The 67,336-nt window shown below is 43.8% G+C and overlaps 3 protein-coding genes and 1 long non-coding RNA gene across 25 annotated transcripts in view; 1 reads left to right on the forward strand and 3 right to left on the reverse strand.

Moving 5' to 3' along the window:
- LOC127489287 (uncharacterized) overlaps positions 1 to 6,941 on the reverse strand; it is a 19,218-nt gene extending 12,277 nt beyond the window's left edge. The window contains exon 1 of one of the 3 annotated variants that reach the window (XM_070059169.2): positions 6,598 to 6,941. The gene's annotated coding sequence lies outside the window, so the exon portion shown is untranslated. The remainder of the gene's footprint in view (positions 1 to 6,597) is intronic. The other 2 variants (XM_089316362.1, XM_089316363.1) reach the window with 2 other exon arrangements.
- A 12,307-nt stretch (positions 6,942 to 19,248) lies between these two features.
- LOC108175881 (uncharacterized) lies at positions 19,249 to 45,903 on the reverse strand. Of its 20 annotated transcripts, none has more exons than XM_070059160.2 (10): positions 45,783 to 45,901; positions 45,446 to 45,501; positions 45,289 to 45,356; positions 37,738 to 37,868; positions 25,459 to 25,614; positions 24,887 to 24,978; positions 23,919 to 24,045; positions 22,932 to 23,015; positions 22,446 to 22,522; positions 19,249 to 22,211 (listed from the first exon to the last, which is right to left on the reverse strand). In XM_070059160.2, the coding sequence occupies exons 5-10, from the start codon at positions 25,484 to 25,486 to the stop codon at positions 19,929 to 19,931; spliced, it is 2,691 nt and encodes an 896-aa protein (XP_069915261.2). In that variant the 5' UTR covers positions 25,487 to 25,614; positions 37,738 to 37,868; positions 45,289 to 45,356; positions 45,446 to 45,501; positions 45,783 to 45,901; the 3' UTR covers positions 19,249 to 19,928. The 20 variants fall into 20 exon arrangements, with proteins under 20 accessions (XP_069915261.2, XP_089172477.1, XP_089172476.1 ...); XM_089316351.1 differs by having other exon boundaries at positions 45,260 to 45,356; XM_089316350.1 differs by adding an exon at positions 31,667 to 31,864 and having other exon boundaries at positions 45,289 to 45,501.
- Positions 45,904 to 45,911: 8 nt separating this feature from the next.
- On the forward strand, positions 45,912 to 58,433 carry LOC127488502 (uncharacterized). The gene is made up of 2 exons (XR_007916238.3): positions 45,912 to 46,191; positions 58,205 to 58,433. It is a non-coding gene; the product is annotated as an uncharacterized LOC127488502 (long non-coding RNA).
- On the reverse strand, positions 54,284 to 58,871 carry LOC108175883 (uncharacterized). The gene is made up of 4 exons (XM_089316397.1): positions 58,640 to 58,871; positions 57,617 to 57,697; positions 56,300 to 56,382; positions 54,284 to 55,848 (listed from the first exon to the last, which is right to left on the reverse strand). The coding sequence occupies exons 1-4, from the start codon at positions 58,758 to 58,760 to the stop codon at positions 54,589 to 54,591; spliced, it is 1,545 nt and encodes a 514-aa protein (XP_089172523.1). The 5' UTR covers positions 58,761 to 58,871; the 3' UTR covers positions 54,284 to 54,588.
- Positions 58,872 to 67,336: the final 8,465 nt, after the last annotated feature.

Below are 67,336 nucleotides of genomic sequence, written 5' to 3' on the forward strand. Positions count from 1 at the left end.
CTCACTGTCTATAACTCTACCTGTCCAATAAATAAAAAATAAAAAATAAATAAAAATAAATAAATCTTTAAAAACAAAAAAAGAAACTATCAGGAAATTCTCTATATCTGGAAAAATATATAAATATCCATGTATTAGAAACTAAAAAGTCCCCAATTAAATTCAATCCAAACAAGAATATACCAAGGGATATTATAATGAAACAGTCATAAATCAGAGGCAGAGAGGATCCTGAAGGCAGCATGAGAAGCAATCACATGATCGCTATGAGCAGATTCGTCACCAGAGAACTTAGGCCAGGTGAAAGGGGCATGATATTTAGCTGCTAAAAGAAAAAACCAACAACCAAGCATCCTACACTCAGCAAAGCTATCTGTCAAAAATTAATGAAACAAAGAATTCCTCAAAAAAACAAAAACACAAGAGTTAGTTCTAAACACCAAAACTGACCTATAAAAAATACTAACAGGGCTGACAGTGTGGCATAGCAGTTAAAGCCGCTGCCTGCCGTGCCAGCATCCCATATGGGTGCCAGCTCAAGACCCAGTGGCTCCACTTCTGTTCCAGTTCTCTGCTGTAGTCTGGGAAAGCAGTAGAGGATGGCCCAAGTCCTTGGGCCCCTGTACCCACGTGGAAGACCCAGAAGAAGCTCCTGGCTCCTGGCTTCGGATTGGCACAGCTCCGGCCGTTGCGACCAACTGGGGAGTGAACCAGCGGATGGGAGACTTTTCTCTCACTGTGTAACTGTGACTTTCAAGTAAAATAAATAAATCTTTAAAAAAAAATCTCTCTGCCTCTCTGTAGCTCTGCCTTTCAAATAAATAAATTTTTTGTTTACACAAATTAAAAATGTTTATTAACTGTGTCACACAGATTGCAACATACTTTATGCTCTACTATAGAAAAGTAACACAGAATATTTGAAATTCAAACACTTATCAAATGTTTTATCCTGAGTCTTGATGTCTTCAGAAACACACATGACAATAATGTACGCAAGTACAGCTAGTTTTTCATAGTATAACTCAATGTCATTTTCTTTGAATGGTCTTAAGTACTGTTTTTTCTTAAACATTTATGTAAAGTATAAATATTACGGCCGGCGCCGCGGCTCACTAGGCTAATCCTCCGCCTAGCGGCGCCGGCACACCGGGTTCTAGTCCCGGTCGGGGCGCCGGATTCTGTCCCGGTTGCCCCTCTTCCAGGCCAGCCCTCTGCTGTGGCCAGGGAGTGCAGTGGAGGATGGCCCAGGTGCTTGGGCCCTGCACCCCATGGGAGACCAGGAAAAGCACCTGGCTCCTGGCTCCTGCCATCGGATCAGCGCGGTGCGCCGGCCGCAGCGCGCCGGCCGCGGCGGCCATTGGAGGGTGAACCAACGGCAAAGGAAGACCTTTCTCTCTGTCTCTCTCTCTCACTGTCCACTCTGCCTGTCAAAAAAATAAAAAAAATAAAAAATAAAAAAAAATATATAAAAAAAAAGTATAAATATTACGTTTTGAATTTTTCAAACACATGAGAGTGTATGAACTGAAAAGTTATTTTTTTTGCTAAATAAGCATATGAAGATGTCTTCTTAGTTCAAAATGCCTTATCTTATTTTCATAATGTAAGTTATTTTAGAATAAATGTAAAGGGTCAAAAAATTACCAGATACTTGAATGTTCCCATGAATTGTATCACACTCATTGAGAAATTATACAAATTCACTAAAGAAATTAATCATTTCCTCCTATAAATATTTTGTTTTATTTATTTTGTGTTTAGAAGTTCCAGTTTCAAGTACTATCAACAGCTTCTTAACAAGTGAAAAAAAAATCAAAAATGCTGAAAAATTGGCCTCATTAATATATTTATAGACTTTTACTTAATACATATTCCTTTGGAAATTAATTATATGACATTTTACAGCATTAACATTTTCTTTTTTTTTTTTTTAAGATTTTATTTATTTGAGAGGCAGAGCTACAGAGTGAGAGGGAGAGGCAGAGAGAAAGGTCCTCCCTCCGTTGGCTCACTCCCCAATCGGCCGCAATGGCTGGAGCTGTGCCAATCCGAAGCCAGAAGCCAGGCGCCTCCTCTGGTCTCCCACGCAGGTGCAGAGGCCCAAGCACTTGGGCCATCTTCCACTGTTTTCCCAGGCCATAGCAGAGAGCTGGACAGGAAGAGGGGGAGCCAGGACCAGATTAACCAGCTGTGCCATGGAGCCAGCCCCAGCATTAACATTTTCTTTTTTTTTTTTTTTTTTTAGCATTAACATTTTCAAATCACTGAGTAGTGAGCACTTCAGTTCTTTACTGTCTATAACCAAAGCTGAAAGTCACTGGTTTCTGAATGAAGAAATCTTAAAAAAAAAAAAAAAAAAAAAAAAAAGCCTAAAATGAGTTTCTCATGTTGAAAAAAAACGGATGCTAAATAACTGGAAAACATATGAGAGTATAAAATTTACAAGTAAAATTAAACACAGTAAATCACAAAATACTTTAATGATGTTTTGTGAAACATTTAACTCATTACTATGTAGATTAAAACATAAAACTATCGAAAATGGAATAATGTTACATAGAAGCAAATGAGATAATTGGTAGGCATTCCAGATTTTTTTTTAAAGGTTTTTTTATTTATTTGAAAGGCAGAGTTACAGAGAGGCAGAGGCACAGAGAGACAGGTCTTCCATCTGCTGGTTCACTCCCTAGATGGCCACAATGGCCGGAGCTGTGCCAATTCGAAGCCAGGAGCCAGGAGCTTCTTCTGGGTCTCCAATGTAGGTGGAGGGGCTCAAGGACTTGGGCCATTTTCCACTGCTTTCCCAGGCCACAGCAGAGAGCTGGATTGGAAGTGAGCAGCAGCGACTTGAACCAGCGCCCATCTGGGATGCCGGCACCGCAGGTACAGGCTATACCCAGTACACCACAGCGTCGGCCCCATCCCAGATTTATTAAAATTCTTGGTTTGTATGTTTCAGTTTACTAGGAGCAAAAAGTTAGCATTAGTATTTCTATTTTCTTGAATGATAGAACAATTTATTCCTCAATGTTCACTTTTGTTTCACGCCATACTTTGTAATATTTAAGGTGTCCCTGTATTTAAAAATGTCAAGTTTATTTCTGCTTCAAAAGGGTAAATTACAGCCTTCCCAATTTGTCTAAGAACAGCACCATTACATTACTCACATATAAAGTTTCTCTATTATCAAGTAAAAATAGCTACAATAGGGACAGATGCTGTGGCACAATGGGTTAAGCCATGGCCTGCAGTGCTGGCATCCCAGATGGGTGCCAGTTCCAGTCCAGGCTGCTCTACTTCCCTTCCGGCTCCCTGTTAATGCACCTGGGAAAGCAGTGGAGGATGGTTCAAGTCCTCGGGCCCCTGCACCCATGTGGGAGATCTGGAAGAAGCTCCTGGCTCCAGGCTTGGGCCTGGCCCAGCTCCAGTTGTTGCAGCCATTTGGGAAGTAAACCTGTAGGTGGAAAATATCTCTCCCTCTCTCTGTAACTCTGCTTTCAGATATATAAATAAATAAATCTTAAGGGGCCAGCACTGTGGACTAGCAGGTAACGCCGCCTCCTGCAGTGCCAGCATCCCATAAGGGTGCTGGTTCAAGTCCAGGCTGCTCCACTTCCAATCCAGCTCTCTGCTATGGCCTAGGAAAGCAGTAGAAGATGGCCCAAGTCCTCGAAGTCCTCAGGATCCTGCACCCACGTGAGTCCCGGAAGAAGCTCCTGGCTTCAGATCAGCACAGCTCCAGATGGACATTGCGGCCAATTGGGGAGTAAACCAGCAAATGGAAGACCTTTCTCTTTTCTCTTTCTCTGCCACTGTGTAACTCTGACGTTCAAATAAATAAATACATCTTTAAAAAATAAATAAGTAAATCTAAAAAAGATACCTACAATAATTTGTTAAGGGATACACAACAAAAATTGTGAATCCAATAAAATAGGATGTGAGAGTTCAGGAAAAGTGGAGTTACTTTATGCAATCAAAATTAAAATTTTGGGGCCAGTGCTGTGGCATAATGGGCTAATCCTCTTCCTGCAGCGCCAGCATCTCATATGGCACCAGTTCACGTCTTTCAATCCAGCTCTCTGCTATGGCCTGGAAAAGCAGTAGAAAATGGCCCACATCTCCCTGTACTGGCATGGGAGACCTGGAAGAAGCTCCTGGCTCCTGGCTTCGGATCAGTGCAGCTCCAGCCATTGCAGCCATTTGAAGAGTGAACCAGTGGATGGAAGATCTCTCTCTCTCTCTCTCCCTCTCTCTCTCTATAACTCTACCTCTCAAAAAAATAAAAAATCAAAAAATTAAAATTTTATCAATAAATACCCTGTGATGACATCAAGATGTCTTCTGTAGGCTTCATGGTAACCACAAAGCAAAATCCTATAGGATATACAAAGGATAAAAGTTTTTAAAAAATCAAAGCACATCTCTAGAGAAAGAATCTAATCACAAAGGCAGTCAGAAAGAGAGGGAGAAGGATGTACAAAGCAACCAGAAAACAATTAATAAAATGGCACCAGTAGGTCCTTACCTACCAATAATCACCATGAATGTACATGAATTAAGTTCTCCAATCCAACACAGACAGCTACATGGATTAACAAACAAGACAATGACAGGGTCTGACCAGGGACTTCATCTGTCAGGACACACACTGTGAAACTACAAGATTGGGAAAAGGCACAATTAACATGCTGCTTGGGACACCCACACTAGATATCAGAGTGCCAAGGTACAAATCCCAGCTCTGCTTCTGATTCTACCTTCTGGCCAATGTGTGCGCTGACAAGCAGTGATGGCTCAAGTAAACGGGTCCCTGCCACCCAAGTGAGAGATCTGAATTGTGTCCCAGGCTCCTGGCTTTGGACTGGTACAGACCTGTGTGAGCATTTAAGGAATGAATGACCTGGTGGACGAACTCTGTCTCTCTCTCAAATAAAAACAAATAAATAAAAATTTATTTTAAAAAAAGTGAAAGGGGGCATGCACTGTAACTCAGTGGGCTAAGCCTCTGCCAGCGGCACCATCATCCCATATGGGCACAAGTTCAAGTCCCAGCACCTCCCCTTTCAATCCAGCTCTCCTTTTATAGCCTGGGAAAGCAGTGAAAGATGGCAGAAATGATTGGGAGAGGTGGGTCTTCTGGGAGACCCAGAAGAAACTTCTGGCTCCTGGCTTTGGATTGGCCCAGCTCCAGCCATTGCGGCCATCTGGAGAGTGAACCAGCAGATGGAAGACCTCTCTCTCTCTCTGCCTCTCTGTAACTCTGCCTTTCAAATAAATAAATATTAAAAAAAAAAAAAAAACCGGAAAGAAAGGGAAAAGACATTCCATGCAAATGGAAACCAAACAAAATCAGGGGTAGCTATATTTTCATCAGATAAAACAGACTACAGGTCAAAGACTATAAAAGGAGACACAGTCACTACACCATGATAAAAAGATCCATTCATCATGAAGACAGAACTGAAATATATATACGCCACCAGCATCAGAGAGCCTAAATATATAATTTAACAATTTTTTTAAAAATTTTTTTTGACAGGCAGAGTGGACAGTGAGAGAGAGAGACAGAGAGAAAGGTCTTCCTTTCGCCGTTGGTTCACCCTCCAATGGCCGCCGCGGCCGGTGCGCTGCGGCCGGCGCACCGCGCTGATCTGAAGCCAGGAGCCAGGTACTTATCCTGGTCTCCCATGGGGTGCAGGGCCCAAGCACCTGGGCCATCCTCCACTGCACTCCCGGGCCACAGCAGAGAGCTGGCCTGGAAGAGGGGCAACTGGGACAGAATCCGGCGCCCCGACCAGGACTAGAACCCGGTGTGCCGGCACCGCAGGCAGAGGATTAGCCTAGTGAGCCGCGGCGCCGGCCTAAATATATAATTAAATTTATAGATGTGAAGAAAGATACTAGAAGACAATAACAGCAGGGAACTTCCATACCCAGTCTTTCAATAACTGACAGGTCATCCAGACAGAAAATGAGGAACCACTGAACTCAGAGTACAGTTTATACCAAAAGTACTGAACACGCGCAGAAAATTCTATCCAACAGCAAAATGCACATTCTTCTCAAGTGCACATGGAACATTCTCCAGGATAAATCCTATGTCGGACCACAAAACAATCTTCTTTTTTTTTTTTAATTTTTTTTTATCTGCGGCACAAAACAATCTTAAGATAGAAATTACAGCAGGTGTCTTTTCCAACTACAATGATTAACACTAGAAATCGAGATGGGAGGACAACTGGGGAATTCACAAATAGGCAGACATACACACACTCCTGAGCAACCGATGAGAGTATCAGGCGAGGCACAAAGAACTTTCTTGACACAAAGGAGAATGTGAATACAACACACTGCAAAAGCAGTTGGAAGTTGCAAGTTTGCAGCCACAGATGCCTCGTGGTCTGCACACATTTACATCCAAACAGAAACATGCACAGCCTGGACATCCAAAAAAAAGTAGCTTTATATTTCACTTTGAACTTAACGCGTTAAAAATTAACCTAGGGACACGCAGCGAGGGAGGCAAATTCTCAGACGAAACACTGCTCACGAGCACGGGGGGCGGCGGCCAGCTCCGCCCACACCGCTCACCTCAGGTGCCGGGACCGCGAGATCCGCAGCAGCCGGGCACGCAGGCACACGCCACGGACGCAGATTCCTCCTTCTTCGGGGGAAAATCAAACAAAATCCCAACGACTGCTTTGGAGGCTTCCGAAGAGGCAGTCGCCGCCGTCCGCGAAGCCCTCAGGAGGAAGCCTCGGGGGTCCCTCCTCCACCCTCCGCCACCCTCCGCCACCGCCGCCCCAGCCCCCCACGCAGCGGCACCCCCACGCGGGAAAGGCCGACGACCGCCCACTGGGCGGAGACGCGGCCGGAAGAGACGGCGCTGGGCCACCGGCCTCACTTCCGCTTCCGCCTTCGTTCTGGGTGGGCGGGCTCCGGGCCTCGGGCTGCGGTCAGATCCAGGCCTGTGGGCGGGGCTCTGGCCAGGGGTGGGACCCGGGGGCGGGGCTGGAGATGCTCGCGAGACCCTGTCCAGCTGCCCGCTCTTACACCTGTTCCTACAGCCCCTACACTGATTGGTGCCTTTGACAAACTGACCAATCCCTGAAATGGTCTATGTTCTTTATTCCGTTGTCCACTTAGTTATTTCCCCATTCTTTTTATTAATGTGGACATCAGAAAAAAACTCTAGTAAATTGAGTCTTTGTATTTCCAATGCACTGATCCTTTTTTAAGTTTTCAATATTTTTACTTCTTCAAATATGACTTTGTATTTATTTCTGGGATTAAGTCCATGGCCTCCCATTCGGCATTATAAAATAGCACTGATACCAGGCATTTTCACTTAGGCAACAAGGGTTTTAAAGTTTTCCTGGTAACTCTGCCTGTCAAAAAAAAAAGATAAAAGTTTCCCTGGTAATCATTTTTGCTGCGGTTTTGGATAGATGGTCTGGGTGAAGTTAAAAAAAAAAAATTACTTTGAATGCCATTACACCAACATATTTTATCAATAATTATTCACGTACATAATGAACTATAGCACATCTTGAAGTGTAAAAAAATTGTAACCTAATAGTATACCCTGTAAACAAGCACTGAGTCTCAGCCAATCACAGCAGTCAAGTTTCAGCGAATTTTGGCTGCCATCTGACTATGTCCCTTGGAGAGTACTTCAAAACACTGTGGGGCCGGAGCTGTGGCATAGCAGGTAAAGCCACCACCTGCAGTGTCGGCATCCCATATGGGTGCCGTTCCAGTCCCAGCTGCCCCACTTCCCTTCCAGCTCCCTGCTATGGCCTGGAAAAGCAGTAGAAGATGGCCCAAGAAGTTAAGTTAATGGGAGAAGGGAGGGGTTTGACATCCAAAATGTTCTTTTGCTGTTATGAAAAATTTTCTAAAATTGTGATTGTTGCATAGCACACCATATTTTTAAAAAAAAATTGAACTGTATAGTTTTAAATGAAGAGATTACAAATTATGAAAACATATTTACATAAAGCTCATCTAAAAAAGAAAAGTGAAAAGTATGGTTTATTTGAAAGGCAGAGTTACACAGAAGCACACACGGGAGGGTGGGGGGCTTCCATCCACTGCTTCACTTCCCAAATGTCTGCAACAGCCAGAGCTGCGCTGATCTGAAGCCAGGAGCCAGGAGATTCTTCCAGGTCTTCCACGTGGGTGCAGGGTCCCAAGCACTTGGGCCATCTTCTACTGCTTTCCCAGGCCGTAGCAGAGAGCTGGATCGTTAGTGGAGCAGCCAGGACTAGAACTGGTGCCCATATGGGATGCTGGCACTGCAGGTGACGGCTTTACCTGCTACACCACAGCGCTGGCCCCCTTAAATCCTTTTTTAAAAAGAAAATCTCTCTCCTTTTTTTTTTTTTTTTTTTTTTTTACAGGCAGAGTGGACAGTGAGAGAGAGAGACAGAGAGAAAGGTCTTCCTTTTGCCGTTGGTTCACCCTCCAATGGCCGCCACAGCCGGCACATCACGCCGATCCGAAGCCAGGAGCCAGGTGCTTCTCCTGGTCTCCCATGTGAGTGCAGGGCCCAAGGACCTGGGCCATCCTCCACTGCACTCCCAGGCCTCAGCAGAGAGCTGGACTGGAAGAGGAGCGACTGGGACAGAATCTGGCGCCCCAACCAGGACTAGAAAACAGTGTGCCAGCGCTGCAGGCAGAGGGTTAACCTATTGAGCCGCGGCACCGGCCTGCAATGCCATCTTATTAAGAAGTTCATATGGGCCGGCACCACAGCTCAATAGGCTAATCCTCCACCTAGCGGTGCCGGCACACCGGGTTCTAGTCCCGGTTGGGGCGCCGGATTCTGTCCCGGTTGCCCCTCTTCCAGACCAGCTCTCTGCTGTGGCCAAGGAGTACAGTGGAGGATGGCCCAAGTGCTTGTGCCCTGCACCCCATGGGAGACCAGAAGAAGCACCTGGCTCCTGGCTTCGGATCAGTGTGTTGCGCCGGCCGCAGCACGCCAGCCGCGCCGGCCATTGGAGGGTGAACCAACAGCAAAGGAAGACCTTTCTCTCTCTCTCTCTCACTGTCCACTCTGCCTGTAAAAAAAAAAAAAAAAAAGTTCATATGGTGTGGCACAGCATGTTAAGCTGCCACCTGCAATGCCAGCATCCCATATGGTCCCTGGGTTGAGTCTCAGTTGCTCCACTTCTGATCCAGCTCCCTGCTTAAGTGCCTGGGAAAGTAGCAGAGGCCAGCCCAAGAGCTTGGGCTCCTGAACCCACATGGGAGACCTGGGTAAAGCTCTTGGCTACTAGCTTTGGCCTGGGACAGCTCTAACCATTGTTGCCATGATTTCTGCCTTTCAAATAAACAAATCTTTAAAAAGTTCATATAAATAACCAAATGCGTTTTAAGCCTCTATCAATACCTATTTTGCCATATTAACTTTTCAACTTTTGGTATACAAAATATTTATTACATAGCACAAGGAATTTATTTTTAAAAATAATTTCTGGGGGAGCTTGCTTTGAGGCACAGTAGGCTAAACTGCCCCCTGTAATACCAGCATCCCATACTGCAGTGCTGGCTTGAGTCCTAGCTACTCTGCTTCCCATCCAGCTTCTTGCTAATGCACCTGGCTAAGCAGCAGCAGATGGACCAAATACTTGTGCCCCTGCCACCCATGTGGGAGACCTGGCTGGAGTTTCAGGCTCCTGGCTCCTATATAAGTACAATAAACAAATAATGCTTTTTTTCTTTTGTTATACACTTAGTATATAAACTATGGATTTCCAATAGGACCCAATGATAGAAATTTCTTCCAAGTTATTTAAAATTTATACAATATTTATATCATTTGCAATAAATTTCATTATGCTATTAAGTTCCCTTATATTTCCTCTCCTGGCACCCAGGAGCTTGCTTTCAGAGCAATAACTAATCTGTAGCTACCATTATCATTCCTCTAACTGGCATTTGGCTTTTTCCTCCCCAATCATATTTCTGAATCATGCTTTTAGCCACCTGAGACCTGGGCCATTGGTTTCAGTTTCTGATTAATAAGAGGGGAGGGGACAGGTGCAAGATGTCTCAATTTCTCTGGGGCGCCTCCATCCATAGGATAACCCATGACTCCAAATCCTCGAGAGCCACAGGGTAATTACCTCATTTTCCCAGAATCCTGGTTGGTAAGCAGTGTCCTAGAGGGCAGTATTGAGACTGGCGGAAGATCTGAACCTTAGGATGAAGACTCTTGGTAACATTTGCAAAAGGCAACATAAAGAGGCCAAACATAAATGCCGAAAAGACAGCCTTCCCCGGCAGAAGAAACAACAGGTACCAAGTTAGAAAGCCAAGGTATCAAAGCGTTTCTCCAAGGGAGTTTGCTCCCCCAGTCTAGAATGGATGTCATCTTCTTGCCAACTGCATAATACATGGGGCAGTATATCCTCTTTTCTGGGATCTACCAAGATCACTCCCAAATATGGTCATGGAAATATTTGGAGAAGCATATGAAATTAGGGGAATTACACTCATGGGTCTTAGAGGAGGTCGAGTGGCCTGACTAGGGGACCATAATGCAGGAAGCACCAAGCAGCAGGCTCCCTGGGCACGTTGTCATTATAGGGGGTATGGAGGCAGCACAGAAGCGAAAGCTTAGCAATTTCACAGGTGGATTCGAGTTTAATGTTAAGTAGGTCAGTGTGAGAGGAAGGTGACAAAAATGTGTAGCAGAGCCCAGGCCTATCACACTGGCACATCTGGTCACCTGAGCAGGAGCCTTAAGCTTGTTCCATGGGATGTCCACTGGAAGCTTTACATTTTTCACAAGGTAACCAGAGAATGAGTGTGTAAAAACTGGAACAGGAGCATCTAGTTGAACTTGGATGCTCACAACGTCAAGACCAAAAAAAGTCTGAGCCTCCCTTACAAGAGAAGTAGCTTGCCTTTAGTTTCTGATAAATGTTCTCTATTTGAAAATTCTGGGATAACCACACAGAATTTAGGCCAGTTAACTTGGAAGGGAATGCACATTCTCCTAAAAACACACTACAACCATCTGCTGTTGTCTAGTGCAACATTCAGGAACATGCTCATATTTGAAACCCACATATATGAGCAGTCCTCAAAAGATCCACGGTGGGGCCGGCATTGTGGTACAGCGAGTTAAGAGGTCCTGCACAATCCACCCACAGTGGATTGTGTCCCAGCTGCACCACTTCCCATCCAACTCTTTCCTAACACGCCTGGAAAAGCAATGGAAGATGGTCCAGGCACTTGGGCCCTTGCCACCCACATGGCAGTCCCAGAAGCTCCTGCGTCCTGGCTTCAGCCTGGCCCAGCCCTGGCTGTTGCAGCCATTTAGGGAGCAAACCAGCAGATGGAAGATTTGACTCTGTAACTAACACCCCCTTTCAAATATTTTTTTTTAAAATCATGGAAAAGTGTATTATGAAAAAACTGCTTGAATTTCAAAAATTTTTGCACCAAAAACTTGTCTTGCAATTCCATTTCCCACAAACGCTTTGAAGTGACCTTGCACACTATTATGCTACAGAAAAAACTTCACATGATAAAATAACACCAACTCCCATAAGAAAAACAGGGCACATGTATGAGAATGAATCCTAAGGGTTTCAGACCAAGGAGGGTGGAATATGGCCCAACTCCTTGGGCCCCTGCACCCACATGGGAGACCCAGAAGAAGCTCCTGGCTTCAGATCAGCCCAGCTGTAGCTGTGTGGCCATTTAGGGAGTGAACCAGCAGAAGGAAGACCCCCCCCCACCTCTCTGTCTCCTCCATCCTTCTCTATGCCTCTGCATTTCAAATAATTTAAAAAAAAATGAAATCTAGGAATGTTTCACAGAATTGATTATCTGTAATCTGCACACCCTCTTCCCTAACCTACGTAAGGGCCACCCAGAAGACACTCCACACAAAGAAATAGTTAAGTGAAGAAAAGCCCTGTAGCTACTCTCCTTTATACATCACTTACGACTGTAGGGGAGATCATTGAAATTAATTCCATTTCAGTCAGGATCATAAGAACCATTGATAAGAACTCCACTTCTGATCCAGCTCCCTGCTAATGTGCCTGGGAAAGCAGCCGAAGATGGCCTGAGTGCCTGGGCCCCTGCCACCCATATGGGAGACCTGGAAGAAGCTCCTGACTCCTAGCTTTGATCTGGCCCAGCCCTGGGCATTGCAGCCAACTGGGGAGTTAATCAGCAGATGGAAGATCCCTCTGTTATTCTTTTTTTTTTCTTTTTTTTTTTAACTTTTATTTAATGAATATAAATTTCCAAAGTATGGCTTATGGATTACAATGGCTTCCCCCCCCATATCATCTCTCCCACCCGCATCCCTCCCCTTTCCCACTCCCTCTCCCCTTCCAACTGTTATTCTTTCAATTAAATAATTCTTTTTAAAAACTCAGCCTAATAGGTGTCACTGGGGACACCATCTTCAGAAGAGATTGTTGTAGTTCTTGCAGGACGTTAGTACCCTAGAGAGGAAAAGTGTTATAAAATGAGCAAATCTGATCTATGATTCTTGATGGTTTCCCACTTTGCCATCTTTTTGGATGCACTCCTACCATGATACATCTGCCACGGCACCCTTCCCAGAGGTCAAACTGATGGGTATGTTTGATCTTGGACTTTCAGCCTCCCAAACTGTGTGGTCTAGATAAATTGGTATTTTTGTTTTTATTACAGCAACAGAAAACAGACCAAGAGAGGCGCAGATACCTGTTATGAGCCATAGTTTGCCAACCTGAGTGCTAGAATGTCACTTGATCTATGTAACGAGAAGTCACACAACCTGACTTAAGTCACCACAGGAGACAATCATGGTCTCCTGCCCAGTATCCACTTAGGACTGTCAGAGGTCACATTTATCTTGAAGAATTATTGTGGATACTCAAAAGCTTACATGAACTTTCCCATTCTCTACAGAAAACACTTTGTGGTCTTGACACCACACAAAACATCAAAACGGTCTACTACATTATTTTATGGACTGGATCCCATGTGCTAGAAATATGATACTTCACGACACACACACATTTAAAAAGTAATTCAAGAGCTGCCAACTCAAAATATCTTCTGGAGGTTCAGTGTTCAGTTCATGTCCAGACATCCCCTCCAAGTTTCATTGCTAGTTGCCACACCTCACACTACCTGTTCCCAAAAGCAAGGCACAACTCTGTAGATCCCTTAGATTTTTTTTTTTTTTTCTTTTTGGTCAGGCAGAGTGAACAGTGAGAGAGAGAGACAGAGAGAAAGGTCTTCCTTTGCCGTTGGTTCACCCTCCAATGGCCGCCACAGCTGGCGCGCTGCGGCCGGCACACCACGCTGATCCGATGGCAGGAGCCAAGTACTTATCCTTAGATTCTTGAACATACATATTTCAATGTGCCTGAACTCCTTTACCGATTTACAAGACTTTCAGCTTCAACTGTCTTACATCAAATGTTCTACATCAAATTCAGACTGCAGTACCACCACCTCAAGTACTTAGCTAAAATGAGTAGACACAATGATACTCAAAGTATCCATGGGAAGGAGGATGTCAGAAGCCTCTAGTAAGCACCAATATAAGATCCACAGGACAGGTCTTCAGCGGGCTATGCACTCTTCTGTAGGAAACAACTCCACGTTTAAGAAACATCCTACAGGAGTATTTAGTCAAATGGTTGAAATACCTGCATCCCACAATGGAATGCATCTTGGTTTGATTCCAAGCTCTGGTTCCCAACTCCAACTTTTTCCAGCATAGACCCTGGGAGGCATTAGTGATAGATCAAGTAATTGGATGACTGCCACTCACGCGAGACCTAGATCACAGTCCAAGCCCCCAGGCTGACCTAAACCTAGCCTCCACTATTGTGGGCATTTGGAGAGTGAACCAACAAACAGGAGCCCTCTCTCAAGTAAGGTGAAGAAGCAATTTGCAAATAGATTCACAGCAAAGACTGACCAACTACAAGACATCAAGTGACCAAGTGGCATGAGAATCCTACTATGAACTGCACATTAACTGGTCCCAATTAAGCCTTAAATTTGGGGACCTGTGGCAGCAAATTATCATAAAATGGAAATTCATATAAGATATTGAGTCCAGGCAGTTCCTGTGAGTACAAGTAAATTGTATAAGCAGGGGCCAGCGCTCTGGCACAGCAGGTTAATGCCCTGGCCTGAAATGCCAGCATCCCATATGGGCACCAGTTCTAGTCCAGGCTGCTCCTCTTCCAATCCAGCTCTCTGCTGTGGCCTGGAAAACCAGAAGATGGCCCAAATCCCTGGGTCCCTGCACCCATGTAGGAGACTCGGAAGAAGCTCCTGGCTCCTGGCTTCAGATTGGCACAACTCCGGCCATTGTGGCCAATTGGGGAGTGAACCAGTGGATGGAAGACCTCTCTGTCTCTCCTCTCTCTGTAACCCTTTCAAATAAACAAAATAAATCTTAAAAAAAAAAAAATTGAGCAAATAGCAACGTCTATTTCAACAGACTGCATGCACACTACTTCCTTTCCCTTCATCTTTGCCTCTGGCTTCATAGGATATTCCCTATCTCTATCTACCTGACAAAGCCTGGTTTACAGATGTGTCTATGTGACATGTGAATACCACCCACTAGAGCAAATAGTCCACTGACCAACAACCCAGAACTACTGTACTAACGGAGACTCTTCCCTGAAGCAAAACCTCAATCTGTATATTTGATGGTCCTTTGGGTCTGAAGTGAAAGATGGACAAAATACATACACTAATTCATGAATACTTGCCAACAGTTTTGCTGGATGGTCAAGGATATAGAAGGTATAAGACTAGTGACAAGGCAGTCTAGGAAGAGGTACCCATAAGGGTCTCAAAGAATGTGAGCTGTGAAGCCATTTTTGTCCCATGTGAATGGTCTCCAAAGATGACCCACTAGAAATCAGAGCACAGATAATCAGGAGGACCCAATGACACACGCAGTTATCAGTTACTTTCCCCAGCCACCCAGCACCAACTACAAGTGTCCAGGAATAAACAACGTTGTGATGAGAGGAATGAGAGCTAGCTGTGGCTCAACATAATGTTCTTACCAAGGCTGAGGCACCAAAAAGTATTACTGTGTGCCCAATCTGCTACAATCAGAAATCAACAGAGGCCAGTGCTGTGGCATAGTGGGTAAGGCTGCTGCCTGCAGTGCCCACATCCCATATGGCTGCTGGTTCTCCCACGAAGTAGCTCATGGCTCCTGGCATCGGATAGGCACAGTTCCAGCCGTTGTGGCCATTTGGGGAGTAAACCAGTGGATGGAAAGATCCTTTGCTCTCTCTCGAATGAATAAATAAATCTTTAAAAAAAATGTATCACCAAGGCCAGTGCCGTGGCTCACTTAGTTAATCCTCTACCTGTGGCACCGGCATCTAGTCCCAGGTGCTCCTCTTCCAGTCCAGCTCTGCTGTGGCCCGGAAGGCAGTGCAGGATGGCCCAAGTGCTTGGGCCCCTGCACCTGCATGGGAGACCAGGAGGAAGCACCTGGCTCCTGGCTTCGGATCGGCTTAGCTCCGGCCGTAGTGGCCACTTGGGGGGTGAACCAACGGAAGGAAGACCTTTCTCTCTGTCTCTAACTCTGTCAAATAAAAAAAAAAAAAATCACCACTAATTATCCAAACGGCATCAACCTCTTCAGTGTTCAGGGACTCACCTAGTGGCAGGCTGATTATGTTAGACAACACCCATCATTAAGATGGCTAAGACTAATCCTACAAACTCACCTTCAATATCCACTACGAAATAAACACCAGATTCCCCATAAGCAATGACATTTTACATGGGATATTGGAGCAACAATTCGAATGTACCTTCTTTTGCTGCATCTTGCCGTCACAGGGTAGCTCAAATAATTGGATTTCTGACACCTACATGGGAGTTCCTAGCTCCTGGCTTGAGTCCCAGCCATGTAGGTATCTGCAAAGTAAACGAGCAGATGGAAACTCACCCTAACATAAAAAATGGGCAACACACACTAAGCTCTTAAAGTACTATGGGATTTTACTCAAAAGCTGCCATAACATGGAATGTGATAACCTACTCTACATTTCCTAAATATCAAACATTCCCCTTCTTACTCCATGGTGACATTGCTATGTCTAGCTCAATGCATATTAACCTGTCCCTAGTAGACAGCCTAAACGAAATGGTCATTTTGTGTACTGTCAATATTCTCATAAAAGCAGTAAAGGATATGTAAGGACATACAGAAACAGAAAACATACAAATTAAATAATACTAAAAGAAAAAAGTCTACCCACACACAATTCAAAAAATATACAGAATAATAAAATATATTTAAAGATTCTTATGGATCAAATACATATTTTTCTTTCCTAAAAACAAGTGCCTTTCACTTCAAACTAAAATCTCTTCCCCATGTGTCCAGAAAAATTTGTAAATGACCTTACATAAAGTTCACTTAGCAACTGTCAAACTGAACAAGATTACGGAAGGGAATTTACAATGGTCAGCCAAATTAAATATACATATGCTCTTTAACCTGAAGACCAATCTTAAAAGTTTATCTCCAAAAGTGTGAAACTATGTATAATCTGTAGAAAGATGGACTTTAAACATATATTTTGGTGCAAAGTTTTTTGAAGAATACATTTTTTAACTGTATTTTTTTTTTTTAAGATTTACTTATTTGAGAGGTAAACAGTAAAAGGTGTTCCATCTGCTGGTTCACTCCCCAAATGGCCTCAACAGCTGGAGCTGAGCCTATTGAAGCTAGGAGCCAGAAGCTTCTTTCAGGTCTCCCAAATGGGTACACAGGCCAAGCGCTTGGGCCATCTTCCACTGCTTTGCCAACCCATAGCAGAGAGCTGGATTGAAAGAGGAGCAGCCAGGACTAGAATCAGTGCCCATATGGAATGCTGGCACTGCAGGCAGAGGACTAACCTACTGTGCCACAGCGCTGGCCCCAAAGAATACTTTTTCTATGAACTTTTTCAAGACTATTTTCTGAGACTATTTCCAGAAAGAAATATCCTACTTTAATCCTAAGAATTCTCAAAAACATTTTCAAGTGTTCATTGTCTGGGCTTATGATGTATGTGGGCAAATTTTTTATGACTTATTTATTATAATTCTATTTGTGCTCCCCTGCTTCTCCTTAAGAATGTTATAATGCTTTTGTGAGAATATCATTTAACAATACATAAATGGCCATTGTTTTGATTTAAAATCAAAACCAAACGGGGTATCATCTCACATTAAGATGGCTTTAGGGCCGGCGCCGCGGCTCAATAGGCTAATCCTCCGCCTAGCGGCGCCGGCACACCGGGTTCTAGTCCCGGTCGGGGCGCCGGATTCTGTCCCGGTTGCCCCTCTTCCAGGCCAGCCCTCTGCTGTGGCCAGGGAGTGCAGTGGAGGATGGCCCAGGTGCTTGGGCCCTGCACCCCATGGGAGACCAGGAAAAGCACCTGGCTCCTGGCTCCTGCCATCGGATCAGCACGGTGCGCCGGCTGCAGCGCGCCAGCCGCGGCGGCCATTGGAGGGTGAACCAACGGCAAAGGAAGACCTTTCTCTCTCTGTCTCTCTCTCTCACTGTCCACTCTGCCTGTCAAAAATAAAAAAATAAAAAAATAAAAAAAAAAAAGATGGCTTTAGAAGGCCGGCGCCGCGGCTCACTAGGCTAATCCTCTGCCTAGTGGCGCCGGCACACCAGGTTCTAGTCCCAGTCAGGGCGCCGGATTCTGTCCCGGTTGCCCCTCTTCCAGGCCAGCTCTCTACTGTGGCGAGGGAGTGCAGTGGAGGATGGCCCAAGTGCTTGGGCCCTGCACCCCATGGGAGACCAGGAGAAGTACCTGGCTCCTACCATCAGATCAGCGCGGTGCACCAGCCGCGGCGGCCATTGGAGGGTGAACCAACGGCAAAGGAAGACCTTTCTCTCTCTCTCCCTCACTGTCCACTCTGCCTGTCAAAAAAAAAAAAAAAAAAAAAAGGCTTTAGAGGGACCCACGCTGTGGCATAGGGGGTAAAGCCACAGCCTACAGTACCAGCATCCCATATAGTCACTGGTTCAAGTTCCAGCTGCTCCACTTCCAATCCAGCTCTCTGCTACTTAGCCTGGGAAAGCAGAAGATGGCCCAAGTGTTTGGGCCCCTTTACCCACATGGGAGACCCGGAAGAAGCTCCTGATCAGTGCAGCTCCAGCTGTTGCAGTCATCTGGGGAGTGAACCAATGGATGGATGATCTAATTCTTTCCATTAAATAAATAAATCTGTCTCTCTGCCTCTACCTCTCTATAACTCTTTCTAATAAATAAACCTTTAAAAAAAATAAAAAGAGGTGGCTTTTAAAAAAAGATTAAATGTGGGGCCACTGTTTTGACACAGTGAGTTAACAGCCAACTCCAACTCTGGCATCCCATTTTGGAGCATGATTCAAATTCTGACTGCTCCACTTCCAATGCAGCTCCCCTATGCACCTGGGAAAGTAGCAGATGGCTCAAGTTCTTGGGTCCCTGCCATTCAACATAGGAGCCCAGATGGAACTCTGGATTCCTGGCTTCAGCCCACCTCAGCCTCAGCCAATTCAGCCATACAAGGAGTGAACCAGCAAATGGCAGATGTTTGTCACTCTGCCTTTCAAATAAAAGTAAACATTTTGGCAAGGTTGGTAAACAATCTGTGTACACTACTGGTGAGACTATAAATTTGTGCAGTCATTGTGGGGAAAAAATATGGATGCTCCATATAATTTATTTAAAAACTACCATGATCCAGCAAATCCACTTCCAGGCTTATATCTACAGAAATAAGAACACTAATCAAGAAGACATCTACTCTTTGACATTCACTGCAGTAGTATTCATAATCAACATATGGTAATAACTGGGTTTCCCTTGAAAGATGAATTTAGTGTGATTATGTAAAAACTCAACAATGAGCCTTGAATAAAGGAAATGCTGTCAACTGTAACAACATGGTCCAACCTGAGGATTTTAACTGCCATACAATCAGACAGAATGACAAACACGTGGTCTTTTTCAGATGTGTAATCTAAACTCAAAAAACCAAAAATGTAACAGTAGGCACTAGGGACTGGTGGTCAGAGGAAAAAGGGGAGATACTGGTCAAACATAAAAACTTAGTTACAAGATGAATATGTACTTGAGATGTTATCTACACGATGGTGATTTTAGTTAATGCCAACGTATATATAGCAGAAAGGATTTTCATGAAACCACAAATAACTGAGGTAATAAATGTACTATAGGGTTATAATAACCATTTTAGGCTGTTTATTAAGTCAAATCAGACTGTACTCCTTAATTATACAATTTTTCACTCATAATAAAGATTAAAAATAAAGAGCTATAATGGAAATCAGAGATTTAAGTAAAAAAATTTAAAATATCTGTAACATCCAAAATATACAGAACCTTCCATGTAGCCAGATCTATCAGCATGTAAGACTTCAGGACACAGAAAAGCAATTCCCATAATCTGAAAATAGAATTTCTTTGAGGTTGAGAAATAAGGTAAAAAATGAGTTTAACATTTCTCACTTTAATCATGATTTTTCTCTACTATGTAATCACAGGTGAACAGCAAACTATTTGGCAGAACTGTAACTTTTCCACATCTTACATCAACAATGTTGCTCTCCATCACCAACATCTCACATATTGAGATATAAGTAGAAAAAGCTTTGCATAATTCTGACACTATGTAGCTTCAGAGTAAGTTCTTACATGCTAGTGTATGAGAATTAATGATGACTCCATGTCTTCCTTAAACTCATGGTGCATTTTCAGTGTGTACGTTCTCTCATGTATCTTAAGTAAACATGAACAGCTCAATGCCTTTACACACTGTTTATGCTCATAGTTTCTTGACATGGTAGATTCAAATGTGGATACTAAGGAATGAAGGACTTCTAAGATTTTCCTCATTCCTTACACTGAAAGGGTTCCTCTCCAGTGTGATTTCTTATGCTCACTAAGATCAGAATAACTAGTGAAAGTTTTCCCACATTCTGTGCAATCATAGGGCTTCTCTCCAGTGTGTGTTCGTAAATGTTTACTAAGGCCTGAACGCTCAGTGAAGGCTTTCCCACACACCTTACATACATAAGGCTTCTCTCCAGTGTGTGTTCGCATGTGAATACGAAGGTAAGAAGAACACAAAAATGCTTTCCCACATAATGTACACTCAAAGGGCTTCTCTCCAGTGTGAATTCGCATGTGAAGGCGAAGGTAAGAGGAACACGTAAATGCTTTCCCACACACTGTACACTCGAAGGGCTTCTCTCCATTGTGAGTTTTCAAATGTGCATTGAAATATGAGGAAGAAGCAAAAGCTTTTCCACACTGGTCACACTGAAAGGGTTTCTCTCCCCTGTGACTTCTCATGTGAGCAATAAGGCTTGAGGACGTAATGAAGGCTTTCCCACATTGCTTGCAATCATAGGAATTCTCCCCAGTGTGACTTCGTAGATGTACAGTAAGGCCTGAACGTGCAGCAAAGTCCTTCCCACATTCCTTACATTCATAGGGTTTCTCGCCAGTGTGAATTCGAAAGTGTGTCTGAAGGCATGAGGAATTTCTGAAATATTTTGCACATACCATGCATTGAAAAGGCTTCTCACAAGTGTGAGTTTTTATATGTTCATTAAGTTGAGGAACGGTAGTGAAAGCTTTTGCACACTGCTTACATTCATTAGGCTTCTCTCCAGTATGTGTCCGTAAGTGTTGACTAAGGCCCGAGTGTGCAATAAATGCTTTCCCACAGTCCTTACACACATAAGGTTTCTCTCCAGTGTGAGACCGCATGTGAACACGAAGGTAGGAAGAACTTGTAAATGCTTTCTCACACATGTTACACTCAAAAGGCTTCTCTCCAGTATGAGTTCTCAAATGTGCAACAAGAGATGAAGAATGAGCCATGGCTTTCCCACATTGGTAACATTCAAAGGGTTTCTCTCCCGTGTGAATTCTTACATGTTCAGTAAGGCCTGAGGATGTACGGAAGGTTTTCCCACACTCCTTACATTCATAAGGCTTCTCCCCAGTGTGAGTGAGTACATGCTTCGTGAAGCCTGCACGCCCACTGAAAGCTTTCCCACAGTCCTTACACTGATAGGGTTTTATTCCAGTGTGAATTCGAAAGTGGGTCTTAAGGCATGAGGAGTTTCGGAAAGACTTTGTGCATACGTTACATACAAAGGGCTTCTCACCAGTATGAGTTTTTATATGTTCATTAAGTAAAGCAAAGCTAGTGAAGGCTTTATCACACTCCTTACATTCATAGGGCTTCTCTCCAGTATGCGTTCGTAAATGTATAGTAAGCCATGAGCGCCCAGTAAAGGCTTTCCCACATTCCTGGCATTCGTACGGTTTCTCTCCAGTGTGAGTTCGCATATGAACACGAAGGTAACAAGATCGGGTAAAAGCTTTCCCACATGTTGGACACACAAAAGGCTTCTCCCCAGTATGTGTTCTTAAATGTGCAGTAAGATATGAAGAAGAGGCAAAGGCTTTTCCACATTCATAACATCCATAGGGTTTCTCCCCTGTGTGACTCCTTAAGTGCTCACTAAGTCGAGAGGATGTAATGAAGGCTTTCCCACATTCCTTGCACTCATACAACTTCTCCCCTGTGTTACTCTGCACATGTGTCGTTACGCCTGAGGGCTCAGGGAAGGCTTTCCCGCATTCCTTCCATTCACTGGATTTCTTCCCAGCATCATTTTGCATGTGATTATTAAGGTAGAAAGGATACATGAACAATTTTCCACATTCCTCATATTCACTGGGTTTTTCTGTAGTCTGTGTTTGAGTAGGTACAGCCTGAGTTGTGGAGTCAGTAAATGCTTTCCCACTCTGCTCCAAATCAGAGGGTTTTTCTTCACTAGGAGTTGGCCCATGAGCCTGCAACTGTGACTGACTGATAAAGGGTTGGTCATAATCACTGCATTCATCAGATCTGTCTTGTATTCTCCTTCTCTGGCAAACATCTGAAGTCAGGCTGAAGGGTTTTTCACATTGAGTCAACGTAGAAAGTTTGTCTCCAACAGAGCTCTTCCAGTGCGGAGGAAGGAAGTGTTTTCCATTCCGATTACACTCAGAACTGTTCCCTGTATTTTCGGTTCTCATAGGTATCTGAATGCCTGTGTCTTCACCGGAGACTGTGTCACACTGGTTCGAGTCACAGAGTTGCCCTTCATGGTGACTTCTTGCCTATTGATAAAGAGATGAGTGGTGTTTAAAGGATTTCTCAGACTCAGGGAAATGTGTACTAGTGAGAACACTGAAGCGCCCAAGCTTTACTTTAGGTATAGGGTTTCTCTCCAGAGACACTGCTCTCTCCTGTATATAAGCTACATCCCATAAACATCTCATTTGTATCAATTTCTATCATGGAAATCCCAACCATTAAATTCAGAAATTAAGATAAAACTTCATTCATCTTACCAGTTCTATGTCATTTGAGGTATCTGACCCAAAGATAGCAGGCAGATGTGCTGTTCCTTTGGTATTAAATTCCCATTCTGAGGTAAAAGAGAAAAACATACATGAGGGTTTGCCTAACAAAATGACAGACTATATAAGTTAAAAACTTTAAAGGCCATGTGTTACATATGTTATTTTGACTTGGGATCAAAACACAGCGATTTATTAACATTTCATCCAATGACAATTAAATATGATGGTAAAGAGAAATAATATTGTGAGGAACTGAAAGTAAGAAAGATCTAGACAAAGAAAACCATAAACTCAAAGATATCACTGGTGAGTTCATACAAAAATCTTGACAATAGAGTATGAAAAGTTGAAGATATCCCAAAACTGACAGTTTAAGGCCCTCAAGCTTCACGTTCAAAATGCTTTTTAATGGGTTTCTTCATTATACTTCCATACATACTGAACTTATAATAAAGGCTTATTTTTCACACTTACCCTGGAGAACACCTTGTTCCCCTTTTGTCAACTCCAATTCTTCCTCCAACCAAGATATCAGGCTAGGTTTGAATAGCTGACAGCCTGCACAAGGGGAAATATACATTAATGAGCATGGCGTCTGTGAAAAATGACAAACCTTTCCATGACACAGGAATTGTCCTTCTAACTAAGGAATTAAAATTATCTGTAGACAACTCAAATGTAAACATTCACTCTTTGGGTATCCAAAAAGATGAGCTACTTCTGACTCCTGAAATCTATACTCAGGGTTAAACACACACATTTAAAAACCTCAGCCTTTTAAAAGTAGGATAGAAAGTGCAGACAGATCTTCATTCTCACAAGAATGATTTCCATCTTTAGAGTAAATCTGATTCATGAGGAATTATTTGTTAAAACACAACTGAACCAGTACTGTGGCACAGGAGGTCAAGCTGCTTCTTGCAATGCCAGCATCCCATATCAGAGTGCCAATTTGAATCCCAGCTACTCTGCTTTAGACCCAGCTTCCTGCTAATGCACCTGGGAAGGCAGCAGAGGATGCCCCAAGTATTTTGGGCCCCCAGCTACCTCAATGGGAAACCAGGATGGAGTTCCATACTCTTGGCTTCAACATGACCCAGCCCTGGCTGTTGCAGTCATTTGGGAAGTAAACCATTAGATGGAAGACTTCTGTCTTCCTATCCCTCTGTCACTCTGCCTTTCAAAGAATCTTTTTTTTATTGACACAGGCAGAACTCGAGAATTCTGATTCAGTATGTCAAACATGGAGTCTCATAAAATACATTTCTATGAGACAGGGTGATGCTACTGATTCTAGGACCATAGCTAGCTGACAACCACCACAGAAGACTAAATTCTATTAGGACAGGAATGATCTCTCTTATTTCCCAGTGTACTCAAAGTTGACATCAATCCTGAAACACAGTGAGTACAAAATATTTCTGTTCCCCAAAAGGCTACAAAGTACAAGGGCAGTCTTACCCACTGAGGCCACATTCTTGTAGTTCTCCAGCATTACATCTCTGTAAAGGTATCTCTGAGTTGGTTCCAGTAAAGTCCACTCCTCTTGAGTGAATTCCACAACGACATCGTCAAATGTCAACGAGTCCTAAATCACCAACATACATGCTCTCTTGAGACAAGTAGTATCTCCATCGACATTCATAGAATGAGGGTGGGTAACAAATGCCTGTACCAAATTGAGTTCCCTTACTGTGTAGCCCAGGGTACAAAGGTCCTAGTGACTCTTCTCTGCATCCATACCCACTGTGTGGCATTACTGGCATTTCTCAGCCACGAACTTACTATACTACAAGCAGATGTGGAGCTCTTCTCATTCTATGTTTCTCTATTAGTCCTGAGCACAGTGCATACACTTGATAAACTGATGAATAAAGTACTTGACAAAGTTAGGACCGGCACTGTGGCTTACTGGGTAAAGCTGATGCCTGCAGTGCCAGCATCCCATATAGGCTGCTCCACTTCTGATCCAGCTCTCTGCTCTTGCCTAAAAAAACAGTAGAAGATGGCCCAAGTCCTTGGGCCCTTGCACTCGCATGGGAGACCCAAAAGAAGTTCCTGGCTCTTGGCTTCAGATGGGCTCAGCTCCGGCCATTGCAGCCAACTGGAGAGTGAACCAGTGGATGAAAGATCTCTCTCTCACTCTCTGCCTCTCCTTCTCTGTGTAACTCTGACTTTCAAAAAAATAAATAAAACTTAAAAAAAAGAGAGAAAGTATTTTTTTCATTTTCCCTATAATTTGTCAGAACACTCAGAAAAATAAGAAACAGTCTTTGGCATCATGTAATTACTAATTACGAAACTGGAATGAGGCTTTAATTAATTTATGAAGCTTTAGTGACAATTCTGCCAAGATGGAAATCTGTCTGCCTTTTAGAAGCAATGATATTAGTGGTGTTCATTCACAGCATGATACATGTGTTTTATACCTGGTAACAATTTCTTAGGCATTCAGCCACAGTCCTTTCTGCCTCTGTCTCTTCTTCATGTGGACAGATTGGGTCCCCAGAAAGTATATTTTCTAGAAAACAACGGCCAGAGAATGCAAAGATGACCATCATCCCACATTAACATGCCTGGAAGTCATCCATCCTACTTCAAAATTCCCATAAAAACCAACACACTCACAGAAACTCATACACACAAACACTAGGAATATACAATGGCAGAGCATTTCTATGTCACCTAGCACCACAGAGAAGGACTGAGTCAGGTACCTCTGAGTCAGGTCAAATCTCAGCTGACAGGAAAGGAAAAGTTAAGTCCTGAGACATGTGACCCAATTCATTTGCCCATGAAGACAGAATTCATGGATGAGCTTATGCAGCATCACTTCCCAATGTAGGTACAGTGGGTAGCTGATGTACAGAAAAGCCCTCCCTGGCTCACTTCAACACTTCAGAAATGTTGACTATTCAGCCCCAGACCTCTGAAATCTATACTGTGCACCAGTGAAGAACTAAAGCAGAATCTCTGAAAAAGAGCAGCAAAAAGGACTCACCATGAGACAAGTTTTTGATTATTTCCATTCTGTAAGGTTGATGGTACAAAATGCCTGAACACCCTCCTCTGGGATTCCAAATACACGTCAAGGTAGTTAATGTATCCAAGTGGACAGCAGCAATATCTATTCCTCTTTATGCAGGTTACTTGGATCCTGTTGGTATCAACCATTATTCAACAAGCATTACTTATCAGTCATGAAAACACCATACATCTGTACTGTTTCTGTTAGTGCTAAATGTGAAAGTCACTCAAAACAGTACACTGTAATACATGTATTAGCATCACCAACTGAGGACTGGTACATATTGGAAATTATTCTGGGAACTTACATCTTACATAAACTAACTTAATTATCCTAACAACCCTTCACAGCAGACACCACAATCATTTCATGAAAAAAGACACAGATTTGTAAAACACAAGTAAGTGACTGCCCAAATATCATCTACTTAGACATGGTAAACCATGACTTGAATGCAGGGAAGTTTGTCTCTACAGTCTTACTTTCTACGGTTGTCACTGCTGCCATTATGAAGGACACTAGAAATTAATACCTGGGGTACTTAAAATGTGATATTCTGGGGCTGGCATTGTGCATAGAGGGTTAAGCTACCACCTGCTAAGTTGGCAATCTCATATGGGTGCTGGTTCCAGTCCCAACTGTTCCACTTCTGATCCAGCTGTCTGCTAACGCAGAGAAAGCAAAGAAGATAGCCCAAGTCCGTGGATCCCTCCCTGTCACCTACATGAAAGACAAGGAAGGAGTTTCAGGTTTCTGGCTTTGACTTGGCCCACCCCTAACTGTTGTAGCCTGAAACATGGATGGAAAAATCTCTCCCCTTGTAATTATGCCTTTGGGAGAAAAATTATTTATTTGAAAGGCAGTGTTAGAGAGGTAGAGGCACAGAGAGAGAAAACCTCCATCTGCTGGTTCATTCCCCAAATGGCCGCAACGGCAGGGGCTGAGCCAATCTGAAGCCAGGAGCCTGGAGCTTCTTCTGGGTCTCCCACACAGGTGTAGGGACCCAAAGACTTGGGCCATCTTCCACTGCTATAGAAGAGAGCTGGATTGGAAGTGGAACAGCTAGGACTCGAACCAGCAGCCATATGGGATGCCGGTACTGCAGGAGGCCGCTTTATCCACTATGCCACAGGATCGGCCCCTATGTTTTTTAAATAAATAAATATTTATATTTTTAGAAGTTTATTTCTTTTAAATATTTTATTTATTTATTTGAGAGGTAGAATTATAGACAGTGAGAGGAAGAGACAGAGAGAAAGGTCTTCCTTCCGTTGGTTCACTCCCCCAGATGGCCGCAACGGCCAGAGCTGTGCCGATCCGAAGCCAGGTGCCAGGTGCTTCCTCTCGGTCTCCCATCTGGGTGCAGGAGTCCAAGGACTTGGGTCATCTTCTACTGCTTTCCCAGGCCATAGCAAAGAGCTGGATCAGAAGAGGGGCAGCTGGAACTAGAACCGGCGCCCATATGGGATGCTGGCACCGCAGGCAGAGGGTTAACCTACTGCGCTGCAGCACCAGCCCCATAAATATTTTCTAAAATCAGATTAAAGAACATCAAAGTTAAAGAAAATCTGTGATCTCAAAGAAGGGTATTTGAAAATATATATTCATGGGGGCGTGGGGGGAATGAAAGTATGACCTTATGGCATTTAGGAGTCAGTTTCAAAACTGCAAATACTTGATTTATAAAACTAAGAGAGAAAAGGCTTTCAAAGACTATTAGAATAACAGAAAATTCCCTATGTCTGGGAAAAGACATAAATATCCATGTTCCAACAAGTCCAATGTCTTCAATCAGATTCAATTTCAACAGAAATACAACAAGATATTACTATCAGTCAAACATTAAAGATGAAAAGAGGGGGCCGGCCATAAAAATAAAATGTATTTGAGGGGCTGGGGCTGGGGCTGGCACTGTGGTGCAGCAGGTTAATGCCCTGGCCTGAAGCACCAGCATCCCATATGGGCGCCGGTTCAAGTGCTGGCTGCTCCACTTCAGATCCAGCTCTCTGCTATGGCCTGGGAAAGCAGTAGAAGATGGCCCAAGTCCTTGGGCCCCTGCACCCTCGTGGGAGACCCAGTAGAAGCACCTGGCTCCTGGCTTCGGATAGGCGCAGCTCCAGCTGTTGTGGCCATCTGGGGAGTGAAAATAAATCTTAAAAAAAAAAAAAAAAAAAAAGATGAAAAGGGGATCTGAAGGCAGCATAAGAAAAGAAGCAAATCCCATATGAAGGTATCCCAAAAAAAGCTATGAGTAGGGTTTTATTCACCAAAGACCTTATAGACCAGGAAAAAGTGAAAGGACATACACAAACTGTGAAGGGAAGAATCTGCCACATACGAATATCAAACATAGACAAAGGTGTCCTTCAAAAATGAAGGAGACCTACACAGAAAGTTCATCACCATCAGCCCCATCTTACAAAAAATATTAACATGAGTTTTTTAGGCTGAAAGAAAAGGATACAACAGTAACACAAGGACCAGTGCTGTGGCCTTGGGGGTTAAAGCTGCTGGCTGCCAACACCAGCATCTCCAGGCGCCAAGTTCAAGTCCCAGCAGCTCTGCTTCTGATCCAGCTTCCCACTACTACATCTGGGAAAGCAGAAGATGACCCTAGTGTTTGGACTCCTGCACCCACATGGGAAATCTCGATGAAGCTCCAGGCTCCTGGCTTCGACCTGGCCCAGCCCTGGCCACTTCACTCATTTAGAGTAAACCAGTGGATGGAAGATCTCTGTCTCTCCATCCATAGTTCTAGCTTTAACTTTTCTGTGATGGTTCAAGCAGCTGAGTCTCTGCCACCCACGTGAGAAACTGGGACTGAGTTTCCAACTCCTGGCTTTGGCCTGGCTAAGCCTAGCTGTTGTGGGAAACTGAGGACTGAACAAGCAGATAAAAGCTAGTCTGTCTGACTCTCTTTTTCTCTCTCTGCATCTCAAATAAATAAAAATACTTTAAAGGGAAGTTAAAATACACCTTGAGAAAAATAAAAATGGATATACAACATTCTTATAGGATGGAGAAAAAAAGCAGTTGAAAGAGGTAAATGTATAGCAATAAAAGCATACATCAAAAAACAAGACCACAATAAACAACCTAATGTTATACCTTAAGGAATTAGAAAAACATAGTAAGCCCAAGTCAGGAAAAGGAAGAAAACAATGAAGATCAGTGCAGAAATAATAAAACTGAATAGAAACACAGTTACAAGAGACTGAAACTAAAAGCCCTGCCTCCCTTAAAACAACAAAAAATCTGGCTAGACTATGATACAAAAGACTCAGAAATAAACTCAGAAATGAGAGAAGTTACAGCTGATACTACAAAACATAAAAGATCATAAGACACTACTACGAATAATCATATGCCAACGAACTAGAAAACCTACATATAAAGGACAAATCCCTGAACCTAGCACATAAACCTACAAGACTAAATTACAAAACAGAAACTCTGAACAGACCAATATTAAGTGAGAAGATTAAATGATGAATACAAATCTCTCACCAAAGAAAAGACCGGGACCTAATGTTTCCATGTCTGCATTCTACAAAACATATAACAATTAACAAATAGGAATCTAATACTTTTCCAAGATGTTGCGGAGTAGGGAATACTTACAAACTCATTTTCAAAGCCTGTTTATCATGCTAAAAAAGCCACACAATGATACTATGAAAAAAACAAAATTACAGGTCAATATCCCTGAAAAACACACAAGCAAAAATTTTCAGCAAAATGGGCCCATTATTGTAGCAAAGCAGGTTATACAGCTACCGGTAGTATATGGTATACCAGTAGTATATAGTACACCAGTATTCCATATGGGCAGCAGTTCGATTCCTGGCTGTTCCATTTCCAATGCTCCCTGCTCATGATCCTGGGAAAGCAGCAGAAAACGGCCCAAGTCCTAAGCCCCTGCACCCATATGGGAGACCCAGATGAAGCTCTTGGCTTTGGCCTGGCCCAGACCTGGCTGTTGCGGCCATTTGGGGAGTGAACCAGCAGATGAAAGACCCCTCTCCTCTGTTTCTAACTCTTCCTGTCAAATAAAATAAACCTTAAAAACAATACTAGCATATAATTCAATGATACATTAAAGAGATCACTATGAACTAGTAAAATTAATTACTGGGCTAGACCACAAAATACCCAGAATAGCCAAAAGCTGAGCAAATATAATAAAGCTAGAAACATCACATCATCTAATTTGGCTATCACAAAGCTATAGGAAGTAAAGTTGCATAGTAGTGGGATACAAACAGTGGAACAGAGAGCCCAAAAAACAAGTTCACGCATTTAAAGTCAACCAATTTGCAAACCATACATCTGATGAGGTATTATATCCTAAATGAATTAGTACAGCCATTACAGAAAACAGTACCAAGGTCTCTCAGAAATGTAAAAATACAGGGGGATGGGGGCCGGCACTGTGGCGCAGTGGGTTAAACGCCCTGGCCTGAAGCGCCAGCATCCCATATGGGCGCCGGTTCAAGACCCGGCTGCGGGCCGGCGCCGCGGCTCACTAGGCTAATCCTCCGCCTAGCGGCGCCGGCACACCGGGTTCTAGTCCCGGTCGGGGCGCCGGATTCTGTCCCGGTAGCCCCTCTTCCAGGCCAGCCCTCTGCTGTGGCCAGGGAGTGCAGTGGAGGATGGCCCAGGTGCTTGGGCCCTGCACCCCATGGGAGACCAGGAAAAGCACCTGGCTCCTGGCTCCTGCCATCGGATCAGCGCGGTGCGCCGGCCGCAGCGCGCCAGCCGCGGCGGCCATTGGAGGGTGAACCAACGGCAAAGGAAGACCTTTCTCTCTGTCTCTCTCTCTCACTGTCCACTCTGCCTGTCACACACACACACACACACACACAAAAAAAAAAAAAAAAAAAAAAAAAAAAAAAAAAGACCCGGCTGCTCCACTTCCTGTCCAGCTCTCTGCTATGGCCCGGGATAGCAGTAGAAGATGGCCCATGTCCTTCGACCCCTGCACCCACGTGGGAGACCAGGAAGAAGCTCCTGGCTCCTGGCTTCGGCCGTTGCGGCCATCTGGGGAGTGACCTCTCTCTCTCTCTCTCTCTCTCTCTCTCTGCCTCTCCTCTCTCTGTGTAACTCCTTCAAATAAATAAATAAATCTTTAAATAAAAAAAAAAAATACAGGGGGATGGCATAGCACAGTGGTATAAGCTATCACATGGGACACCCATCTCCACATCAGTGGCTACTCTACTTCCAATGCAAGTCACAGCTGACAGGCCTGGGAAGCAGTGGATGATGGCTCAAATGCTTCAGTTCCTGCCAACATGGGAGGCCCTGATGGGGTCCCTTGCTCCTAGCTTCAGCCAGGCCCAGCCCCAGCTAATGCAGCTATTTGGGGAGTAAAACAGCAGACCAGTGTCACTCTGCCTTTCCAAATAAATAAATAAACCTTGAAAAAAAAAAAAACTGTCAAATAATCCAGCAATCGTCCTATTGGGAATATTTTCAAATGATAAAAAATCAGAATGTTGAAGAGACATGTGTACCCCCATCTTCCTTATATTATTCACAACAGACAAGATATTTAAGTAGCTGAAGTGTCCTGAACAGTTCGATGGACAGATGTTGCAGTATACATACAAAGTGATACTATTCAGTTTTAAAAAAGAAAATCCTGCCTTTGATGACATGGACAAAACAGGAGGACATGGTGCTAAGTGAAATGAGCTAGGCACAGAAAGACAAACACTGCATTATCTCATCATAAGTAGACTGTTAAAAACATGAATTCATAGGTAAGTTGATAAAGTCACTCATGTTAAATAGTTCATCCATTCCACAATATAAAGATATAACACATCATGCCGTATACCATAAACTAATGCTTACTATTCAACTAAAACAAAATAAACTAAAAACATCAATGAACTACCCAGTCCAAGGGACAATGTGAAATCAGAGTTTACCTAACTCTTTTTTTATCAACCAGGCAGATAGGATCCAAGAGAGGGGAGGGGTCTCTGTGGAGTATACAAGCAAACAGTTTCACCAGTGTGAACCATTACACCCGCAATACAGTCAGGGGAATACAAGGGAAACTTGTGGCAGGGGTCAGCCTTATCACGCTGCTACACCTAGTTACTTGGGCAGGGTGCTCACAACCTGTTTATGGGGATATATCAGGAAAATACAAATTCTTTTTAAGACTTACTGTATTTATTTCAAAGAGTTACAGAGAGGTAGAGACAGAGAGAAAGAGGTCTTCCATCAACTGGTTCACTCCCCAGATGGGCACAACAGCCGAGCTGTGCAGATCAGAAGCCAGGAGCTTTTTCCGGTCTCCCACGTGGGTGCAGGGGCCCAAGGAGATGGGACATCTTCTACTGCTATCTCAGACCATAGCAGAAAGCTGGATGGGGAGAGGAGCAGCTGGGACTCAAACCGGCACCCATATGGAATGCTGGTGCTTCAGGCCAGGGCTTTAACTTGCAGTACCACAGTGTCAGCCCCCAAAAAATACAAATTTACAAGTCTTATATGATGCCTGAACATCATAAAAATATGAACTGGGAGAGCTGGCATTGTAGCACGGTAGGTAAAGCCACCACCTGTAACGCTGGCATCACACATGGGCATCAGTTTAAGACCCAGCTGCTCCAATTCCAATCCAGTTCCCTACTAATGCACCTGGTAAAGCAGAAGATGGCCCAAATGCTCAGGCCCCTGCACCCATGTTGAATTCTCAGACAAAGCTCCTGGCTCTGGCCTGCAGCCATTTGGGGACTGAACCATCAGATGGATCTCTCTCTCCTAACTTTGCCTTTCAAATAAGTCTTAAAACAAAAACAAAAAAACTGGGGTGGACAACACTTGTCACCTGGATTATTTATATTTACTCAGATGTTAAAGTTGAGTGGGAAAGAATGATGTACCACCACAGGTAAATCCTGATGAAGATAACAGCAAGAGGCCTATTCAGCCTGAGATGAAAGTTTGAACAGTCTGCAACCCAGTGAAGTACTTTGTCAGTAGCAGTTAACACAGCCTTGTCTACACTTAAGGAAACTGTTGGGGGGGGGGGGGGAGGCCAGTGCTGTGGTGCAGCAGGTAAGGCCATTGCCTGCACTGCGGGCATCCCATAGGGGCACCGGTTCTAGACCCAGCTGCTCCACTTCCTATCCAGCCCTCTGCTGTGGCCTGGGAAGACAGTAGAAGATGGCTCAAGTCCTTGGGCCCAAGGACCCCCTGCACCCGCGTGAAGACCCGAAGAAGCTCCTGGCTCTGGATCAGTGCAGCTCTGGCTGTTGTGGCCAACTGGGGAGTGAACCAGCAGAGGTAAGATTTCTCTCTCTCTCTCTGCCTCTCCTTCTCTCTGTGTGTAACTCTTTCAAAATAAATAAATAAATCCTTAAAAAATATTTGTTTGGAAAATGTTAGTTACGTCAAATGATCTTTTTTTTTTTTTCTTTTAACTGGCAGAGTGGACAGTGAGAGAGACAGAGAGGAAGGTCTTCCTTTGCCGTTGGTTCACCCTCAAATGGCCGCCGCGGCCGGTGCACCGCGCTGATCCGATGGCAGGAGCCAGGAGCCAAGTGCTTTTCCTGGTCTCCCATGGGGTGCAGGGCCCAAGCACCTGGGCCATCCTCCACTGCACTCCCTGGCCACAGCAGAGAGCTGGCCTGGAAGAGGGGCAACCGGGACAGAATCCGGCGTCCCAACTGGGACTAGAACCCGGTGTGCCGGCGCCACTAGGCGGAGGATTAGCCTAGTGAGCCGCGGCGCCGGCCCACGTCAAATGATCTTTACCTCCTGGGACTATTCCTTATAGTTTGACCTATCTGTTTCTATTTGGCAGAAGGTACCCTAAATAACCCTTCCTTCCCTGGTCAGCATTTAAGCCAAGAGCCAGTCTGTTATCCATTCCACTTTGGAAGGCGATTCTGTGGGTGGTAGCTGAACAGATGTTTCCTACAGCCACCGAGTGTAATTTGAAAGGTTGCTAAATGATTTGACAGAGGTTGCTATCCTACTGCAAAGGCCAGCAGTGCCTAGGTCTATGACAAGTCCTATTTATACAGTAGTAAATGACGTCCATTATGCATGGTGGTAACGGATTGATGGGAAAATGGAAGTCCCAGTGGATAAAGAACTACAAACATCCCAACATATCTACTACATACATATAAGAAAAGGCAAGGAAGAAAATAGAAGGGGCCTTCAAAATGTCACTGAAAAATGCTTACTAGGAAAATCCAATGAAGCAATTTCATGATTTTTTTCAAGGCCAGCACTATGGCACAGTGAGTGAAGGTGCCTCCTGCAACACTGGCATCCCATAAAGGCACCAGTTCAATTTCCAGCTGCTCCACTTCCAATCTAGCTCTCTGCTAATGTGCCTGGGAAAGCAGTGGAAGATAATCCAAGTGGTTGGGCCTCTGTACACATGTGGAAGACCCAGATGAAGCTTCTATTTCCTGGCTTCAGTCTGGCCTAGCCATGGCTGTTGCGGCCATTTGGGGAGTAAACCAGTGGATGGACGATCTCTCCTTCTAACTCTGTCTTGCAAATAAAATAAATGAATGTTTTTTAAAAAGATTATTTTCATCAAAATAAACATCTTTTAATTCAATTTTCCATAGCTGTTTTCAAATACCCCTGTATATGGTATTGTCTGTGAGCTTTAAACACAAAAGACCCCATAAAGGAGCCATTTTGCATTGCATGGGGTAGGTGTGGGGACTGTGTATTCTGTTTCATGAAGAAGAGAAAAAGTGACTGAGGTTGTCATGGCCAAAGACGCATGACAGTGTGTTGTGATGGAAGACATGACAGGAAATGCTTCAGGAAGTGGGGAGTCCTCTCCTAATGGGCCAAGGTTAACTGATACGTGGAAGGCATCTCCTAGAGTCAGCAGCAGTTTCCATTCCTTTTAGTTCCCTGTGCCCTATTCCTCTTTAAGTATGGAAGTGTAGGGATACGTATTCTAGCACAAAGCAAGGAGAATACTTCAATTTCAGGCTGAAGATCCACTGAACTCAGGGGGAAAAAAGCAAAGAAGTGCCCCTGTGTCCAACTTTGATTTAGGAAAGGCACTCCTGGGGCACTGCTTGGTGAAGGTTTCAGTCTAAGAAGAAAAGCTGTCTCCACCAGAAGAGAGAACTCATCCCCAACTGAGGTCTTTTTTGCAGCATTGCCATCTCCACTGTTGATATTCTGTGCTAGAAGGTGTCTGAGTGCACAATCTTGTCCAAGCAGATCTGAACCGATGTCAGCTTCCAGCTTATAAGCAATGAAAGCATCCAGACCCGTAATAAGCAGCTGCACATGACAGGGTTTCACTTTTGTGCTTCGGTAACACATATGTTCAAATGAGTTCCAACCCAAATCATCAACTGCCTAGCCTACAAGACAATCTATGGTTAATGAAGTCTCAGGAGAATATATACCTTTGATCTGGCTCCTTGCATTTATGTGATGGCTAAGACAGAAAACATATTAAAGGGGCCAACGCTGTGGTGTAGAAGATTAAACCTCTGTCTGCAGTGTTGACATCCCCCATGGGCGCTGGTTCAAGTCCTGCCTGCTCCGCTTCCAATCCAGCTCCCTGCTAATACTCCAGGTAAAGCAGTAGAGGATGGCCCAAGTCTCTGGGCCCCTGCACCCATGTGGGAGACCTGAAAGAAGCTCCTGGCTCTTGGCTCTGGCCTGGTCCAGTTCCAGCCATTGAAGCTATTGGGGAGTGAACCAGAGGATGAATACACCTCTCTTTTCTCTTCTCTGTATCTCTGCCTTTCAAATAAATAAATAAAAACAAAGAAAGTATATTAAAATATGGCAAGGTCTCACCAAGACCAAGAACTACAAGGGCTGATTTGTTGAAACACAATTGCAAAGGAGTTGTTTGATGGAAACAGTATGTCTGCCAATTAGACCATTAACCACAGATTATCACAGATGATAAAGGTTCACTGGAACTAATTCCCACTATCAGTATTTATTTTGAAAGGGGAAAAAGCCTATCTTAGGATGCTGGCATCATAGCACAGCATGTTAAGATACTTGAGACACCAGCATTCTACTTGGTCACTGAGTTCAAATCCTGGCTGCTCCACTTCTGATCCAGATCCCTGCTAATGGGCCTGAGAAAGCAGCAGGAAATGGCCCAAGTCCTCAGGCCCCTACAGCCACAGGGGAGACCGATGAAACTCCAGGCTCCTGACTTTGGCCTGGCCCAACCCTGGCCACTAAAGCCATCTGGGGAGTGAACCAACAGATGGACGATCTCTCTCTCTTTCCTTTCCTCTCTCTCCTATCTGCCTTTCAAATAAACAAATCTTAAACTACAAAAACAAAAGAAAGCATTTCTCAGTTATCATCAGTGCACCTATAACCATAAGGAGAAAGGGTACTGTGCAGTCTTTAGAAAGGCACATGATGGGGCTGGTGCTGTGGTGTAGCGGGCAAAGCCACTGCCTACAGTGCTAGCAACCCACATGGGCGCCAGTTTGACACCTGGCTGATCCAGTTTCAATCCAGCTCTCTGCTATGGCCTGGGAAAGCAGTGGAAGACGGCCCAAGAGCCTGGGCCCCTTCACCCATGTGGGAGACCTGGAAGAAGCTCCTGGCTCCTGGTTCCTGGCTTCGGAGCAGCCCAGTTCTGGCCATTGCGGCCATCTGTGCAGTGAAACAGTGGATGGAACATATCTCTCTGTCTCTCTGTAACTATCCTTCCAAATAAACAAATAAATCTTAAAAAAAAGAAATGCACAGGGTGTGTTACGTTTATGTGGGGGGTGGAAGGGAGCACAGCAATGGAAGGCAGAAGATTCCCAGGGACTTTTCTTTTTTCACTTTCTGCCCAGGAGGAAACAATCATAAGCAATGGCTCAACAACTTACAATAATAAGGGAAGCCATGAACACTGGTTGTTCAAGGGACCCAATACTAGGATCACTGCCCGAGGTTTTGCTAACTGTGCTGTTTCTGCAATCTCTTCCTTTTATTAGGGACATATTGCTTAATAATGAAAAACAGCAACACTACACACAGTGTAGTCTGTACACTCCAAAACCTCTCGCTGGTGGTTTCTCAATCCCAAAGGGCTCCTGAAGTAGTCCAAGAGTCTGAGGAATGGGTGACCTTCTCCAGTACCCTAGCGTCTGTCAAAGGACTGAAAACTGGGGAAGCCATTCTTCTCCTGCTGGTGGAATACTAGAAGCTCAGATTTAGATCTATACTGTCTTAGAAAGGGGCTCAACAGCTGTACCAAGGCAGTGGGGTACTCATGATCCAGAGCATAGGGCAGCTGGACATGGAGAATTTCAGGCTCGACAACTCCGAGACCCTCTGCTTCCAGGACAGCCCAGTAGGTGGCAGGTCATTTTAATTTTAACAATATTTGGCACCAAGTTCACTGGTAATTTCTTCTATCAGAATCCTTGGGGCAACTAAAGACTAACGTAAGTGGTCCAGACACCTGGGGATTACAACAGGAAGCTGCTAAGACCATTAAAGTAAAGGAATTTTGGGTCAGCACTATGGCTTAGTGGGTAAAGCTATGTGCTGGTATCCCATCTGGGTAACAGCTCCAGTCCTGGCAGCTCTGCTTCTGATCCAGCTCCTTGCTAATGTGTCTGGGATAGCAGTGGAAGATCTTGGGCTCCTGCACCCACATGGCAGACCCAAAAGAAATTCCTAGCTCCAGCCATTGCAGTCAGTTAGGGAATGAACTAGTGGGTGGAAGATCTCTCATCTCTCCCTCTAACTCTGCCTTTCAAATAAATAAATATTATTATTTCAAATAAATAATATTATTATCTTCCACCTGCTGCTTCTCTCCCCAAATGACTGCAATGGCCAAAGCTGGGCTGATCCAAAGCCAGGAGCCTGGAGCTTCTTCCAAGTCTCCCACAAGAGTACAGGTGTTCAAGGACTTGGGCCATCCTCTACTGCTTTTCCAAGCCATAGCAGAGAGCTGGATTGGAAGTGGAGCAGCTGGGACTCGAACTGGTGCCCATATGGGATGCCAGCACTGTAGATGACGGCTTTACCAGCTGCACCACAGTGCTGGCCCCAGTAAACAAATCTTTTAAAAATAAAGTGAGGGAATTTTTGAAACCACAGTAAGAACAGATGATATTCACTTGTGAATAAAATTTATAAATAAGAAAAATGTTCCCACCAGGACCCAAAAAGGTTCAAAAATATTTTGACTTATTTGTCACTGATAAGTGTGTCAAATGAATGTTGACACAGGAGGATGTTAGCAAGTTAATGTCATACCTGCTGCTAGCAGTGCAGTAAGGTGCCTACACAAAGGACTGTTTGTGATGGCAAAGTTGAGGCTCCCCAGTGGGTAGCTTGGAAAAGGCGAACTGTGCCCCTTCAGAGGTGGAAGGACACTGGCTGAGAGGCTGCCAAAACAGAAATGAACAGAACATGTCAGGAAATACAGCACCCAGCTGTCAGGTTGAAGCAGTCAGTAATTGTAACAATGCTGAGTATTGGTGACAGGGACCTTCATGAATGGAATCTATAGCATTAAGGTTGCAGTCATCCACTATGAGAACTTTGCACTTACTTTCAAATTAAGAACCTCAGAACTGAAATATCAAATAGAAAACCAGTCGGGATAATCACCCTTTATTAGGTTTCAACAAAGTTTAATCCCTGAAGACCCTTGGGGCCAGTATTGTGGCATAATGGGGTGAGGGTGCCAGCTGAAATGCCAGCATCCCACACGGGTATCAGTTTGAGTCCCTACTGTTCCACTTCCAATCCAGCTCCCTGCCAATGGCCTGGGAAAAGCAGCAAAAGATGGCCAAGTGTTTGGGCCCCTGCTGCCCATGTGGGAGACTCAGAAAAAGCTACTGGCTTTGTTGTGGTCATCTGGGGAGTGAATCAGTAGGTGGAAGAGCTCACTCTGTCCCTCTCTTTCAATACATTTTTTAAAAATAATAATCCTTGAAGAGCCTGTATTAGTTTACTTTGGGCCATATCAATGATCAGAATTAGGCACACTTACAAGTATCAAGCCAGTTAACTGTAAAGGAAACAACATAGTACCTATTTAATCACTTTTTACCACCTGTTACCTAGGAGCTTAATATTAAAATGTCAACTAATCTATGGCAACTACATTATCTTTGCTCAACCTGGCATTTTAAAGTTCCTTATTTTCTCCCATTAGCTGGCAGGCTCTTAAAGAGGCAGACTCAGACTTTTCTCCTACTTTTTTATTTGTTAAGCTTCTACTCACCTTCTGCCTAGTTTCTGTCTCTGGCTGATCAGAGGAAGAGGAGAGCAAGGGCCACATGCCTCTTGGTAACTTGTCCCTGGATGGCTCCAGTCCACAGAACAGTCAGCTCCCTACCTCTCAGTTCCATATGTGAAATCTTTTAAAGGGGATTGTGATCAGTAGAAAGCTGACATCTTCCCTCTGTGAATGCTGAACTCCACAGAAGTGGAGAAGTTCCTGGTAGTCCCAAACAGCACAAATCGGCCTCTTTCTCACTCCCTGGTAATTCTCAACAACAAAAGGGCTGGGTTCTATGTCCAGGAGAGGAGTAGTGCCTCAATTTATATTTTTTTATTTAAAAAATTTATTTGAAAGGCAGAGCTACAGAAAGAGAGCATGACCTCGTATCTGTGAGATCAATGCTCAAATGGCCACAACACCAGGGCTGGTCCAAGCCAAAGCCAGGAGCCTGGAGCTTCTTCCAGGTCTCCCACATGGGTTCAGGGGCCCAAGCACCTGGGCCATCTTCACTGCCCTCCCAGTCACAATACCAGGGAGCTGGATCAGAAGCGGAGCAGCCAGGTCCCAAACCATCCCATATGGGGTGCTACACCAAAACACCAGCTCCTCAAATTTTCTTTTAAATTATTTATCTTCTAACAATTTAATCTAAAGCAAGAGATGCTTACTGCAGCACTGGACAGAGACACTTCAAAGAGTCCAAGTATATTAACTGGGAAATCTGTTAACACAGTGCATTGAGAAACATCCTCAGGTGTACAAATGGAAAGGAATCCCCGTTTTCCTTCCTCCCTCCTCCATTTTTTTTTTTTTTTTTTTTAAACAATGAAGCATCAGCCAGTCCTCGAGATCAGGGAGTCAAAGAGCAAGAGCAGCAAAATGTAACAGAGAACTGACTGCTTCCAAGATAAATAAAATTCACCGGGAAGCTCCAGGTGGCGTGTTTATTACACTGGACCATTCCCAACATGAGGGTTATTAACAGTTGTCCTCCCTGGAATACTGCCTATTCTGATGACGAGCTGCTTTCTTTGCCAGCGATGCTTCTGCTGCTGCCACCACCATCTGTTCACTCACAAAATGCTTTACCCTTATTCATGACATTCAAACAACACTGTTTCTCTTCAAGGAGCCCTTTTCACTGCAAAGGAAGTGCAACAATGGGAATATGTCCAGGTAATCAATCAAGTCTTATCACAAACTCCACCACTCAGAAGTAGGTCACCGCAGGAAAGGTGTAATGGCTTACTACACACAGCCACACCCAGGAACTCTGAAGAGAAGGGATTCTGTCTCACAGGACAAGGTATCCACTTTGAATCACGGTCCTGCTCCCTCACAGAACAGATGAGTACAGGAACTGACAGGTGAAGGTAAAACTGGCTCTGGTGACAATTTTTTGCTTCATATTCCAGCAAATTAGATCACTGCACTGTGGAAACCTTAACCCACAGTAAGGAATGCTCCCCAAAGGACACTACTATGTTTCCATCAGAAGATGAATTTGCCAGCAGGCCACTTTGGCCTTCATACACCACTAAACCAAAAGACTAAATAAGAGGTACTACTGGCTGGAGTGATTAATCCCAATTACCAAAGGAAAACTGTGGTGCTATTATAAAACCAGGACATGCAGTCATTTGCAACAAGATTGAGGAATTTGGAAAACATCATGCTGAGTGAATTAAGCCAGTCCCAAAGGGACAAATATCATATGTTCTCCCTGATCGGCAACAACTAACTGAGCACCAAAGGGGAAACTTGTTGAAGTGAAATGGACACTATGAGAAACAGTGACTTGATCAGCTCTTGTCCTGACGATTGATGTACAATGTAATACTTTATCCATTTTAGTATTTTTTGTTGTTGTTCTAGTACCATTGGTTGAACTCTGTAATTAACACACAATTATTCTTAGGTGTTAAATTTTAACTGAAAAGTGATCCCTGTTAGGAATTTGGAAAACATTATGCTGAGTGAAATAAGCCAATCCCAAAGGGACAAATACCACTTGTTCTCCTTGATAGGTGACAACTGAGCACCAAAAAGGAAACCTGTTAAAGTGAAATGAACACTATGAGAAACGGTGATTTGATCAGCCCTTGCCCTGTTGATGAGCAGCTTAATATGTTATCCCTCTTAGTATTTTTTTGTTTGTTTGTTCTACTTAATACTTTTGGTTGAATACTGTAATCAATACACAATTCTTCTTAAGTGCTGAAACTTAACTGAAAAGTGATCGTTGTTAAATATAAGAGTGGGAATTAGAGAGGGAAGAGATGTGCAATTCGGGACATGCTCAAGCTGACTTACCTCAAACGGTAGAGTTAGAAACATACCAGGGGATTCCAATTCAATCCCATCAAGGTGGCATGTACCAATGCCATCTCACTAGTCCCAGTAATCAATTTCTGTTCACAATTGATCATAATGATAGGACTAAGAACCAAAGGGATCACATAAACAAGAATAGTGTCTGCAAATACTAGCTGATAGAATCAAAAAGGGAGAGAATGATCCAACATGGGAAGTGAGATACACAGCAGACCCATAGAATGGCAAATGTCATAAACAGCACTCTGGCCTCAGAATCAGCCCTTAAGGCATTCAAATCTGGCTGAAGAGCCCATGAGAGTATTTTAGGCATGGAAAGCCAAGACACTCTGGGGGAAGAAAAAAAAACTAAATGAAAGATCTCCACGAGTGAGATCCCAGTGGAAAGAATGGGTCATCAAAGAAGGAGGTACCTTTCTCTGAAGGGAGGAAGGAGAGAACTTCCACTTTGACATGGCCTTGTCTAAATATGATCAGAGTCGGTGAACTCAGGGGGCTTCCATAGACTTGGCAGCTCATGACAAGAGCCTAGGGTGATTACTGATGCCATAAACAAGAGTGTCAATTTGTTAAGTCAACAACAGGAGTCACTGTGCACTTACTCCTCATGTAGGATCTTTGTCCTTAGTGTGCTGTACATTGAGATTTAATGCTATAACTAGTACTCAAACAGTATTTTTCACTTTATGTTTCTGTGTAGGAGCAAACTGTTGAAATCTTTACTTAATATATGCTAAACTGATCTTCTGTATATAAAGAGAATCGAAAATGAATCTTGATGTGAATGGAAGGGGAGAGGGAGTGGATAAGGGGAGGGTTGCAGGTTGGAGGGACGTTATGGGGGGGAAGCCACTGTAATCCATATTCTGTACTTTGGAAATTTATATTCATTAAATAATGAGGGAGCACACAGCCTCCTAGCACTTCTAGGCTGCACAAAAAGGTTCGTGGAAAATAAAAGTGCCAAAAGGCAGGATAATGGAAGACACAGGTCCCTGCAGAATGAATATTTGGGTCACTTTACACGAGAAACAACAGAGAGTAGCTAGGTTCTATTTAGGGTAAATCTTGAGATCTGAAGCTCTACAGAGAAAGAGAAAGGGGGATGGCACTATTGTCTAAAGGAAAAGGACCCCTTATCCTTCCCTCTTTTCCTCCAACCAAAGACAGAAATTCAACTTCAGACAACCAAAAGTAAAGAAATAATTAGCTATCAGTCTGAGAAATCAAAAAGAGGAACTTCAAACACTAAGAGCTGAGCAGGTCTAACAAACAACGCTGCTAGCAGATTACCAAGGGGGATTTAGACACAAACCACTCACTGGACACAGAAAAAATGTAATTAGACCTTAATTTAACATCTGGTAAAGTACACTAATTAATAAATGTGCACTTATTATTAAAAATACACTAATTAATAAATAATGGCTTATTTAATTCAGACTGAATGGTGTTCAATGGTGTAGTAAGTTAAGCCACCAGCTGCAGTGCCAGCATCCCATATGGGTGCCAGTTCAAGACCTGGCTGCTCCACTTCTGATTCAGCTCTGTGCTATGGCCTGGGAAAGCAGTTGAAGATGGCCCAAGCACTTGGGCGGTTGCACCCACGTGGGAGATGCGGAAGAAGCTCCCAGCTTCGAATGGGTTCAGCTCTGGCTGTTGCGGCCATCTGGGGAGTGAACCAGCGAATGGAAGACCTCTCTTTCTCTCTCTCTCTCTGTTTAACTCTACCTTTCAAATAAGTAAATAAATCTTTAAAAAAAAAAAAAAAAAAAGAACTGGGGCGCAAATAATAATTATACCAAGGATCCCACTAAACTTAAACATCAAGGATCATAAAACCTAAAAACAGGGCCGGCGCTGTGGCTCAACAGGCTAATCCTCCGCCTGTGGTGCCGGCACACCGGGTTCTAGTCCTGCTCAGGGCGCTGGATTCTGTCCCGGTTGCCCCTCTTCCAGGCCAGCTCTCTGCTGTGGCCAGGGAGTGCAGTGGAGGATGGCCCAAGTGCTTGGGCCCTGCACCCCATGGGAGACCAGGAGAGGCACCTGGCTCCTGCCTTCGGATCAGCGCGGTGCGCCGGCCGCAGCATGCCAGCTGTGGCGGCCATTGGAGGGTGAACCAACGGCAAAAGGAAGACCTTTCTCTCTCTCTCTCTCACTGTCCACTCTGCCTGTAAAAAAAAAAAAAAAAAAAAAAAAAAGGCAGAATTAAATACGCAAGAAAAAATAGCCACTGCTCACATTAATCGCCTTGCTTAAATTTCCCAGAGTACGGTGTCTGAAAACACTGCATATTGAGCATAAACACTAACGTAAGTATTAAACTAAGTCTTTTTTTTTTCCCACAGGCAGAGTGGACAGTGAGAGAGAGAGACAGAGAGAAAGGTCTTCCTTTGCCATTGGTTCACCCTCCAATGGCCCCCGTGGCCGGCACACCATGCTGATCCGAAAGCAGAAGCCAGGTGCTTCTCCTGGTCTCCCATGCGGGTGCAGGGCCCAAGCACCTGGGCCATCCTCCACTGCACTCCCTGGCCACAGCAGAGAGCTGGCCTGGAAGAGGCGCAACCGGGACAGAATCCGGCACCCCGACCGGGACTAGAACCTGGTGTGCCAGCGCCACAAGGCGGAGGATTAGCCTATTAAGCCGCGGCGCCGGAAAAAGTAAGTCTTTTTGATGTGATAAAAAGGATCCCAAGGATTCCTGGTTAGAATAGTTAACATGGACCAAGGTAAGTGAAAATAAAACCAAATTCATGGAATGGTGATTATTATCCACTGCATCTCCATTTAACAGCCTTATTTCATCTGTACTCACATCTGAAAATAAAGGGCACCCATAATGCACTATTACAGCTTTAATGTTCTTGTCCTACTCATCAAGGATCCCCTACCCGGTATTATTGAAATGACTTGGGGCTGGCACTGTGGCATAGCGGCTAAGACCACCACCACCTGCAGTGCCAGCATCCCATATGGTCGCCAGTTCGAGTCCCAGCTGCTCCACTTCCAATCCAGCTCTCTGCTGTGGCCTGGGAAAGCAGTAGAAGATGGCCCAAGCCCTTGGGATCCTGCACCAGTGTGGGAAGACATGGAAGAACCTTGTGGCTTTGGATCAGTGCAGCTGCAGCTGTTGCAGCCAATTGGGAGAGTGAACTATCGGATGCAAGACCTCTCTCTGCCTCTCCTTCTCTGTAACTCTTTCATATAAAATAAATAAATCTTTAAAAAAATGACTGATTCTATTCAACGAACACCCAGTAAATGCTGCTCTTTTAAATCTGGTTGACATAGTTCAATGCCTTTGTCAAAAGCATCAGTTTGCCTTCATCTCCAAAGGAACACAATACACCTTGTCCAGTCTACCTAACAAATCATCACCCACAATCTCATGCAACCAAGATTTTAATGACATCCATCTACCTTCTACAAGAACACGGGTCAATACGTCAATAATATCCTTCTCCAGGGAGACTCAGTGACACAATCATGAAAGACGTAACAACTCCAACATCTTCTGGTACTTTTTGGGTTCTGGTGGCAACATATTCCACCCTTATAAACCTTTCAAACTAGAATCAACAGGTACAGGTATCAGTACCTTCAACAACAAAAACTTGCTTCAAGATTGAGGCACTGAGCTTTTTCAATATATCCTGGAGTCTTTGACCATTATCGTGATCAGTAGTTCCCCCAGGGCTTCCAAACAAAAAATGCCCCCATATAGCCGCTATTCACCACTGAAACAACAAATGATTGGTTACATATATAATTCCAATAAATATTAATTTTAAAATTTTAATTGTAAAATTTAAATTTTAAATTAATTTTAAAACAAACAAGTGTATTTTGGAGTAATGTGGAAAATCTTGTTTTTTATATGCCCACATATATATATATGCATATTATTTCATACTTTCTTGTCTCAAGTAATAGTATTGTAGTTTTGAGAGGACAGTGTGTTATCTATGGCAGCTCCATTAGTGTTTCAAGCTCATAACTACAAGCTCCAATTTACTTCCTCTCAAATCACTCTTCAAAATGGGCTTTATTTTCCTAGAGAGAAAGAACAAATCAAAACGCAAAATATCTTAGTCCTAGAACAGAAGCCTGCATCCTTTCTCCCTAGAGGGCCCTGTTTTGAGCCTCTGGGGCAAGGCACGGGCTAGGAAGTTCAGAGGACGAGTACTGCGGGGTAGTCCTGTTTTCCCTTACTAGAATGTTCTGTGTTCACATTCGCTCACCACGGACACTACAGGAATCGCTGTTGTCCTTCTCCTCAAGCATAACGTGTCCAAAATAAACACCGGACCTGTCGAGAGAAAGTCAGACTTGCAAATGACACATCCGCTGGCAGAAACAGGAGGCAGAGGCCTTCTGGAACTTTCTCCCAGGGCTCACCAGGTCTCGAGGGCGGGAGGGCGCCGAGCAGAACTCCAACGACAGCAATTCTGTCCCTTCTCGGCCAAAAAAAAAAAAAAAAAAAAGAAGAAAAAAAAAAGAAAATTTTAGTTCTATCTTGGAGGCTGCTGAAGCGGCGAGCCCCGAGTTTCAGACGACCCTGCGGCAGCAACCGCACCACGGGCCCCGAGAGGGCTCCTGAGGGGACGGCCGAGCGGCCTCCGGTGGCCGCGGCCCGGGCCACGCCTCTCCTCCGACGAGGCCGCTCGGCGGCGCGGGCTGCACTCGCACGTCCACCACTCACTTCTACGAACGGCGCCCCTTCGCCCGCACTTACCAGAGCCCCGCCGGCCCACAGACGACCACTACAGAGAAAAGGAACTTTGCCGCGCGGGGCCAGCGCCGGAAGAGACTGGCGCGGACCGCTGACGTCACTTCCGCTGCCGGCCTCGGGGCGGGCGGGGCGGGGCTCGGCCACGTCGGGCCGCTTCCGGCCGCGAAATCGCTGGCTCGGGCGCGGGCTTGGAGGCGGCGCGTCCCCGCAAAAGGGGCTGGAGGTGGAGCCGGAGCCCGTGAGCAGTTTTCTTGGTCAACGCTTTTCTGCCTACCGCAGCCCACCCTCCGTAAGCCCTACGCTTGTCTCCTGCTGACAAATGCCAACGCGTGAAACGGTCTCTCTTCCAGGCTCCCTTTCTGTTTATCTGAAAACACTGAAGTCCAGTAGTTGATTCTTTTGTGTTTTCAAGGTACTGATACTTTTGGTATCTTGCATTCTTTTCTTCTTCAAATCAGCATTTTCGGTTTTTATTTATTATAAATTCAGGACCATCGTATTACGTTGTAAAATACCACTGATCCCAGGCATTCTTCACTTAGGCAGGAAGGGGTCCCAAGTTTCTGTGGTTTTTAGGAAGTGGGCTTCGTGGAGTTAATAATGTTATTATGTACACCGATTTACAACATTTTATCAAGAATTGTTTATGTCTGTTATGAAATGTTTTTTAATCCATGAATTGATAACTATGCTGTTGATTTTTCATCTATTGCACTTCAATGTATTTAATATTTATTTAGCCAAAGGAGTTTTTTTTTCCTTTTCTAAATATTTTCTGGGTTTTTAACAGCCTTAAGCATTTGGTTTAACAGGTAAGGTGCTGGTGTCCCATATCAGAGTAGCTGGGTTCAAATCCCTGCCCTGGGAGGCCACAAGTGACAGCTCAAGTAGTTGGGTCCCTAACACCCGTGTGGGAGAGGTGGACTGAGTTGTCAGCTCCAGTTCTAGCTTTGTCCTGATACCTGTACTAACACACTGTACTCCCATAAATATGTGCAATAACTGTCAATTTTTTGAAATACTGTATAATATAAATAAGTTTAGAAAAACATTTATTTTATCCTCATAGAAGGTATTTTGGCATGTCACATGGGACAGTGGAGCCTATGTTTTTTCCTCTAGAAAACAGCCAAGTGTTGTAGTACCACCTTTTAAGGTTTTTTATTATTGTTGAAAGGCAGAGTGACAGAAGAGACAGAGTGATCATCCATCCGCGGTTCACTCCTGACAAACCTTCAACACCTGGGGCTGGGCCAGGCTGAAGCCAGGAGCCAGGAACTTTATCCAGGTCTTCCACATGAGGAGCAGGGACCCAGGCACTTGAGCCATAATCCACTGCCTCCCAGGTGTATATTAGCAGGAAACCTGATCAGATGCACAGGTGGGACGCCATCCCAGGCACCCTAACATGAGTGCAGGCAGGTGTCCTAAATGCCTGTATTTGTATACTTGTATCTGATTCCACACTCTGTGTGCCAGTAATATGTAGTTTCAAAAAGTGCATGGAAAATTAATTATTTTTAATTTCAATTATTTTTGAAATCCATGTGTAGTTATTTCCTTATTATATATTCCATGCATTATCTGAAGATCTGTTATATGCATGGATTTCAAAAATTTTCCCACCAAAAATAATTTATCTTTCATTTCCCTTTTCCACAAACTTGTTTTTAAAGGTTTTTTTATTTAGCTGAGTTACAGAAAGATGGAGACAGAGAGAGAGAGAGAGATCTTCCATTCGCTGGTTCACTCCCCCAGATGGCCACAATGTCCATGTTTGGACCAGGACGAAGCCAGGAGCCAAGAGCTGCCTCCGGGTCTCCCATGTAGGTGTAGGGACCCAAGCACTTGGGCCATTTTCTGCTGCTTTTCCAGGCCATTAGCAGGGATCTGGATCAGAAGTGGAGCAGCCAAGAGTTGAGCCAGCGCCCATATGGGATACTGGCATTGCAGGTGGTGGCTTTACCCACTCCACCACAATGCTGGCCCCTCCACAGAATTTTTGAGTACCCTCATTATGTTTACTTATGCCAGTTTTTTTAAAAAGATTTTATTTATTTACTTGAGAGGTAGAGTTACAGACAGTGAGAGGGAGATACAGAGAGAAAGGTCTTCTGTCCACTGGTTCACTCCACAAATGGCCACAATGGCTGGAGCTGCGCCGATCCAAAGCCAGGAGCCAGGAGCTTCTTCAGGGTCTCCCACACATGTGCAGGGGACCAAAGACTTGTGCCATCTTGTACTGCATTCCCAGGCCATAGCAGAGAGCTGGATCGGAAGTAGAGCAACTGAGACTAGAACCAGCGCCCATATGGGATGCCAGTACTGCAGGTGGCGGCTTTACCTGCTATGCCACAGCGCCAGCCCCACTTATGCCAATTTTAATATCAAACTCTTTATTGCAATGATTTTATATAAACTTTTAATACATAGTGGTAAAAATATAAGCTATTTATTGTATCTTACCATTCCAGGTGCTTCATAGACATTACATTTTACGCTCTCAGTATAACTACAATCACTATTTTTACTTTGCTTTTTGGACCAGCTTTATTCAGATATAATTCATGTCACACAATTTGCCCTTTTGAAACCACACAATTCAGTGTACATGTATCAAAACACCACATGGGGGAGGGGGAGGGTATTGTGGCAAAGTGGGATAAGCTACCACTTGAGATGCCCACATCCCATATCAGAGTGCCAGTTCAAGTCCTGGCTCCTCCGCATCTGATCAGCTTCCTGCTAATACACCTATTTTATAATCCCTTTCTCCAAAGACCAGCTATCAATCACTTGCTTCCCCATAACTGTGGTATTGCCTATTCTGGTTATTCTGATTAAATATACCCCTGCCCTTCCTAAGCCATCTTCTCCATCACCACCAGTAAGGCTTATCCACTGGAAGCATAATCCTTGGTATAGAAAGTGCTGCCTGTTGTAAAGTGGGATTGGCAAAGCAAACTATAAATAATAGAGGCTGGCCAGCGCCGCGGCTTAATAGGCTAATCCTCCACCTAGCAGTGCCAGCACACCGGGTTCTAGTCCCGGTCAGGGCACCGGATTCTTTCCCGGTTGCCCCTCTTCCAGGCCAGCTCTCTGCTGTGGCCAGGGAGTGCAGTGGAGGATGGCCCCAGTGCTTGGGCCCTGCACCCCATGGGAGACCAGAAGTACCTGGCTCCTGCCTTCGGATCAGCGCGGTGCACCGGCCGCAGCACGTCGGCTGTGGTGGCCATTGGAGGGTGAACCAACAGCAAAGGAAAATCTTTCTCTCTGTCTCTCTCTCTCTCACTATCCACTCTGCCTGTCAAAAAAAAAAAAAAAAAAATAGAGGCCAACCAGCAAATGCTCCAGGATCTAATCTCTCACATGACATAAACACAGCAAGACCTTGATCTCTCACATCAAGGCTAGGGATTACCAGCTAACATGGTTCTCAACAAACATTTAAACCTTGATTTCCTGCTGGCTGACCATGATAGTATTTGTAATTGTAGAGACTTTCTGTGGAAGGTACATGAACAACATGCCAAATGCCCTAAAGATAGGAATACGTTGCTATGATGAAGGGAGCTTTTCACATAGTTATACTCTCCAGTTCTACCTTCACTCAGGCCCTGAACATTTCCAAATATGTCATTGATATCATGGCATCTAACCATTGAACTAGGAGCCTGTCTATGCTCTGTGCTTTAAAATGTTACAATCATTGCTCTAAGAATATACCCATGCTATGCTTTCCTTAAATGCCGTAGACGTATGTTAAATCAGATCTCACGTTTTCCTACAAGTGTATTTTTTTAACAGCTTCACTGAGGTATAACTGACAAACAATGAACTACCTATGTTTCAATTGTAGAATGTGAGGTGGGTTTTGGGCCTAGATGTTAAAACACCGATTAGGCAGCCTACATACCATATTGGAGTGCCTTGGTTCAAGCCCTAGCTCCATTCCTGATTTTAGCTACTTATTGATGACACCCTGGAAAGGAGCAGGTAACAGACAGCTCAAGGACTTGCTACCCACGTGGAGAGACCTAGACTGAGTTATTGACTACTGGCTTCAGCCTTTCACAGCCCCATCTGTTGCAGACATTTGGGTAGTCAACCAATGGATGGAAATTCTCTCCACCTCCCCTCTTCTTCTCCCTCTCAAATAAAATAAATAAATAAAATATACAGTATGATATAGGTTTTGGCATTTGTAGACATCTATGACCTATTAGCACACTCAGGATAATAAACTCATCTGTATTCCCCAGTGTCCTCTTGTGAGGCAAGTGTGTTTTAGAAATTCCTTAAATTGGCCGGTGCTGTGGCTCACTTGGCTTATCTTCCACCTACAGCACCGGCACCCGGGGTTCTAGTCCTGGTTGGGGCACCGGGTACTATTCCCAGTTGCTCCTCTTCCAGTCCAGCTCTCTGCTATGGCCCGGGATGGCAGTGGAGGATGGCCCAAGTGCTTGGGCCCTGCACCCACATGGGAGACCAGGGGGAAGTACCTGGCTCCTGGCTTCGGTTCGGCGCAGTGCCAGCCATGCAGCCATTTGGGGGGGTGAGCCAACAGAAAGAAGACCTTTCTCTCTGTCTATAACTCTCTCTCTGTCTCTCTCTCACTGTCTAACTCTGCCTGACAAAAAATAAAAAAAGAAATCCCTTAAATTGCACCGGTTCCTAAACAACATGATTTTGTGAATAAAGGTGGCTCCAGTAGCCATAGCAGGATTCAGTGAAATTTTTGTGGACTAAATAAATGCAGCTTCACAACCAGATGATGTTTGAAAGCTGTTCATAATCCTGGAAATAAATCTGAGGAACATATACCTATTTGTAACATTATGTGTAGATGATAATCTCCAGAAAACATATAGCACATCTGATGGCATAGTTTACAAAAGTCCTGGGCAAGAAAACACATTTGCACTAAAGATGGAGAACTTACACATTGGAAAATCCCAGCAGATGTGCCTGTCATCCAAGCCCAGGGATCTGGACATCAGTAGGGACATCAGCGTAATATAGCTCATGCCCAGTGGGGCCAGAAGGGTAGATCCAAGGAGACTCCCCATTTCAGAGGTCTGCAAGAATCCAAATGTGGGCCTGGGATAGTTCAAGATTGGAGAAGGATCTTTTTAGGGAACCATTCATGGAGAAAGTAACTGTAGCGCCCTTTGAAAGAAAGTAACTGCGCAGTAGCGCAGCTTGAAAGAAAAGTAGAAAGGTAACCACTCTAGCTGGTAAGATTTGAAAACGGACAGCCTAACCACAAACTGTCATTGCCATGACTACGGGACTCTGGGAGGTCGGGAATGTGGGCGGGGCTAGCCTCTAGAAACTGTATATAAGGGGACCCTCAGACGCTGTAAACCAGAGGTTGCTCAGCCTCTCTCCCCAGTCCGTAGTGCCTAGTGCCCACGGGGAGAAGCTCCTGGTCCGTAGTGCCTAGTGCCCGCAGGAGTAGGCTTGAGCGATCTCTCCTCCTAGTCGCCTAGAGTATCAATAAAGTGTGTTTAGCTTGACATTCCTCAGTCTCCTTGACTCTTCCTTCACAGTAACCCGGCCAGTTCCCGAAGGGGGACATCCTGACAGATCTATCACTAACCTACAAATGTCTTCTATAATACAGGCTCTCAATTACTCAAATCTTCTCTATAATCTCAACCCGTACGCCAAATACATAATACAAAGAGTGCTGTTAAAATGTAATAGGGGCCGGCGCCATGGCCTCCGCCTTGTGGCGCCGGCACACCGGGTTCGAGTCCCGGTCGGGGCGCCGGATTCTGTCCCGGTTGCCCCTCTTCCAGGCCAGCTCTCTGCTGTGGCCAGGGAGTGCAGTGGAGGATGGCCCAAGTACTTGGGCCCTGCACCCCATGGGAGACCAGGATAAGCACCTGGCTCCTGCCATTGGATCAGCATGGTGTGCCGGCCGCAGCAGCCATTGGAGGGTGAACCAACGGCAAAGGAAGACCTTTCTCTCTGTCTCTCTCTCTCACTGTCCACTCTGCCTGTCAAAAAAAAAAAAAAATGTAATAGGGACAATTTAATTAACTTTAAACTTCTATAAACTGACATCTTTTTTTAAAAAATTTTATTTATTTGAGAGGTAGTTACCGACAGAGATGGAGAGACAGACAGAAAGGTCTTCCATCTGTTAGTTCACTCCCCAGATGGTTGCAACACCCAAAGCTGGGCCAATCTGAAGCCACGGAGCCAAGCGCTTCCTCCGGGTCTCCCATGCATATGCAGGGGCTCATTTATTTGGGCCATAGCAAAGAGCTGGATTGGAAAAGGAACACCCAGGGCTAGAAGGAACACCCAGGGCTAGAAGCAACACCCATATGGGATTTGGGTGCCACAGGCGGAGGCTTAGCCCACCACACCACAGCGCCAGCCCCAAACTGATGTCTTAACATCTACACAATGGCCACTAGCTATATCTACAAAATGGCCACTAGCTATATCCAAGTAAAACTCTGGAGATTCAGGTATCCCCAAACCATATGCTCTAAAAGTTACACTGAAGATGAATCTTCTTTCAAACAGCCAGCCAATCCTAGGCCTGCTTGCCCTGCGCTGCCCCTTTCTTCCTGCAGAAAATGCAATAAAGGTGCTTGTCCATAAGTCTACGCCTTCTCTGTGCTTCATGATGGGCCCAGGTACTTCCCTTGAGTGACCCTTCATGGAGGGTTGTATTCTGCCCAGGGAATTTTAAGTGTAGTAGTACTCTTTATGGTTTCTCTTTTTCTGTATGTAGTCACCCCATTCTTCATCCAAGGTAACATGATCAGTACAAAATTATTCTATTATAGTTTGTAGTAAGTTCTGAAACTGGGAAATACAAGTTACAAGTTTGTTCTGTTCCAAATACTTCTTGTCATTCAAGGCCCCTTGCAATTCAATATGAACATGATTGGGTTTGCCATGTCTGCAAAAAAGATTTTAATTTTATAGAGATTAAGTTGAATCTGTAGATATTTTTGGCTAATAATAACATATTAATAATGCTGGGGCCAGTGCTGTAGTGTGGTAAGCTGTGCTGGCATTCCATATGGGTGCCACTTCCAGTCCTGGCTGCCCCACTTCCAATCCAGCTCTCTGCCTTGGCCTGGGAAAGCAGTGGAAGATGGCCCAAGTGCCTTGGCCCCTACACCCATGTGAGAGACTCAGAGGAAGCTCCTGGCTCCTGGCTTTGGATCAGCTCAACTCTGGCTATTGCAGCCATTTGGGGAGTGAACTGGCAGATGGAAGACCTCTCTCTCTCTGTCTCTGCCTGTATTTGTAACTCTGTGTTCCAAATAAATAATAAAAAATCATAAAAAATGCTAAGTCTTTTTACCCATGAGCTTCCCTCTCCTTCCATCCCATTATTATTTTTTAAGTAAATGTGATTTAGTAAATCTCGATATTCTAGTAAAAGAAACCAAAATGTTTTACAATGACTAAAGATGGTTTGGATGAGAAAATTATTTCTTGACTTAAATAGAAAGCACATGGAACTTTCTAGTTACATAAGGACACTGTGGCTATATCCCTCTCTCAAATTCATCCAAGCATGTTTGACATTTTATTCCCTGACTACAAGTTCAACCCTAGTTTCCAAACTAACCCATCCCTTTATTAAAGGCCTGTTTACAGAAGTTCCTGTTGGGGCTGGCGCCATGGCGCAATAGGTTAATGCTCCACCTGAGGTGCCGGCATCCCATGTAGACACTGGTTCTAGTCCTAGCTGCTCCTCTTCCAATCCAGCTCTCTGCTGTGGCCTGGGAAAACAGTGGAGGATGGCCCAAGTCCTTGGGTCCCTGCACCCACATGGGAGACCAGGAAGAAGCACCTGGCTCCTGGCTTTGGATCAGTGTAGCTTTGGCTGTTGCAGCCATTTGGGGAGTGAACCAATGGATGGAAGACCTTTCTCTCTGTCTCTCCCTCTATCAGTAACTCTACCTCTCAAATAAATAAATAAAATCTTTTAAAAAAAAGTTCCTGTTATCTGGGAAGTTGTGTACAGCTATCAAGGAACAATTACAAGGCATATTAAAAGGCAAAAATCAGTTTGAAGAGGCAGAATCAAATGTGACATGAATGTTCAAACTATCAGGCAGAGAATTTAAAAATATGTTAAGGGTTCAGCATAAAATACAATAGATAGGCAGGTAAGCCAAGTGTTGGAAATTTTTAGAACCAAAAATACAGATGAAAAAACAGTGTACAGGAATGAAGTATGCCTTTGATAGGCTTATTATAAGATTGAAGACAACTGAATCAAGAGTTTCCAATATTCAGTACATATCAATAAACCTCCATTTGAAGAACTATCTTTCTGTTGTGATTACATGTTTGAAAAGGGCTGCAGACTCAGTAATGGCTCTCCCATATTTCTCCAATTCATATGATTTCTATCCAGTGTGGCTTTGCATGATTATTAAGGCTTTTTGACAATCTTAGCATTTTTTCATTTTTCTTACCATATTCATATGCTAGGGCTGCCATAACAAAATACCACAGAATAGGTGGCTTAAGCAACAGAAATTTATTTGCTCACATTTCTGGAGACTAAAGCCGAAGATCAAGGTTCCAGGAGGGTTACTTTCCTCTGCCTTAATGGCAGGATCTAATCCAGTCCTCTTTGTATACAGGCATCCTGTTTCTCTACCATGTCCTTTTTCAATAGAGACACCAGTTAAGAGCTCTACCCTCACAGACTCATTTTACTTAAATAATTCTGACAGAATTTCTCTCTATAATTTCATGTTTTCAAAATGATTTGGGATACATGAAGGCTTTCCTGCACTGAATGCACCCAAAGAGTTTCTCACGAGTGAGTTCTTTCATGTCTTCGAAGTGAACGAGGATGACTGTAAGCTTTTGCACATTGTTGACATTTATAGGGTTTTTCTTCAGTATGAGTTCTTTGGTGAATTCTGAAGGAACTGGAACAAATGAAAGATTTGCCACACTCCTTACATTCATAGGGTTTCTCTCCAGTGTGAGTTCTTTCGTGAATCTGAAATGAACTGGAATGACTGAAGGCTTTCCCACACTGTTTACATTCATAGGGTTTTTCTCCAGTGTGGATTCGCATGTGAATTTTAAGGTGGGTAGAATAGGTAAAAGCCTTCCCACATTCCTTACATGAGTAGGACTTTTGGGCACTGTGTATTCGCATATGATTATTAAGACACGAGGGATACCCAAACACTTTCCCACATATCTTACACTCACATGCCTTCTCTTCAGTGTGAGTTCTCAAATGTCCACTGAGATTTGAAGAAATGGCAAAGGCTTTCCCACATTTGACACATATGAAAGGCTTCTCTCCAGTGTGAGTTCTTATATGTTGAATAAGGCGTGAAGATGTAAGGAAGGCTTTCCCACACTCCTTACATTCATAGGGTTTGTCTCCACTGTGAGATCGTATATGTATACTAAGACCTGAGTGTTGGGTGAAGGCTTTCCCACACTCCTTGCACACATAAGGTTTCTCTCCGGTATGAGTTCTCCCATGTATCTGAAAGGAATTGGAATAATTAAAGGCTTTCCCACATTCTTTACATTCATAGGGTTTCTCACCAGTGTGGATCCGCATATGAATATTAAGGTATGCAGGATATCTATAGCCTTTTCCACATTCCTTACATCTATAAGGCTTTTTTGCATTGAGGGTCTCTATAAGCACAGCAAGGCTTGTGGAATCTATAAAACCTCCTCCATGGTCCTTCCATTCATAGAATTTCTCTCCATTGTGAATTCTCCTTTGTGCCTGAAGGTATGACTGATTAACAAAGGATCTCCTATAGTCACTGTATTCAAAGGACTTCTCTTGTGTGCTAGTTCTCCAGTACGTAGTATTTGGTGTCATGCAGAAGATTTCTCTGCTCTGATTAAAATCAGAAAGCTTTTCATCACTAGAGGCTTTCTTTTGCAGAATATGGAAGTCCCTTCCATACTGATTACAGTCATAAGTGTTCTCTGTACTTTGCATTTTCATGTGAGTCTTAAGAAGTGAGCGTTCATGGAAGATATCTCCAGGTTGCTTCCAATCATACAGTACCCTTCCATTGTGGCTCCCTGTCTGTTGATGAAAAGATTAATGATTATTAAAGGATTTTTTTGAAAAATATTAATAGAATCCATCTGAAAATGTTAATGTATTATTTTTGTAATTTTTATTACATTATACAGTTCCTGCTCTGTGGACTTCTTTCAAGTGGTATGATTGAACACTTATTTCAGAATGCTATCCCATCTATTCTAATCTTAAAAATATCTCTAGTTACAAGAAATTATTTCAAAAACTAAATGCCTAGTTACATACTTGGAAATGGGCACTCCAGCAACAAGTCTTGCTGGAGGTTTGGGGCATCCCCAAATTCGTCATATTCAGAGTACCTCTCCAGAGACATCATTCCCTCTTATGTGGATGAGATAACTCTCATATAAGTCTTATTTTTGCTGATTTTTCTATTATAATTTATGATTTTCTTTGATGGTAAAAAATTAAAAATATATTTTCTTATTCTTACTATTTGTATCCCATTGGATATGTTCTGCCTCAAAAAATCCTGCTCAAGTGATGACCAGTTGGCTTCAAGTTGCATTTCCCATCCTGTAGTAAAACAGAAAAACAAATATAAGGGTTTGAAGAAAGAAATAGAAGACTGAAGGAGTTAAAAGCTATAAGGCAGTGACCATATAAATAGGATCAAGTGTCTGCTAATAATAGTAGATAGAATTAAAAAGGAGAGAATGTTCCAACATGAGAAGCAGACTCAGAGAATGGCAATCACTTTAAGTAACTTTCTGACCTCAGAATCAGCCCTTAAGGCTTCATGAGATCATGAAACGCTCTCACGCCCCTGAGAGCATTTCAGGCATGGAAAGCCAAGATACTGGGGCAAGAAATGTTCTACATGAAGGATCTTTGTGAATGAGATCCCAATGGAAAGAAGTGGACATCAAAGAAGGATGTACTTTTCTCTAAAGGGAGGAGAGAACTTCCACTTTGGTTACGGCCTTGTCCAAATACTGACGGAATTTGTGGACTCAAAAGGCTTCCACAGCCTAGGCAGCTTATGTCAAGAGCCTCAGGTGATCACTGACGTCATATATGAGTGTTAATTATTATATTAACAACAGGAGTCACTGTGCACTAACTCCCCATGCAGGACCTCTGTCCTCAATGAGTTGTATTATGAGAGTTAACTGTAAAACTAGTTCTCAAATTGTGTGTGTGTGTGCATGCACAAATTGTTGAAATCTTTACTTAGTATAGAGGTGGTCTTCTGTTTATAAAGCTAATTGAAAATGAATCTTAATGGAGAATGGGACTGGAAAGAGGAGAGGGAGGAGGAGGAGAGGTGGGAGTATGGCTGGGAGGGCAGGTATTGTGGGAAGAATAACTATATTCCTGAAGTTGTATTTATGAAATTTGTATTCCTTAAAAAATAAATTTAAAAAACTATAAGGCACAATTGTATATGTTTTCAAATTAAACACAGTAAGGCAAAGATGTATGGCCATGTCAAAAATTTGGTAAAGGTAAGGACACTGGATCAAAATTTCAGTTCATGACAAACTGATTCTATGAAAATTACAGCAGATGACAAACAGAAAAAGAATATTATGAAAAGAAGAAGTATCCACAAAGAGAGTACAACTGAAAACAATAAACTTAGAGACAAGTTCAAATATAAGTAACATAAAAGTATTGGAAGTTGAAGATTTCCTAACCTTTGAGAAAAATGCCCTCAATCTTCTGAAAGCAAGTACATCTTCAAAAGATTCCTCATAGTTGCAAATATATCAGCTTCTCATTAGGGTTATTTTTCATGAATACTCACCTTGGAGCATATCTCTTTGCACTGTCTTCAACTCTTCTTGTTCCAACCAAGAGATCAAATCAGGTTTGATGAGCTGACATCCTATACACAGGGAAGTATACATTACTGGAAAAGCATCAAGCAAGAGATGACAAGGCTTCCTGTATTCAGGAACTATATTCTAGTGAAAGGAGTAAAATTATTTCCAAAGGGCTAAAAATGAAAAATCAACTGTGTACCAGGAAAGGTTGGTTGTCTATGTCCCCTAAAACCCAAATTCAGTCTTATATACATACATACAAATCACTAAAACTTTATTTTTATTCATATTGGAAATAAAGTACAAAAAAAGAGAGACTTCGTTCCCTAGGGAAATGACAACACTAGTGATTTTTAAACATTATTGTGCATCAGAGTCATCTAGAAGACTTGTTGACTCACAGAAGACTGGGCTTCAACTCCAGGTTTCTGATTTAGTACATCAAGATAGAGACAAAATGTACATTTCTGGGGCTGATGCTGTGGTGTAGCAGGTAAAGCCACCACATGCAGTGCCGGCATCCCATATGAGCACTGCTTTGAGTTCTGGCTGCTCTACTTCTGATCCAGCTCTCTGCTATGGCCTGGGAAAGCAGTAGGAGATGGACCAAGTCCTTGGGCCCTTGCACCCACATGGAAGATCTGGAAGAAGCTCCAGGCTCCTGGCTTCGGATTGGCCCAACGCCAGCTGTTGCAGCCAATTGGATAGTGAACCAGTGGATGGAAGACCCCCCCCCCTTTCCTCTTATCTGTCTCTCTGTAACTCTACCTTTCAAATAAAATAAATCTTTTTTAAAAACGTGCATTTCTAAGAGACTGGCAGTGTTATTGATCTTGGATATTTTGAAAGCCAATACAGTAAACTAACACCTATTTAGGTCAGAGACTATGTCTTCTGCTATTTTCTGCTCTATTCAGAGTTGACACCACTGATCTTGCAGTACAGTTGAGTTCATAACATAGATTAACTGTACAACAGGTTACAAGGAAAGAGGGCAGTCTTAGCTACTGTGGCCAGGTTCTTGTAGTTCTCTAGCATCACATCACTGTACAGGTTTCTCTGAGTCGGGTCCAGTAAAGTCCATTCTTCCTGAGTGAAGTCTACAGCCACATCATCAAAGCTCATGGACTCCTAAACCATCACACACATGCTAGTGTGAGCCATAGTGATGCCAGCTCCACCAGTGTTCAGGGGAGAATGAAGACAGAGAATGCTAACACAGGGCTTCAAGGTCTCCAATTCTTTACACCAGGATTCAACTGCTCTAGCAACTCCTCTGTTTAAACTCATTCATTATCTTGTTGAGCCATATGGCACTTTCTGGATAAGAATTTACCTTAGTGTGACCAGATTAATATTTATTTCCCAGGCTGGCGCCATGGCTCAATAGGCTAATCCTCTGCCTTGTGGCGCTGGCACACCGGGTTCTAGTCCCGGTCAGGGCGCCGGATTCTGTCCCGGTTGCCCCTCTTCCAGGCCAGCTCTCTGCTATGGCCCAGGAGTGCAGTGGAGGATGGCCCAGGTGCTTGGGCCCTGCACCCCATGGGAGACCAGGAAAAGCACCTGGCTCCTGGCTCCTGCCATCGGATCAGCGCGGTGCGCCGGCCGCCATTGGAGGGTGAACCAACGGCAAAGGAAGACCTTTCTCTCTGTCTCTCTCTCTCACTGTCCACTCTGCCTGTAAAAAAAAAAAAAAAAAAAAAAAAAAAAAAAAAAAAAAAAAAAAAAAACACCTACATAGGCCACATTTCACAAATTATACTATAACTCTGAAAACATGTGTCTGGATTCCTAGTATACAGGGCCTAGTAGCAGGGTCTTGAATCGGGGATAGACTCACAAATGTGTTCAGTTTGGTGGTATCTGCATAAACTGTGAGTTTTTAAAAGTTAGATATAATCAATGTACATTCAAGTGCAAACATCCGAAGTTCACTGGAGGTTTTTTAAGAAACTATTTATTTGAAAGGCAGATTGACAGAGAGAGAAGAATAGACAGAGAAAGAGAGGAGAGAGAACTTCCATCTGTTGATTCACTTCCCAAATGCCTGCCAACAGCCAGGGCTGGGCCAGGTTGAAACAAGAAGCCAGGAATTCCATCTGGGACACCTATGTGAGTGGCAGGGGGTGAAGTACTTAGGCCATCATCTGCTGGGGCATTAGCAAGCTGGATCACAAATAAAGTAGCAAGGATTCCAAGCAGCACTATGATATGGGACGCAAGCATTCCAAGTAACAGGCTAACCTACCTGTGCCAGAAGAGTTTTGCCAATTGGATATATTCTTGTAATAACCAGTCTAAATGAGGTAAAGAACTTAATCATCTCCCCAGAAGTTCCTCTATCCCTTTATAGTCCATTCCTTTACCATCAACCTCAAATACCTGTTGATTCCTTTTGGCTATCAGATACAATATTCTGCATAAAAACATTAGACATATTGCCCATCATTTTCAAATGTATACACTCATTTTTTTCTCTACTGATAAAAGAAGCTATATGGAAGAAATATGTTAAGACTTCTCACTGAATCATATACTTGTCTGTGAAACATCACTTTGTACATCTATAAAGAATATTATCGGGGAGTGCATTTGGCTCAGGATGCCTGCATCCCATATTGGAATGCCTGGGTTCAATGTTCACCTCCAGCTCCTGATTCTGGTTTCCTGCTAATGCAGACACTGGGAGGCAGCAGTGGATGGCTCACGGAGTTGGGTTCCTGTCAACCATGGGAAGAACTGGCAAGGGTCCCAGTTCCCAGCTCTTGGATTTGGTCTCGGCCCAATCACGGCCATTGTGGGCATTTAGGGAGTAACCAATGGATGACAGAACCCTCTCTCTGCCTCTTAAAATAACATTTAAAATTAAAACTAGAGGCCAGTGCTGTGGTGTAGTGAGTTAAGTTGCCGGCATTCCATATGGGCACTAGTTCTAGTCCCAGCTGTTCCACTTCCAATCCAGCTCCCTGTTAATGCGCCTGGAAAAACAGTAGAAGATAGCCCAAGTTCTTGGGCCCACGTGCCCACATGGGAGAGCTGAAAGAAGCTCCTAGCTCCTGGCTTTGCATCTGCCCAGTTTCTGCCAAAACAGCCATTGGGGGAGTGAACAAATGGAGGGAGGATTTCTCTCTCTCTCTCTCTCTCTCTAGCTCTGCCTTTCAAATAAATAAATATTTTAAAAATTAAAATAAAGAATATTTTAGGGTATATATAGTTCAGATTATAGCATTTTTGGATAAACAAAATGCTTTTTTTAAAGATTTATTTATTTATTTGAAAGGTAGAGGCAGAGAGAAAGGTCTTCTACCCGCTGGTTCACTCTCCAATTGGCTGCAATGGCTGGAGCTGGGCCGATCCAAAGCCAGGAGCTTCTTCTAGGTCTCTCATGTGGGTACATGGGCCCAAGAAATTGGGCCATCTTCCATTGCTATCCCAGGCCATGGCAGAGAGCTAGATCAGAAGTGGAGCAGCCAGGACTCAAACCAGAGCCCATATGGGATGCCAGCACTGCAGGAAATAGCTTTACCCACTATGCCATAGCGCTGGTCCTCAAAATCTTTTATTTATTTTTTTTATTTTTCCTTATTTATTTGAAAGAGTTAGAGAGAGAGAGAGAGACAGAAGTTTTCCATCCACTGGTTCACTCTCCAAATGGCACAATAGCCGAAGCTGAGCTGATCTGAAGCCAAGAGCTTCTTCCAGGTCTCCCACATGGGAGCAGGGGCCCAAGGACTTAGGCCATCCTCCACTACTTTCCCAGGTGCATTAGCAGGGAGCTGGATCAATAGTGGAGCAGCAAGAACTTAAACCAGCACCAATATGGGATGCCAGTGCTGCGGACTGGGGCTTTAAACCGCTGTGCCACAGTGCTGGCCCCTAAACAAAATCTTTTATCATAATTAACTCTATCTCTAGTAATGCTTTAGAACAACATGGGTAATATGGGGATCTGGCTTTTCTTTGGAGAGTTTCTGAATATCATGGTGCAACAATTTTATCTCCTTTGGATGCCAATGCTCCCCACTATTTGGCACAGAGCCTGTACCTCCATTAAGACACCCAAAGACTGTTGTCTGAAAAACAAGATTCTTCTCAGATTATATAATCAGGTACAACTAGATTACAAGTAAGTAACTGTTCATAACACAATATAAATCTGAGTTTTCATGAAATATATTACTGAAGGAACCAAGGGTTCGAAGAATACAGTCCTCTACTGGGCATTCGTCCACCAGCCATCACTTGTGTGCACATGGTGGACCAGTTTCCATGGTCTCGTGATGCAGACACTTGGTATTCTCACTCCTATGCCTGTACTGGTATCCCCTGTCCCCGTCCCATAGCCAGGGCTTGTAGGCATTCCAGAGTGCTTCTTAGTGCTTACGCAGTGACTGCTGACCAGCTCTGGCCCAGGCAACCCAGTGAACTTCACCATCTCACTCTCCAACAAGGTGTAAAGTCCATTTTGTGGGGAAAGGGACTCCCTACCTGATTACTTTCCTTAGGTACTCTGTCAAATACATGATGAAGTTAGAGTGTTCTCTATTTGTCTGCTGTCTTCTGACTGGAACCACACTTATACAGCAATGAGACAGTGATCTCCAAAGTTTGGAAAAACTAGATTTTGATATTGCTTTGGCCAAGCCTGTAATTTTAAGAACTAAGCTTCTTGTCAATGGAAGACAGTCAGTGGCCTCATTTTTATCAAGGTATTACCTATGGTTACTTGTGATGACGCGCCCATTATAACACACTGGTCTTAGAACTCCACAGAATGATACACTTAAAAGTATTTCTGTAATAATGACTACAAGGCTAGCGGTAAGTGAGTTTCTTTTGAATGTACTTGCATGGAAAATGACTAGCTCAGACCTTCTTACTTGCAAGACAACTTGATGTCTGAGAAAGGTTATGATAGCCCTTAAACATATTTCTTTCTTATCTCCACAGGCTGAAATTGTTAAAAGACAAAGTTAAATTTAACAGACTACGACAAAGTCACAGTCTCACATAGTTTTTCAGGTGAAAACTAGTGTATTAACCAATGTGTTAATGAGGAAGTAATATTCCTTATGGGGTCTGTAAGGCTCAGTCCAACACAACCAAGGAAATCACACTAGGAGAGGCATAGTGACGGATAGATTCTACAGGGAAGAATGGGATGCTACACAGCAGTCCTGCTGGAAAAGCAGCAAGGTGGGCTTTACCTCAAGGACACAAGGAACCAAGAGAAATGACCTACTAGGGTCTTTATTGGGAGTCAGAGTACTCAAGCAAAAGCCAGCAGGGGGGTTCATTAACACATCTGAGTGTCACTTTATCACAGACTTGGTACGGACCAAATGGGAATGTGCGACAGCAATCAGTGCTATTCCACTGATATACATACATAAGTCTCCAGAGTAGGGTGCTTACAGCCAGTTTGTAGAGACATTGAGACAACAGTAAAATATGAACTGTTGAAAATCTACAACACGATCCATTCTGCAATGATTCAACATTTTTAAAAACAGCAATAGGGGGCCGGCGCCGCGGCTCACTAGGCTAATCCTCCACCTAGCGGCGCCGGCACACCGGGTTCTAGTCCCAGTCGGGGCGACGGATTCTGTCCCGGTTGCCCCTCTTCCAGGCCAGCCCTCTGCTGTGGCCAGGGAGTGCAGTGGAGGATGGCCCAGGTGCTTGGGCCCTGCACCCCATGGGAGACCAGGAAAAGCACCTGGCTCCTGGCTCCTGCCATCGGATCAGCGCGCTGCGCCGGCCGCAGCGCGCCGGCCGCGGCGGCCATTGGAGGGTGAACCAACGGCAAAAGGAAGACCTTTCTCTCTGTCTCTCTCTCTCACTGTCCACTCTGCCTGTCAAAAAAATAAAAAATTTAAAAATTAAAAAAAAAAACAGCAATAGGGATTGATAACACTCGTTACCTGGGTTGTGGCAGTTTTAAAGTTAAGTAAGGGGGGGGGGCAGCATTGTGGTATAGTGAGTAAAGCCACCACCTGTGATGCTGGCATCCCCTGTGGGCATGGTTGGAGATCCAGCTGCTCCACTTCCAATCCAGCTCCCTACTAATGGCCTGGGAAAGCAGCATAGGATTGTCCAAGTACTTGGGCCCCTGTACCCATGTGGGAAACCTGGAGGAAGCTCTGAACTCCTGGCATTCACATGGCCCAGCCGCAGCTGTCCACTGAGACCATTTGGGGAGTGAACCAGAGGATGGAAGATACTCTTCCTACCTCTCCCTGTAACTCTTTCAAATAAAGAAATAAATCTTAAAAAAAAAAAAAAAGTAGGACAGACTTTGTCACTGAAGGTAAATTTTCATTAAGGTAACAATTAGAAAAAGTCCTCTCAAGCATACAATGAGGATTTGGAATCCAGTCAATCACAAGGCAACCTACTTTGCCAAGTTATCTCTGAATGGATGATATTATTCATGCTATATCTTAATCTATTCCTCATACTTTGTCCTATTAACTGTATAGAGTTAAGAATGTACAAACAACAGAAGTTGCCATAAAAGGCAAAACACCCTCCTTCCCTGGTGAATGAGGAACCCATCTATTATCTATCCATTTAGATGAAAGATTCATAGGGTCACTACATAAAGGACAGTGTTTCATGCAGCTATTGGATATGATTTCCAAGGGCTACTGCAATGGGTTGGCAGTTATGAATTGATTTTGTCTGAAAAAGCCTGCTGCACCAGTGCTAGTGGCTCCTGTGTTTACGGCAAGTCACATTAACACAGAAATAGTCTCCCATATCAGCAATTTACCTTTTCACAGCGTCAATTACCCACAGTTCATCACTAACTGAAAATACTAAAAGTGATTTACCTTGAGACACAGATTTACATAACTTTTATTACAGTATAAAAACTTATTTATTGCTGTTAATCTCTGACTATGCCTACTTTATAAACTTATCATAGATATTGCACATATAGTTTGGCATATATTCAGCTTCAGGCATCCACGAGGACGGGGGTGGAGTGGTTCTCAGAAAGTATCCCCTGCATTCAAAGGGGGAGCAACTGTACTGTCCATCTGCCCAGCAACTCCTAGTTGAAAGATGGAGTATGTAGTAAACAAAGAACTACAGGAATCCTCCAGTGTAACTAATACACCTCGCATGTATCACAGCATCTACACACAATAGGGATTTAGGGCAATGAGTACCATGAAAATAAAAAAAATTAGACAATCCTACATTTAATGTGAGGTGAATCCATTTTTCCTCCATTTTATTTTACTAATAAAAACATTTATATACAAATATTCAGAATGTCAACATAACAATTGCAACATCTTTCTTGCAATTACAAAGTGGTGTTCAATTAACAGAACAACAATTATTTTATATAAGCTGCAACAGAGACAACTAATGATGAAAACTCCTGTCCCCATATATAACTGATGTGTGCTGTGCATGAACCCGAACTTGCTTTAAATTTCCACACCAATTTACAACCCTATACTGTAGTCGCTATGGACAGGGCTATCTAAAGCCACATTTGGTAGTATGTTAGCTATACAAAAAAGGACACTGCACAGTTTGAAAACAAATCTTTCACAGCCTTACATTTCAATTTTTTTCTTTAAAACGAGTTGTGTGTGGCAGTAGGGGGGCAGTCAAGCGCTCTATAGACAAGAAAAAAACTGTTTTAGAACCAACTATTCATCATCATCTTCATCTTCCTTGTCTTCTTCCTCTTCCTTCTTTTTCTTGCTCCTTTCAGATTTAGCAACTCCCTCTTTTTTCCTGCATCAGGGTTTTCCTTCAGCTTGGTATGCAGTAATATCTTTTTCATATTTTTCCTTCAGTTTGGCAGTCTTCTCTTCATCAGGCTGCTTGTCATCTGTGGCAGTGTTATTCCACATCTCTCCAAGCTTCACTGTAACATCACCAATGGGTAGGTGGGATATACTCTTTTGAGTTTTGGGGTGATTCTCAGAACAGAACAAGAAAAAGGCTGGAGGTGGCCTCTTTGGTGCCCTGGGGTCCTTGAACTTCTTTTTTGTTTCCTTTTTAGGAGGGGTAGAGGTTTTCATTTCTCTTTCACAATGAGCCTTGCCTGCCTTTTCCATGTCTTCATTTCTCTTCTCTCAGCAGACACTGTCTTCCCACTCTCCAAGCACTTCTTAGAAAACTGGGGGACAGCACTGTGGCGTAGCAGGTAAAGCTGCCTTCTGCAGTGCTGGCATCCCATATGGGTGCTCATTCAAGTCTCGGCTGCTCCATTTCTGATCCAGCTTTTGGCCTGTGGCCTGGAAAAGCAGCAGAAGATAGTCCCAGTCCTTGCATCCCTTGCAGGCCAGGGCTTTAACCCGCTGCGCCACAGCATCGGCCCCTTAACTGGGTTTTTCAAAAATATATTTGAGGGTCCGATGCTGTGGCACAATGGGTTAACACCCTGGCCTGAAGCGCCAGCATCCCATGTGGGCGCCGGTTCTAGTCCTGGCTGCTCCTCTTCCCATCCATCTCTCTGCTATGGTCTGGGAGAACAGTAGAAGATGGCCCAAATCCTTTGGCCCCTGCATCCATGTGGGAGACCCAGAAGAAGCTCCTGGCTCCTGACTTTGGATCAGCGTAGTTCTGGCCATTGCAACCATCTGGGAAGTAAACCAGCGGATGGAAGACCTCTCTCTTTGCCTCTCCTCTCTCTGTGCAACTCTTTCAAATAAATGAATAAATATTTTAAAAATAAAATAAATAAAATAAAAATAAGATGTATTTCAGGGGTTGCGGCTGGCACTGTGGTGCAGCAGGTTAATGCCCTGGCCTGAAGCACCAGCATCCCATATGGGCGCCAGTTCGAGTCCCAGCTGCTCCACTTCTGATCCAGTTCTCTGCTATGGCCTGGGAAAGCAGTAGAAGATGGCCCAAGTCCTTGGGCCTCTGCACCCACATGGGAGACCTGGAGGAAGCTCCTGGCTTTGGATCAGTGCAGCTCCGGCCATTGCTGCCAATTGGGGAGTGAACCAGCAGATGGAAGACACTCTCTCTCTCTCTCTCTCTGCCTCTCCTCTCTCTGTGTAACTATGACTTTCAAATAAATAAATAAATAAATCTTTTAAAAAATTTTATTTGAAGGGCTAGCATTGTGGCATAGCAGGTTAAGCTTCTGCCTGCAACACTGGCATCCCATATGGGTGCCAATTCGAGACCCGGCTGCTTTACTTCCGATCCAGCTCCCTGCTAATGTGCCTGGGAAAGCAGCAGAAGATGGCCCAAGTGCTTGGGCCTGAGTAACCACATGGGAAATATGGAAGACGATCCAGGGTCCTGGCTTCAGCCTGTCCCAGCCCTGGCCATTGTGACCATCTGAGGAATGAACCAGGAAGAACCAGGAAGGTCAGTCTCTCTCTGTGTCTCTCTCTATCTATCTATCTATCTTTATCTCTATCTCTCCTCCTCTCTCTGTAACTCTGCTTTTCAAATAAAAAAATCTTTAAAAATAACTTTCCACACAAAAACATTACAATATATCTAGGCATAAATAGAAGGCACAAGCAAAATTACAAAGAAAAAAAATTAAAACTCATAAAACCCACCCACAATACAACCTAAGCCAAAATACTATCCTTCTGAGTATTATTATTCACTGTGAAAGTGGATAGAATATTTTTCTTTTTGAAAACAAGTGCCTTTAGTTAAAACTAAAATCTATTTGTTTTTCTATGTAAGTTTTTTTTTAAGATTTA

Source organism: Oryctolagus cuniculus, chromosome 16 (assembly GCF_051225735.1).
Source record: "Oryctolagus cuniculus isolate XC-2025 breed Fujian yellow rabbit chromosome 16, ASM5122573v1, whole genome shotgun sequence".
NCBI lineage: Eukaryota > Metazoa > Chordata > Mammalia > Lagomorpha > Leporidae > Oryctolagus > Oryctolagus cuniculus.

Excerpts from the sequence above, each read along its gene's own strand:
- LOC108175881 (XM_089316353.1), bottom strand. The coding sequence starts at position 25,486 with ATGGAAATAATCAAAAACTTGTCTCATG. Across the intron at positions 23,016-23,918 it reads CAAGAATGTGGCCTCAGTGG|GCTGTCAGCTATTCAAACCT; the intron begins GTAAGACTGCCC and ends CCCCTTGTGCAG. Across the intron at positions 22,212-22,445 it reads CCTCAAATGACATAGAACTG|GCAAGAAGTCACCATGAAGG; the intron begins GTAAGATGAATG and ends CTTTATCAATAG.
- LOC108175883 (XM_089316397.1), bottom strand. The coding sequence starts at position 58,760 with ATGAGCTTTGATGATGTGGCTGTAGACTTCACTCAGGAAGAATGGACT. Across the intron at positions 57,698-58,639 it reads CAAGAACCTGGCCACAGTAG|GATGTCAGCTCATCAAACCT; the intron begins CTAAGACTGCCC and ends CCCTGTGTATAG. Across the intron at positions 56,383-57,616 it reads GCAAAGAGATATGCTCCAAG|GATGGGAAATGCAACTTGAA; the intron begins GTGAGTATTCAT and ends GTTTTACTACAG.